The 71,771-nt window shown below is 40.2% G+C and overlaps 4 protein-coding genes across 4 annotated transcripts; 3 read left to right on the top strand and 1 right to left on the bottom strand.

Annotated features, from left to right (window-relative positions):
• Positions 1–1,799: 1,799 nt before the first annotated feature.
• LOC121503955 (interferon-induced protein 44-like) lies at positions 1,800–12,847 on the top strand. The gene is made up of 7 exons (XM_041778576.1): positions 1,800–1,888; positions 2,032–2,233; positions 2,700–2,849; positions 2,929–3,100; positions 3,201–3,301; positions 3,398–3,563; positions 12,543–12,847. The coding sequence occupies exons 1-7, from the start codon at positions 1,800–1,802 to the stop codon at positions 12,845–12,847; spliced, it is 1,185 nt and encodes a 394-aa protein (XP_041634510.1).
• Positions 12,848–13,376: 529 nt separating this feature from the next.
• Positions 13,377–21,944, top strand: LOC121503953 (interferon-induced protein 44-like). The gene is made up of 6 exons (XM_041778575.1): positions 13,377–13,411; positions 15,791–15,989; positions 21,086–21,235; positions 21,315–21,486; positions 21,586–21,686; positions 21,783–21,944. Exons 1-6 carry the CDS (start codon positions 13,377–13,379, stop codon positions 21,942–21,944), a joined length of 819 nt encoding a protein of 272 aa, XP_041634509.1.
• Positions 21,945–41,148: 19,204 nt separating this feature from the next.
• Positions 41,149–47,670, top strand: LOC121503952 (C-Jun-amino-terminal kinase-interacting protein 3-like). The gene is made up of 11 exons (XM_041778574.1): positions 41,149–41,177; positions 43,559–43,688; positions 43,785–43,874; positions 43,953–44,063; positions 44,177–44,354; positions 44,568–44,783; positions 44,940–45,112; positions 45,582–45,624; positions 46,634–46,782; positions 46,873–47,044; positions 47,241–47,670. Exons 1-11 carry the CDS (start codon positions 41,149–41,151, stop codon positions 47,495–47,497), a joined length of 1,548 nt encoding a protein of 515 aa, XP_041634508.1. The 3' UTR covers positions 47,498–47,670.
• An 11,083-nt stretch (positions 47,671–58,753) lies between these two features.
• On the bottom strand, positions 58,754–66,471 carry LOC121503809 (interferon-induced protein 44-like). Its single transcript, XM_041778372.1, has 8 exons — positions 66,382–66,471; positions 64,378–64,431; positions 62,942–62,972; positions 62,600–62,798; positions 59,856–60,005; positions 59,605–59,776; positions 59,405–59,505; positions 58,754–59,308 (listed from the first exon to the last, which is right to left on the bottom strand). The coding sequence occupies exons 1-8, from the start codon at positions 66,428–66,430 to the stop codon at positions 59,147–59,149; spliced, it is 918 nt and encodes a 305-aa protein (XP_041634306.1). The 5' UTR covers positions 66,431–66,471; the 3' UTR covers positions 58,754–59,146.
• Between the last annotated feature and the right edge of the window lie 5,300 nt (positions 66,472–71,771).

Below are 71,771 nucleotides of genomic sequence, written 5' to 3'. Positions count from 1 at the left end.
TTAAAGAGGATGAGAAATAGTTTGATTTTACTAAGGCAGCTCTTTATATCTCAGTCTGTTGTAAACAGTGTTTAAAGTGCTTTCAAAATAATCTAAATGCTTTTATTATAATTACTGTAATTGTGGCAATGAGTGTATAGAGTATTAAAATAAAGATTTGGTAGACTATTAAAATGAAAGGTTTGATTTGAAGAGCATTAAAATGTACAGTTTGAGTCAGAGTTAGATCAACTGTGTGTAAGCATTAATAGCCTATTCAGTACAAGAGAAGTTAGTTTCTGAACATTTCTGAATAGACCTGAATGCATTGCAATTATGACTTTCAGTTGTATAAAGGACATTTTATCCACTCATCTATTTTTTTCCGAAACTAAAAAAAAAGCGTAAAATCTCGTCTCGTCCCGTCTCGTCCCGTCTCGTGAGATAAGTGCCTCGTCACACCCCTAGTTTTGGGTTGTTGTCATGTTTGAAGACAAAGCGACGACCCAGACCCAGTTTATCTGCTGGCTGCTTCAAGTTTTCTTCCTAAATCTTCACATCTCCTTCTTTCTTCATGATTCCTTCCACCTTTAGAGACTCCCAGTTCCAGACTCACTGAAGCATCTCCACAGCATAATCCTCCCACCACCATGTTTCACTGTGGGGACGGTGTTTTTTGGGTTCTTTCTCTCTCCAAACATCACCAACGTCTCTAAGACCAAAGAGCTCCAGTTTAGTTTCATCTGACCAAAGGACACGCTTCCAGTATCAGGATCTTTCTCCAGGTCATCCTTAGCAGAATCCAGTCTGGTTTGAAGGTGGACTTTTACTTGGTCCATTCCTGTTCAGGGCTCCAGTGATGGTCTTCTTTGACTTGGCTAAGTCCTTCACTAGAGTCTTGGCAGTTGTTCTGGGGTCTTTAGACACATCTCTCACTAGTTTTCTTTCCAGAGTCTTAAAGTCTTCCTCTTCCTCTGCCAGGCTCTCTTTGAATTTCTTGATGATCCTTCTCACTCCAGTTCTTGATTCTTACAAACGCTGTGATAACTTTGTAGATTCCTCTCCTGATTTGTCAGCATCAACAATTCTTTTTCTCCAGTCTAAAGCTCAAACTCTTACTGAAGTCTTTAGAGTGTTAAATTCCTGACTCTGTTTAACAGCACTTGGGAAATACTTGTAAAAAAATGAAATTTTCATATGGGGGCTAATAACTTCATCCTCTGCTGAAAAAAATATTTAGAGTGCAAATAGTCTAATACAGTGGTACTCAACTGGTAGGTCGGGACGCAAAATTGGGTCATGAAACCCTTTTTTTTTTGGGTCGTGGATGTGAGGGGAAAAAATGTGCCAAATTGTCTATGAGACTGTATAAAACATTCATGTTTTGTCCTATTTCATTGTTTTTGTCAGTCTTCTTGTACTCACTTAGGCCCATGCCCTACTGTTTTTTATTAAAAACATCAGATTGACCCCAAAATTTGGGTCGCAACTCTCCTTGAGGAGTTAATAGTGGTTCCTGAGACTTAACCAGTTGAGAACCACTGGTCTAACAGATAAAACACAAGAAGACTCAGAACATAAACTCAGCTGTATGATGCATCTGACAGTTATTTTATATTTCTAGGAAAATTAACTTCCCTTCAAAATTCTTGTATTTATCCATTTTTGTCTGTTTTACTAAGAGGACTGAAACAAAGTTTGAGGAATTTTATCACAGCTGCTTTAAGTGGAGGGCGGAGCATCAGCAACAACAATCATGATGTCGACCAATCAGAGTTTCCTTAGCAGAAATGATCCAGTTCTAATAATAACATTCATTCATGTATTTGTTGTTAAATTTGTTTAAAACGTTGTCTGACTGTCTGATTTCTCCTTCAGCTCTGTTGGATCAACCATGGAGGACTCTGCTGTGAGTAAACATAAAGTCAGGGAGCTGACGCTGGCTGTGCTTCTGCTACATAAGAGACCATCAATAACAACAGTGTGTCTGCTGAGATATTAAAAATGTAAACACTGAATTCATTCATACATGTCATTCTCTTTCACAAACAGGAGCAGCAGAGAAAGTCTGGACTTTCTAAAATCTTACAAACCCCAAAACGGAGAAGTCGAACATCTCAGGATTCTGCTCTATGGTCCCGTTGGTGCTGGAAAGTCCAGTTTTGTGAACTCTGCTGACTCCGCTTTAAGAGGTCGTGTTACTGGGCGAGCTGATACAGATTCAACCATGTCTGGGAGCAGCCATACCAAGCAAGTAAGAATAACTGAAACCAAGAATATCCATCACTGTCTTTAGATCCCACCCATCACAGACAGAGGTCTTGGTTTAGTTTGAGTTTAATCTGTGGACTGCTTGATCAGACAGCAGATACTCTGGTCATAGTGGTGTTAGTTATTCCTGCTGTCATAGATTCTGATCTCACACATGCAAAGTTCATGTGTGCATTCAGAAAGTATTCAGACCCTTCACTTATTTCTTAACTCTGTTATGTTGCAGCCTGATGCAACTGTGGGAAAAATCCTTTTAATTCTCATGAATCTAGACTCAGTACCCCATCACCAAGAACCTGACAGTCACTCTGACTGAGCTCCAGAGATCCTGTGTGGAGATGGGACAAAGTTCCAGAGGGACAACCAGGAACTTTGAATTGTGCAAACTTTAAATTTGATTTTTTTTTTTTTCTTTAAAGAGACAAATAGTTTCTCTTTCTTCATTGTAGTACAAGACTTACAAAATCAGAAAAGACGATCAGAGCTTCTATTCTTTCGTTTTTAACGACATCATGGGAATTGAGCAAAGCCTGGACCATGGAGTTCATGTGGACGACCTGAAACTGGTTCTGCAGGGACATATGAAGGATGGTTACGAGGTACAGTCATTATTTAAAGGGTCCTCTGGAGTCTTTCTTTCTCTTTATTAAATACAGTTCAATACATGATGTTTTCTAGTTCAACCCTGTCAGCCCACTGAAACAGAACAATCCGTACTACAACTCCAATCCCTCTCTGGATGACAAAGGCCACGTCCTGGTCGGGGTCATTCCTGCTGACAAAGTGTCTCTGTTAACTGACAGAGTAGTGCAGAAGTTAAGACAACTCAGAGCAGCTGCCACTGAACTGGGTGAGAGCAGCATGTCACACACTTCATGTTCCATCAGATTATTGAATTAAAACTCCACTAAATCAAATGTTAAAAATCAAAAACATGCCTGTAACTGCAGAAATTCCCCAAATGGCCATTCTCACCAAAGTGGACCAGGCCTGTCCTGAGGTGAAAAGAGATATTAAGAACCTACACAAGAGCAAGTACCTGAAAGAGAAGGTTTGTTTTTATATTTGAAATTCTGACATTCACTTTGACTTCCATTTCTATTATTTCAGCTCTGATCAGCTCTAATTCTCTGACTTTAAATTAAAGGTGGAAAAATTCAGCTACTTGCTGGGATTACCAGTCAACTGCATCTTTCTGTTGAAGAACTACGAATCAGAAATCAACACCAGTGATAAGATCAGTGAGCCGATCCTGACCGCCCTGAAACAGATGGTGAACTATGGAGAAGACTACGTGAATGACCATAGTGAAGGTGGAACTTTATGTCTCATTCTATGCATCCATTTAATAAGAAACCAAATGTTCTCAGTCAGATGGCTTTCCTCTCATCATTCTTCACACCTCTTCATTAGTCTAGCCACCTCACCAAGGAAACAACATAGAAATGAAAATATTATGGTTTCAATGGCCATAAACAAACATCTACCTCTATGTGAAAGTAAATACACAATTAAAAGGACATACTGATTTTGGCAAATTAAGTTAAAAAGCTAAATCTTTCCTCAGACAAACATTTTTAGGTGCAGTGGCAGCATGAACACAGCAGGCTCAAAGACAAACGAGATGCAATGAACACACCTGTCTCTTGTATAACCTCCTCAGACTCCTCTGCTCTGCCATGATTGTCTCACTGAGTTTTGAGCATTAAGATTTTAACACTGAATGGACTTCTAGTGCTTTAGCGCCCTCTGCTGGTCTGGTTGAGTACAGTTAGGATTTTGAATCATTCCATGTTAATGACAGAACAAAGACTCTGAACCATAGAGATGGAGGATCAAACTCTTTTATTAGCTGCAGACGGCCTCGTCTTTAAAGCACAAGCTTTTCACCATGGAGGTCAGACTGTTGACAGGCAGAGAACTGTGGGGCCAGACTGACTCTACATACATGATTATGTTCTCTCTCTGATAATCCATCAGTTAGACAATTAGCATGCTTCCTATCACAAAATCATGCAATAGCAACATTCACAAAAATACTTCTGCAGGTTACAGTTAACATGTTTGAGCTTAAACACTATCATGGATTGTCTGCCTCTGTTTCTCACTGTCCTGCTGATCAGTTATCAGTATTTAGGAGATTTTATGATGTTTTTGATGGTTACTCATTAATATACAGTAAATCTACAATATTTCCTGCAATGTGGCACCTATCAAATGTTTTGATAATGAGCTCATACACTGATGTTTAATCATTATGGCGTATCGTCGTGATAAAATATAGAAGTAGAATGTTAATTAAATGATAAAGTAACGGTCTTCAGCTCGCTGAGGAGAGAGAGAGAGCAGTTATTCACATAGACAGCATTGACGCATGAGCCGTGGTCAGAGAGGAGCTTTAAAGCAGGAGAAAAGTTCAGCTCTGCATTGAATCCTTTTCTCCCCTGCAGAAAGAAGCCTCAGGTCTTCACCACCAGCACATTAACTTGTGTTTGTCTGTGAGTGGCGTTGGTGTTTGCGTTGTTGTGTGAACGACATGAAGCCAAAAATGTCTGTGTAAAGACGCACGACGGACGCATCAATAGACTTGGCCACAATAACAATACAAACCACAGATAAGCAATAAAACCACAAATAACTGCAATAAATGGATACCTAGCAAGTAAATACATACATGGAGTCATCACAATTTCGTCAGTGTATCAATCCCATCAAGCACACCTACAGCTTATTCAAGAAACCAATGGCAGATGGGACAAAAGATTTAAGTTACTTTGTAAAGCCACATTATGTAATAACTCCGCATTATGTAATAACCCTAACCAAAGGACTTAGTGTGGGCTCCAAGGTATGCCCTACCCAACTACCTTGCCCTAACTCTAACCGCTTTGTAGCTTACAAAATGTGGCGTTATTACATACTGAATTGAAAATGTATGACATTATTACATAATGAGGCATTTTTACATAATGTGGCGCTACATACCTATTTGATTTGATCTTGCAGGGATAAGTGATAAACCTTCTCTTGGAAGGGAGAAGCTGAAACTCTGCATGAAGAGGATGGAGAGGGTTTGCCAGAATGGCCCTTGCCCTCTGGGTGGCCCTAGCCTTGTAGACAGAGTCAAGATCATTGAGGCTAGTGCCAGTTGTTTTTTGGCGGAGTTTGACCACATTCCTCAGCTTATTTTTGTGTAAGATGCTAAGGTTAACCAAACCAACAGATTATAGCAAAGGTTAAAATGGATTCAATAAAAGAAGAATAAAACCTATTAAGAATCTATATATATCAACATTAAAACACCCCAGTTTCCTCAAATAAAACAACCTGTGGTTTGCCTTTCTGCAGATAGCATCTGAATTAAACTCAAAAGAAAATTTGTCGTGCAGGATAGAGCCTAGATACTTGTAATGGCTGACTATTTCCACAGCTGTCCCTTTAACAAAGGTTTGGGCTCTAACAGGTGCTTTCTTACAAAAATCAATAATCATTTCTTTAGTTTTTTTCACATTAAGATGCAGCTAAGAATCGTCACACCATTTAACAAAATAGTCAAAGACTGGTCCATGTCCCACCTCGTGATCCTGGAAGAGGCTGACTATCACAGAGTTATCAGCAAATTTAATTTTAAACCTTGACTCAAACACGTTCTTACACTCATTAGTGTAGATCAGGGCTATTCAATTACAAATTCAGCTGGGCCAAATTTTAAAGTCAAGAAATGTAGCCGGGACGGACATGTTCGGTGCCAAGTAAGCAGCTGGTAACGTCAAATCTGGAACCGCTACAGATCAATTTGATGAAAAATATGCACTTTTTATTTACAGTCTCCCTTTTGAATTTGGCAACATGACAAAAGCACGTCAAAAAGTGCATTAAAAACACAACAACAGAGCTGTATTTGAACATAACCTGAGGTAGTAGAAATTTTTCTTTTACTTGAAATAAAGTAAAATAAATAGAATGAAAAAAATAAAATTATATTCTCTAAATAATTTTGGTCACATCTTACCTATTTATCTTAAACTTTATCTTAAAGTGCATAAAATCTAAATTTGCACAGTTGTAGCTACGGCTGAAAAGGACGTTTTATACTCGGAATTTGGGGCTACTTCTGTCAGCTTCAATACAACGCAGTGCATTACAGGTAGACTGTTGCTAGGCTACGCGGAGTGTTGCATTTATGGTCTAAAATACTGTGGGAATTTACGAAAACTCACGACAGGTTGCATCTCTGGCATGCCCAGACTGGGCCACTTGGGGGTTGGCTCTGGGCTACATGTGGCCCCCGGGCCTCCACTTGAATAGGCCTGGTGTAGAATATGAACAATAGGGGTGACAAAACGCATCCCTGCGGAGAGCCTGTGGAGCACAACAGGGTCTCAGACAAGGTTTCATGAACACGAGTTCTCTGCAGTCTTGTTAAAAAAAAATCAACTAGCCAACATTTGGTTCCAAAGGCAATGTTGGGTATTTTTGAGAGCCTATGGGCGAGAACATGAGGCTTTCCTACCCTCCAGGTGCCTAGCAACAAAATTCAGCAGGGTCGCCACAGCATCCTCTACTCCTTTCCTAGGTTTATATGCGAACTGGAGTGGGTCAATCACTGCCAGTGTCATAGAAAGCAAATTCGTTTTCACCATATGCGCAAAGCTCTTCATCACCACTGAGGTGAGTGCCACAGGACGATAATCATTTAATATCTTTGGTGATGGTATTTTTGCCACTAGGACAGTGAGTGATTCTTTCCACAATAAGGGAACTTTGTTAAGTGACAAAGACCACTGGAAATGAAAGTGAAGATGTCACTTAAGAATGGGGCACAACATTTTAGAAGGCGACCACTAAGCCATCAGGCCCATGACTTTTCCTGGCATTAGTCTTTCTGAAAGTGCTCCATACGCTGATCTCATCTATCTGAATCTTACTGCTAACTTGAACAGCCCTGTATTTAAACAGTTCATCAGAAAAGTCAGAATCAAATCTCAAGTAAAACTGATTTAATTCATCTGCAAGGTGGAATCAGATTTGTCAGTGTTATTCACTCTTTCCCTCTTGTCCTGAATGCCCACCTTGGATTTAATTCCTCTCCAAGCAGAGCAAGAATTACCGGTCAAAAGTTCATTCTGTACCTTGTCCTTATACTGCATTTTGGCCAGCTAAACTGTCGCTCCCTTGTAATTTTTAGCTCCATCTGTCCTTGTTTGTCCCGAAAATGGACATGGAGAAAGGTGTTAATAAAATAATCATTTTTCAACATTTTCTTTACTTTCACTGCTTCAGATCTCTTCAACATCTCCAACCCTGATCACTACAACTTTGTTTTTTTTTTAATTCAATGTTACACCCTTTTTATGCCAGTTATTGTACACCATGTCACTGGTATCTTTTTTTGGTAAAAAAAAAAAAAAAAAAAAACACAAAAACACCATAATTCCCATATAAAATGATCAAGAAAAAAAATTCTAATAAATATAATCTGGGCCGTGTCAATGATGAGTAGTAAAATTGATTTTGATGCACTGAAATTTTTTCTGTAGTCCCAAATTTCATATTTTAGCTCCATCTGTCCTTGTTTGTCCAGAAAACAGACATGCAGAAAGGTGTTAATAAAATATTAATTTTTTCCTTTTTTTTTTTGAACCTTCACTGCTTCAGATCTCAACAACTTCAACCCTGACTACTAGAAAAAAAAAAAATCAACATTACACCCTTTTTATGCCATTTATTGTACACTATGCCTATGACTTGGATTCAGTGAGCTGCCGTCCATGCTGAACAGACGAGTGTATCGGTGCGTAAAACACGCCAGTTTTACCATCCTTTTCTCGAGCCTTGTCCTCTACCAAATCATATGCGAGCGAATGCATTTGTTCATGTTAGGTTTATTTTATGTACAGGCATAAAGAATCAGAGGATATATGTAGGATATGAATCACAAACACACGCATTTCCACCTATAACCAAAATGTGACCACAACTATGCCAATTACGTGCAGATATAAATTTACTGCATCTTTGAGATATGATATATTCTTACCTATTGATTGAAAAGACCCGTGCATCCTCATGCATGTCCATCCACTTACTATGGAGTGAGGGCAAAGTTGAAATTGTCCAAATATCCCCCTTTCTTAGTCCCAGACTGCAGAATTCGAGATAACATTTCCCACAGTAAACACTCCACTTATGGCATGTCCGGTTGTAAACATAGATGCAGATTCGCACCTTAGCACACACGTAGGAGCACACAAACTTTTCCTTACACGTGTAGCCCACCCTCAGACAACCATGTCTAGTGGCATGAATCGGTTCATTTAATTCTGATGATGTTTACAGGATAAAACAGCGCTCCGAACGGCCTGAGTCCATGGAAGGGAAACAATGCCTACGTTGCCGAAGGGGTTAAAATGATGCGCTGGTACAATCTGCTGGATCACTGTGGAATGGTGAAATTTAGATCCCTGGAGATCGACTGACTGCAATAAAACAGTTGCTATAAGTTGTTTTGGTTCCACAGACTCACAGTCAAAAAACGTGTTTTTAATGGAAGTCTATGTGTCCGATTTCGGACAAACAAGGGTGGATGGAGCTATTTCGCGTCAATCGAGTTCTATGGGCAACACGTTTTTTTGTTTCTTTGTTTGTTATTTAATATGAAGAAAGATAATAACTTTGGCCAAATTTGATGCCTCAATCTATAAAAATGTGACTATCAACTAAAAAAAATGATGATAAAAAGGATGAATGTCCTCAAAACAGACATAGCAGGATCCGAGGGTTGATTTCCCTTTTCACCAATTTTTGATCCTCCTTTTGTTTGGTGGCATCCCCCCGATAATAAGCTAACTTAACTTAAAGGATTTGCAGACCCACATCTTATTATTTGGATACAGTATAATTGTCTTTCTTGGGATGATTATTTCTTCACAGAAGGTGATATAGCTTGTCACAGTATGGGTGAGCTCATCTAAGGCCGGCCACACACTACAGGATTTTAAGCCGATTTGGGCCTCCCCCGACGATCGTGGGGGCGTATCCTGAGAGGAGCCTTGTCGCAAACGACTGTTTGTCTGACTAGTCTGCATGTGTGTGGCATCAACACGATTGTTTTACTGCTCCAAATCGCGTTGTAGCCTCCAAAATCCCAAATCGTAAATATCAAACATGTTGATATTTACGATTCTAGGTCGTAGTGCCACTGACGGAGCACCCACAACAACCAATGAGAGCTAACAGACGGGGTAGCATCACAGCAGGATCACACATACTTTCACCTCTCACAACCATGAACACAACTTTAACTTGATTTCAGCCATGATTTCATCCCGAGTCTTTCCCTTGTTTTATGATTGTTGCTGCACCTGTAACACATGCCAAGACAGCCTGTTGTGGAGAGACAGCAAGACGGTATCGACAGACATCCGTGTTTTGTTTTTTGTTTCTGAAGTCATGTGATCACTCAAGGTCGGCAGGTGTGTGGTCTCCAGTGATCTGACAGTCTGGCTGAGTCGTCTAGTGTGTGCGTTCAGAGGATTAAAGATGAAAAATCTTCGGAAATTGTCCTGAAATCTGTGATCTCTCACGGTTTAAAAATCGTTTCAGATTAAAAAATCGTCAAGTGTGTGGCCGGCCTAAGCTGGCACATGGGGCTTAAAAAACATCCCAGTTTGTGTTTTACAGGCAACCATTTAGTTAGTTCCCGATAAGGGCCCTCTTGCAACAGAGTGACTTCTTTGCCAGCTGATACACCGAGGCAAGCAGGACACAGTTGTGGTCAGAGAGCCAAGTGATGCCAGTGGGAAGGATTTGTAAGCCCCCTTCATGGTGCCATAACACAGGTCCAATGTTTTACTGTGTCGCGTTGGACATTTTACATACTGGTATAAATGATCAAGGTGCTGCTTCAAACTACAAGTGTTAAAGTCACCGAGAATAAAATGTGGGGCATTAGGGCAGATACTTTGCAAACGATGCACAAGTTTGGAAATAGAAGATGCTGCTTCAGCCATGTCAGCTCTGGGATAAACCACTGACAAAAGTACTTGTGGAATAAAGATTCTCTTACTTTGACAGTCTTGCACCAGCGAGGGTTTACATATAAGCACACGCCCCCTCCCAGTGATTTGCCGGTGATCGATGCGTCACGATCAAGCCTACAGCTGGCCAGAGCAGTCAATTTCAAAATCCTGGTTCGGGTCATAATCCTTAAGCCAGGTTTCAGTCAAATTAATCACACAGGCATTCTTGTACTCTGAGATATGCCTCACATTCACTTGGAGCTCGTCCACCTTATACCTCAAGGACTGCGCGTTGCCAAGGACAATAGAGGGAAGCGGTGGAGTCCGAGTCGCCGCTGACGCACGCCTCCTCTCCATCCCCACTTCCTCGATCTTGCTGCTGTCCGCTGCTGACAGCCTCTAGGTCTATGCCATACAGTTTGCCTCACCCCTGCTGTCATCAGCCGGTCCAGGCAAAAGTCTCCAACCTGATCCCTCTGAATCTTTGGCAGAACACCATCAAGGGAGACAGCTGTCATTGAGCTGTTGCAGTGAATGAGAAAATCATGGCTGTATGTGAGCCTGTGGGGTCGGTTGTTCTGCTGGAAGTTGATCGCAGTCCCAATGACCGCCAAGATAAGGGGAAAAAACACCCATAAAATCCATGATGACTCAGTATTTAAAATAGCCCAGCAAGTCCACACTGATTCAAAGGACACACGGTTAAAACCAGTTTAAAAGCCCAGTTAAAACCACCAATCACCCTCGCACACTTCTGCTGCATGTCGCCATCATCAGCGCCACACACACCTTACCATTACACCGGCACCAAGAGCTGAGCACAGTTAAAGGGAGGTGGAGTTTGTGACGCTGATAAATTCAACTCACCAAAGTGCCTCACTGAGGAACCCTCCATGGCTGGAATCCACCCTTATTGTCACTATCAGGCCCTGCCATCCTTTTGTTGGCTGTGGCATTATGTGATAGCCACACTTTACATCTCCCAGTATGAGGTCCCCATGGAGGAAGAAACCCTAGACTACTGCAGCAGGTAGTCTGCGCAATAACGCACATTTTTTTTCTTCTGCGCAGAGAGGTGGAGAGCAGTGTGCAATGGTGCAGTAGAACCCCTTAGAGGGAACAGTGTTTACAGGTGATCAGTTATTTTTTCTGAAGTCTGGTTTCTGTTGTTGTTGGTTTCATTTTTTAATAATATTGGCTGAGTTAATGCATTCAGCATGAGTTTTGGTAAGATTATGTCTTTTTGTTTGATATTTTTATTTCCAGCTCAGCTCCTACAGTAAGTCTAAAATACACTGTGTATAAGCAATTGTTACACTTGGGACCTTTAGCATGTAAAATGTGCTCCTCATACTGTAGCTATTAAAAAGTATTATGCCTTTATATTGTATTCTACTTTCATGGAGCTCATTTTTTTCAGCTACATCTAACCTAAGCATACCACTTCAAGTAAACCAAAATATGGGGCATCTTCAAACACATCAAAGATGCAGCAGAAACAGAAACAATAACAAGCTAGAGCTTAGAGAGTTGTTTACACAGCTGCAGCTGCAGCCCAAGTTTATAAAAAGGCAACTTGTGGAACTGGTCATTTCTTACCTGGCAATATGGCAAGATGTTCCCAAGATGAAATCAGCTTTGGATGTTGTGATGGAGTCTGATGACAGCTAGCTTTATAAATTTGGGCTGCAGGCGCAGCTGTGCAAACAACTCACCAAAAAGCTCTAGCTTGTTATTGTTTCTGTTTCTGCTGCATCTTTGATGTGATTGAAGATGCCCCATATTTTGATTTACTTCAAGTGGTCTGGGCTATGACCTAGAATCTGAAATGTCAAACGTGTTTGACATTTATGATTTGGGGTCTGGGAGGCTATGACATAACTTGGAGCAGTAAAATAATCGTGTTGACACCACATGCAGACTATTCAGACAAATTATTGATTGCGACGAGGTTCTACTCGGGATACATCCCCAAGATCATCGGGGGAGGCAAATCTTGCCTCAAATCAGGCTTAAAACCTAAGATGTGTGGCTGGCCCAAGGTTCACTTTGGTCTTCTGGAGGTAGTTCTTTTACAGGAGCCATGTATGCTTTGGCTCTTTGTTGTGTCTAAGACAAACTATGACCCTGATAATGTGACTGTAATAACAGTGACTCAGTAGTGTGTCTGTAAAGCTGTATACATGTTTGTTAATGTAGTTACTGAAAATAATCACATAATTATGGTGGTAAAAACATGCACTCTAACTCATAAGTGGTCTTACTTTACAGAGATCGGTGGAGGGAATTCTGATCAGCCCACATTGACACCACCTCCTCCACAACCTCAACCTCCTCCACAACCTCAACCTCCTCCAGAATCTCAACCTCCTTCACAACCTCAACCTCCTCCAGAACCTCAACCTCCTTCACAACCTCAACCTCCTTCACAACCTCAACCTCCTCCAGAACCTCAACCTCCTTCACAACCTCAACCTCCTTCACAACCTCAACCTCCTCCAGAACCTCAACCTCCTTCACAACCTCAACCTCCTCCAGAACCTCAACCTCCTCCACCTCCACGTAAGAATTTCTAAACTGTGAAAATCAGGAATTCCCTGATTGGGCTTCCTGCAGCCAATCATCAGTCACCTATGAGTGAGACATGATACCAACAGTAATTTGATGCAGCAGCTAAAACTTTCAGTACTTCCCAACTTTTTCCCAAATGCTGTTAAACACAGTAAGGAATTTTCATCATAGCTTTTCCAAACATCATAGTTTTATTTTGGATGCTAACATTATTTTATTTTATACACAGAAACAAAATTATTTCATACAACCAAAAACTACCAGGATCTAAATTCTTAGCCCCTTTAGAACAGACCTTTCTTTGAGCCATAACATTATTTTTCTTAGCAAACAGAAACAAAATTATTCTACAAAAACTACCAGGGTCTACATGATGATCCCCTGATGCTAACAGTCAGCTGTGTCTCCTTTCTGCTGGTAACAGTCTGCAGTCGTTTGTTGTAGTTTTAGTCTCAGACTCGTCTCCTGAGGAATCCCAGACCATTCTTCTTTGGCCAATCTCTCAAGATCCTCCAGATCTGATGGTCTTCTGGCATGGACCTTGGTCTTCAGTTCAGCCCACAGATGTGGTCAGGCCAGTCACTAAGGTTCACTTTGGTCTTATGTAGGAAGTTCTTCACCAGGATCCACAGATGTTTTGGGTTTTTGTCATTTTTGAAAACAAAGCGACGACCCAGACCCAGTTTATCTGCTGACGGCTTCAGGTTTCTTTCTAAATTTTCACGTCTCCTTCTTCATGATTCCTTCCACCTTCTGAGATTCCCAGTTCCAGACTCACTGAAGCATCTCCAAAGCATAATCCTCCCACCACCATGTTTCACTGTGGGGACGGTGTTCTTTGGGTTCTTTCTCTCTCCAAACATCACCAACGTCTCTAAGACCAAAGAGCTCTAGTTTAGTTTCATCTGACCAAAGGACACGCTTCCAGTATCAGGATCTTTCTCCAGGTCGTCCTTAGCAGACTTCAGTCTGGTCTGAAGGGGTCTCTTCTGCAGAAGTGGACTTTTACTTGGTCCATTCCTGTTCAGGGCTCTAGTGATGGTCTTCTTTGACTTGGCTAAGTCCTTCACTAGAGTCTTGGCAGTTGTTCTGGGGTCTTTAGACACATCTCTCACTAGTTTTCTTTCCAGAATCTTAAAGTCTTCCTCTTCCTCTGCCAGGCTTGTTCTGGACTGTGTGGCTCTCTTTAGCCGTTTTTACTCAGAGATTCCGCAATAAAGACGAAAAGGAATTCCCATCTCTGTTCCGTAACGAGCAGTTCACACAAAGGTGTAACAGAGCCATGCACGCCCGAGCTTACACACACAGCCACTGCTCGAGCTGCTGCTTTCAATGAAACTCGAAACTCTGGATTTCTCGGTTCAAAACTTTGTATTTTCTAAATAAAATACGGGGAAAACATGAACATTCATTTTGATAGACTATATCCAACAGAATTTTTTTCCTCCATGTTTCTGAGTTGAAGGTCCGACTTTAAGCGGTGTCACAGCGCACTATTTACGTCGGAGGCCAGACACTTCAGAGTACCAAGCTCACTTGAACACATCGTGCAACTTTTCAGACGCTGCTGTGAGCAGAGATGTGTCTGCTCTCTCCTGTCCTGTACAGAAGGTGGTCAGCTCTCTAACCCAGTCTCTCCAGTTAATCCACATTAATCTTTGTTTTTTCTCCCTGTTGTTTTCTCAGATGAAATGCCACTCGATTAAACTGCGCTGGTTTTTAAATCTCTCGTTTATAGAGACAGCAGTGCACACTCATCGTTGCGGAGTGCCGTGACGTCCTTTCAGACTCATTGCTGAAAAGTCTGTTGCGGCTCTGATACTACCTCTCAATCCGGATCAGAGGTGGGGCGAGATCGACCCCCCCATTGCAGAACGGTCGCTTTCATACAGAACGTCGTTGCGTAACGAAGGCGTAACAGACACGGAAAAGAGAGGAAGTGTGAAAGTAGCTTTTGAATTTCTTGATGATCCTTCTCACTCCAGTTCTTGATTCTTACAAACGCTGTGATAACTTTGTAGTTTCCTCTCCTGATTTGTGAGCATCAACAATTCTTTTTATCCAGTCTAAACTGATTTATTTGGTTTTTGCCATGATGCTTTCTCAGTGACAGCTCAAACCCTCAGTGAAGTTTTTAGACTGTGTGTAAATGTGAAGATAACCCTCAGATTAACTGGATTTTACAGCTTTGAGCTTTACAAAGTTAAAGAGCATCATTGAACAACAGTGGTGTGTTTCATGTCTCAAAGACAAGTCTGTTTTGAAGAGGCTAAGAATTTAGATCCTGGTAGTTTTTGGTTGTGAGAAATAATTTTGTTTGGGTTAAAAAAAAATGATGTTAGCATCCAAAATAAAACTAGGATGTTTGGAAAGGTTGTGTTAAAAACTCTCCACTCTGTTTAACAGCACTTGGGGAAAACTGAAATGTTCATATGGGGGCAAATAATTCCATGAAAAAGTATTTTAAGAGTGCAAAGAGTCTAATACATAAGAAGGCAAGAAGAATCAGGACATAAACTCAGCTGCATGATGCATCTGACAGTTATTTTATATTTCTAGGAAAATTAAATTCCCTTCAAAATTCTTGTATTTATCCATTTTTGTCTGTTTTACTAAAAGACTGAAACAAAGTTTGAGGAATTTTATCGCAGCTGCTTTAAGTGGAGGGCGAAGCATCAGTGACAACAATCATGATGTCGACCAATCAGGGTTTCCTTTGCAGAAATGATCCAGTTCTAATAATAACATTCATTCATGTATTTGTTGTTGAATTTGTTTAAAAGTTGTTCACATGTCTGATTTCTGCTTCAGCTCTTTTGGATCAACCATGGAGGACTCTGCTGTGAGTAAACATAAAGTCAGGGATCAATAACAACAGTGTGTCTACTGAGATATTAAACATTTAAACACTGAATTCATTCATACATGTCATTCTCTTTCACAAACAGGAGCAGCAGAGAAAGTCTGGACTTTCTCAAATCTTACAAACCCCTAAACGAAGAAGTCAGTCATCTTAGGATTCTGCTCTATGGTCCCGTTGGTGCTGGAAAGTCCAGTTTTGTGAACTCAGCTGACTCCGCTTTAAGAGGTCGTCTTGCTGGGCGAGCTAAAACAGATGCAATCTCTGGGCAAAGCTACACCAAGCAAGTAAGAATAACTGAAATCAAGAATATCCATCACTGTCTTTAGATCCCACCCATCACAGACAGAGGTCTTGGTTTAGTTTGAGTTTAATCTGTGGACTGCTTGATCAGACAGCAGATACTCTGGTCATAGTGGTGTTAGTTATTTAACCTTTATTTAACCAGATAAAGACCAATTTAGATTGAGATCTCTTTTAAAAGGGTCAGCAGCACATGTCACAATGAATAATACAATTCAGGGACAGATTACAAAAATAAGTTGAAAACAAACAGTAATTTTTAAAGTGTAATTAATTGTTAAATTACTTGATTACCTAACCCTTTAAAACCTACGGGAGCACCATCACTCCCATTTGCATATCTATTTTTAACCAGCAGGTAGAATTGTAACCTAAACAGACAGAGCAATAATTCTTTTTACATATAAAACCAGAGGAGAAACACTAACATATCACACATTCAATGTGTTCCAGAGTTCTGTTTCCTTCTAGAAATATCCTTCCTGCTTTTGCAGAAATGTGGTGCAAAGTGGGGACAGACCGATAATTGGCCGGGGCGATGATCGGTGTCGATATTCAGCATTTTGACGTCTATCAGCATTGGCCTTTTTATAATCGGACGGTTGTTAAGAGATCAGTTTAAAACTGTGTTATTTTGACTCTGATGTAGCCGCGCCTCTCTGTCTGGAGTCACCACTCTCTCTCCAGCACAGTCTGAGCTGCAGCATTGTCCCACCCACAGCACCATCTGATTGGTTACACACAGAGCCAGGGCACGGGTAACAGCCAATCAGCAGTGAAAGCTGTGCGCATGCACAGTGGTTACACAGTTCAACACGTGGCGTAGACCATAAACTAGATGAGGAAAAGTTTTGCAGAGAGGAGATGCTTCGGAGAACAGTTCTATGTTTCGAGGTTAAGCTAAGACAGCAGACACTCCTGAAATTGTAATAAACATCCCAGTCCTCTACAACTCACAACTACTAGTAACGTTACTGTGAGCCCCATAACATTATATCAACATAAGCGGCAGCTCTGCTCGCTCTCAGTCCCTCCAGACGTGTCTGTTCATCACTGGAAATAGTCCGTGAAATTAGAAGTCTGTGTGTGTGGTAGTGAGAGAGTAAGCCCACCAGCTAGCCCACCGGTCCGCTTTCTCCTCCTCTGGCTCTAGACGCTCAGCAGACTGTAGCAATGGGGAGAATGTCTGTTATGGTAGAGAATAGTGTGTGTTTGTGTGGAAGCCACAAGAGAAACTCTACAACTCATGACTATTAATGTTACTGTGAGTCCTGTTAGCGGCAGCTGGCTGTTTCTTCTTCTTCTTCGGTTTTACTGCGGTTGGCATCCATCACTTTGGTGCATTACTGCCCCCTGTCTGTTCCTATGATAAACACTGATTATTAAAGATGCTGTAGGCTATTTAGTGTTTTTAACGGTTTAATCACTTGAAACAAGGTTGCTGATAATATTGATAGAGAAATAATCAGTGATAATAGTAAGAAGTGTGTGTGTGTGAGAGGGCCATAATGGCTGTTTAACTACCAAGTTATTTTACTTTAGATTTTTCTGTGTTGATTGAGAGATCCCAAGCAGCAGAAAATGACATATTGTTAGATGAAGTGTGTCCTGAAGCTGTCTTTGATAGTTTCTTGTAGAGAGGAGCAGGATATTGCTGTTCAAGACTTAAGACATCTGTATCATAAAGCCGATATGAACTGCATGGTGTTCAGGAATGAACAGTCTCTTCTATTGCCATTGCACTATTTTTTCAGCTATAGTAACATTAATTGATGGTAATGTAGCAGCCTAGTTTTGACGAAGTAAGGTGTTGGAGTTTGTATTATTCAACATTTTGAATGAATATCGGCTCCAAATATTGGGTATAGGCCTCCTTGACAACTAATAATCGGTATCGGCCCTGTCTCTAGTACAAAGCATGCACATCAACATCAATATCCATCCATCCATTTTCTATACTGCTTATTCCATTCCGGGTCAGGAGGACCAGGGCTGACAGTCAATCTCAGGGCTGACATGAAGAGACAGACAACCAGGCATGCTCACATTCACACCTACGGCCAATTTAGAGTCACCAATTAACCTGACGAGCAAGTGTTTGGTGGTGGGAGGAAGCTGGAGTACCCAGAGAGACCCACGGATCTGTAAAAAATTGTAAAAAAAAAACAAAAAAAAAAAAAAACACTCTTTTACTTTTTATTTCATTTTCATTGTGTGTTTTTTGTTGTTGTTGTTGTTTCGCACTTTTGAGTAATTTAATTTTTTACTGTAGATGTATCACACAGAAATCATTAAAATATTGGGTTCTAAGGGTTTTATTGATATATAGCCAATTCAAATACTCAAAAAATGGCACTACAGCATGTAAAAATGTAAAGATATGCTCTGGAGGACTTGTTCTATGGTAGGTCAAAAAGGGTTAAAAATTACTTGATAAATTGCTGGAAAAATAATTCACAGTAACAAGTTTATAAACACAGGCACTGTTCTGTGGTCTCACAAACTCTGTCATTTAAGAGAACAAAAGGCTCCATGGAAAATTAGTTCAGACATTTTCAAAAATCAATCTGGAGAGTTTCCATGTGGAGGGGGCAGCAAAACTGAACACTTTTTCCTCAATTTAGTCCTGACACGAGAATCAAGTAAATGAATTGATGTCACTACAGCACAAGGCTTCCCCTTATTTTATTGTTTGGTAGTAGTGCTACTTTCTATATTTAGTATTTTAGCACTTTGAACATTAGCCTTATTGTCTATGTGCAGTGGTTGACTGAATTTCTATATTGTTGTTTACTTGCTGCTCTGTGTGCCTTTAATTGCCCCCCGGGGACAAATAAAGTTTATTTGAATTTGAATTGAATTTGGCATAGTGGCTTTCAGTTCTTTGAAGGAGAGTAGGTAAATAAGACGGCACTAAGCCAAGAAGAGGCTTGTAGATCAGAGTCAACCAGTGAGTGTACCTGCCAGCACTCAGAGAGAGCCAGACTAGGCACAGAGTTCACAGTGATGAGTGAGGCGACTACAACCAGAGACAACCCTCAGAGCACAGTGACAGTATTCAAAGACTGAAGACTTTTAGCTGCAGCAGTCATATACAGTACATCAGGGCCGTTTTTAGCCATTTTGGTGCCCTAGGCAAACTTACAATTTGGTACCCCCACTAAATGTGTAGTTAAAGATGCATATTTATTAAAAAATACAAAAATACTAATACTAAGGTTTTTATTTATTCTGTAGCATGTGCTTTTAAGCTTTTTAAAGTAAAAAAAAAAATAACATCTTTTTTTTTTTTTTTTTTTTCCAGTTTGGCATCACGAATGAAATTTCCATGTTGTGATCAGCAGGGTCAATTTATCAAAATCCAAGATAGTTCTTTTTACATTCATCAGTAATCAGAGATAATGAACTTTTACCAAAGTTAAAGATTTAGGGCTTTTGAGAAAACATTATGGTCATAGACCCATGAGCCCCCCATGGCTCCACCTCTGACTGATAAACTTATCCACCACACAGGATTTACACATCATATCAGCACAGTGTCAGAAACCTAGGGTTATAAACACATTAGGAAATCATTCATTACAGACATATTTCAAGAGCACCTGCAGCAGTTTTAACAAGAATGATCCTGTTCGCTCTACTAAAGAACCAAGATAGAGAGCTGCGTTGGGATCAGTTCTGAATTTAATTTTTGCTTGCACTAAAACTGTTTAAGTTAGTAAACAGAGCACAGTCTGATTCCTTAAACGCGCACAGAAGCTTTAACACTCCTCATAGCGCTGCAGACATTCAATATAAGCGTCTCCACTGCTCTGATGCGCCACATGACGCACAGGAAGAGACTGGCACAGAGATACTGAGCCATCAGTCTGTTAGTGAAAACCCGTATTTGTCAAGGGTAGTGCTTAAGTGAACACAATATTATAATTTCTTAAACTGAACGCAGCTTCTGTCATTCAGTGTTTTACGTGGATGGTCAGATTTTAGGAGGAATTGGACGCTGCGGGTACAGGTTGGAGAGAGGGATGACACACACCCACCAGCAGGTGTTTACGGTCAGGAAATCAGGGGGAATGGGCAGGTAGGGTGTTAGCTGTCCGACGCAGGGCTCTATCTCTACATCCTGTCTGTTAAGTGCTTTGTGAACGAGGAAAAACAAAACTTTTTTTTTTCTTTTTTTTCTAAACGTCTTGCTGGGCTCCCAGTGTGTGTGTGCCGGGGGCGCGCATGGAGAGACAGAGTGGCAAGGCTGGACTGTTTCACAAACGAGGGGTGCAGAGGTTAGAGGAGTGCAGGAGTTGATGATCTGTTACAGTGGTGGACCCTTTTCAAAATGTTCAGAGCTCATGACAGCGACCCCCCAGCGTGGCGCCCAAGGCAACTGCCTACACCGCTTTCCACATTATTAAGCAAATGACATTTTTCTCTTATTTTCCTAAATATTTATACAAATGACAGTCAGAATATTTTTCAAGTCATCAGCCATTTTTTTTCTCTCTTTTTTTTAAATAACGGTTATCATTATGAAGTTTGTTAAAAAAACATTTGAATTATGCTCTAATGGCTGATGACTTGAAAAATTCTCTTGTCATTTGCATTAATATTTAGGAAAATAAGAGAAAAATGTCATTTGCTTATTAATGTGGAAAGCAGTGTATATCACCTATGCCCAGAAACGGCCCTGCTTGAGGCAGACCTTTGGAGTCCTCCAGAAAGGCAGAGCCATCTGGACACACTGTGATCTACCATCCAGATGGTTTTGAAACCAGGATGCTGCTTGGGTTGATAAGTTAATATGCTGGAGTACATTTAACAACAAACCATGGTCTACTGTGTCGAATACTTTTGATAAGTCAACAAAAAGAGCCACACAGTGTTTCTTACTTAGTTACTCCTGCTGTCATAGATTCTGATCTCACACATGCAAAATTCAAGTGTGCATTCAGACCCCTTCACTTCTTTTTTTTAACTTTGTTATGTTGCAGTCTGTGGGATAAACTGTGGGATAAAAATTATTTTTTAAGCTTTAAAATTGTTTTTTTGTTCTTGCAAGATGCAAATAATTTCTCTTTCTTTGTAGTACAAAACATACAAAATCAGAAAAGACAATCAGAGCCACTATTCATTTGTTTTCAATGACATCATGGGAATTGAGCAAAACCTGAACCACGGAGTCAATGTGGACGACCTGAAACTGGCTCTGCAGGGACATATGAAGGACAATTACAAGGTACAGTCATTATTTAAAGGGTCCTCTGGAGTCTTTCTTTCTCTTTATTAAATACAGTTCAATACATGATGTTTTCTAGTTCAACCCTGTCAGCCCACTGACACAGAACGATCCGGACTACAACTCCAATCCTTCTCTGGATGACAAAGTCCACGTCCTGGTCTGTGTCATTCCTGCTGACCAAGTGTCTCTGTTAACTGACAGAGTAGTGCAGAAGTTAAGACAAGTCAGAGCAGCTGCCACTGAACTGGGTGAGAGCAGCATGTTACTCACTTCATGTTCCATCAGATTATTGAATTAAAACTCCACTAAATCAAATGTTAAAATCAAAAACATGCCTGTAACTGCAGATATTCCCCAAATGGCCATTCTCACCAAAGTGGACCAGGCCTGTCCTGAGGTGAAAAGAGATTTTAGTAACCTACACAAGAGCAAGTACCTGAAGGAGCAGGTTTGTTTTTATCTTTGAAATTCTGACATTCACTTTGACTTCCATTTCTATTATTTCAGCTCTGATCAGCTCTAATTCTCTGACTTTAAATCACAGGTGGAAAAACTCAGCATGATCCTGGGATTACCAGTCAACTGCATCTTTCTGTTGAAGAACTACGCATCAGAAACCAAAATCAGTGATGAGATCAATGAGCCGATCCTGGATGCCCTGAACCAGATAGTGAACTACGGAGACGACTACCTGGAGGATCTTTAAACCTGCAAACTGCTGAGGCAGACAATCAATGATGAAGATGTTTAAACACAAACATGTTAACTGTAACCTACAGAAGTATTTTTGTTTATGTTGCTATTGTATGATGCTTATTTTTGTGATAGGAAGCATGCTAATTGTCTAACTGATGGATTATCAGAGAGAGAACATAATCATGTATGTAGAGTCAGTCTGGCCCCACAGTTCTCTGCCTGTCAACAGTCTGACCTCCATGGTGAAAAGCTTGTGCTTTAAAGACGAGGCCGTCTGCAGCTAATAAAAGAGTTTGATCCTCCATCTCTATGGTTCAGAGTCTTTGTTCTGTCATTAACATGGAAGGATTCAAAATCCTGACTGTACTCAACCAGACCAGCAGAGGGCGCTAAAGCACTAGAAGTCCATTAAACCAGTGGTTCTCAACATTTTTCCAGTGATGTACCCCTGTAAAAAAAAAAGTTTTTCAGCCAAATAGCCCCTAAACAGCACAAAGCTATTTTGGCAGAAAAAAATACATGAAACAGTGCTTATCTAACGTTGTCACCTATAAACACTTTCAAATATTAGATATTTGTGGTGTTTTTGACATAAAATAGACCAAATAAACATAATTCAAACAATCTTGAAGGGTACTTTTAGGGGTGCGTTGCCTCAAGGCAACACTGTCCCATAATGGTATGGAACGAACAAGAAGCATGATTTGAAATTTGACAAAATTAGTTTTAAAGCATATTGGAATTGCAAAGTAGCTGCAACAGGTTGCAACTCATGTTATTTAAGCTTTAACTGTGAAAATAATTATTTTTGATATCCATCTTACTGTACACTGGTAATACTGGTTTACCCTCACTGTCCTCATCCTGATCCACATCACTCTTCACTTTCCTCATCCTCGTTTTCATCGTGATCGCGCTGTTCTTGTCCTCATTTTCATTAAAGTAATTACAGATTTGTACCTAAATATATAATACCAAAATGCAACAGTATCATTGTAAATCCATAGCAGTGCAGTGTTTGCAGTTTTTCATAATGGTACGGTGCTGCCTCAAGGCAACATTTCTATTTGAACCATTTTCCATTATTTCTTCATCAAAAAAGCTGCATTTAACAACTAGAAATTAAACTTTACCCACCAATAATTATGTACCCATTTTTCCAGCCTCAGAAATATCTGGAGAATAAATTTTCTTGCAGTTCTTTTGCAGCAAAATGGCCGAGCTGTTTCGTGTGAGAAAGTCTGCACAAAAAGGGTTCAAGATGGCTTCCAGAGAATCATATGACAAGTCAGAACACTGTTATGGGTAACTTAAGGTCCTGCCATTTTTAGCAAGTATTTGATCATACTTGGGAATGTATTATGTGAGTTCACAAGGACAAAAAAGTGCTATGTTGCCTACAGGCAACACCGTCCCATAGAGGGTTAAAAATACATGACTACATTTATGGCAGATCTTCTCATCACTAAACGTGTGTATTTAAACTAATGTAGTGAAAACTGTGACTGGAGAGGCATCAAACCATTTAAAACCATCAGTGTGTTAAACATCTCTCAGCTGCAGTGGTCTGTCTGGAACAACTTGGAAATAAAAACATAGAACTAGAAAGAACTACAAACCTGTAAAAGAATAACTTAACTATAGAAAAGACAGCTTAGTGCCCCTTTTGTGATCATAATAAAAATCTCTTCTCAAACTGAAATCGTGAACTTAGTTTTAGATCAACATTTCTCCACAAAAAATAAATCATGAATCTATTTATGAATGGAGAGATTGTGAATTCAGTGACTGACAGGGATGTTCCAGTGTGGGTCAAACCATCCTGTCATGGGGGAGACTCAGGGGGTTTAAGGGTCATTAAGTTTAAAAGTGTACAAAATATAAAATCCAGACACAATTTTTTAATTATTGAACCTGTAGAAAGTCGGTGTGAGCTTCCACACCAGCACAAAATTACAGCAGATATTTTTTTCTAAATGTGGTTAATTTTGGCCACATCTCACTCCAACAGACACACATCTGGCCAATCACAACACTCGCTGGTGTCGAGTTTTAAGGCAGATAGAGGAGCAAAACTGTCCTCCTCACCAACTCCATGTTTGTCCTCTCCTCATATCTGTCTGTATCAGGGCTTGTTGTTTTTGCCTCACGCAGCCTGATAGCGAGGGAGACGGGCAGCATGTGAGCATAAAAGCGCTACACACACAGCTGGAGCTGTTTCTAAACTAACAGCTCTTTAGTCCACTGAAATATTCAACAACAGTCTCCTCTGACCTCAGACACACGACTTATAAATGCTCCTGATCAATCAGCTGAAATGACTCCTCTGAACCAATCGGTGCGCTGTAGGGGGTTAACTCCTCTCACAGTCAACCTCAGCCGTGCCGTTATTATTATTGCTGATAGAATTTAACATAGAACTAGGGCTGCAAGCAGCACTGAAGGGCCCTTGCACCCCAGCTCAGGTCGCCCATGTGTGGTAACAGTGGGATGTTAGCAAAGTCGTGCATTGTGACTGCAGAGAGACCACGGAGATCCTTGATTGAGCGTCCTTACGTTAAATAAATCAGCATAGTGCACTTTGTATGTGAGGTAGTACTGCCCCTCAACAGTAGGTGGCAGTCTGTCAGAGGTGGATGTTGACATGTAGAAGTGATGATTGAAGGACTGCTGATCACGTAAAATTAAAAAAAGACTGGAATTTTTATTTTTGAGTTGCTTATAACATCTTACAGTAGGGGGCGCTACAGCAAAACCATGAAATTAACATTGAAATTATTAGAGAGGCAGACCTCCATCATACATGTGAAATTTAAAGGCAATCTGATGTTTCATATGAGAGTTACACCCACTTCCTGTCTGATGGCGAAGGATCAAAATGGCTGCCATGGCCACTGGGGCATCTGGGAATGAAACATGTCGCTGTTGGGAGAGATACTGAAGACTTCAGGTCAAATTCAGAGCATGATAATTTTTTTTGTTTGTTTTGTTTTCTGTTTTTTTTATTTCGAACATGTTGACAGTCAAAGTTGTGATGTCCATGACATCATGAGATGTTTGGTATTGTCAGCCTGAGTGTCTGTGTCTGTGAGTGCAGCTCCTTGATTGGAGTAATGTCAGACACCTGTGCTTAGAGTGAGGAGGTTATTTAAGCTCCTGCAGTCACACAGTCTCTCTCTCTCTGACCTGGCCTCCACACAGGTATACCACACCTGGGTTTAGTTATGTTAGAGTAGGTTTAGGTTTAGTTGGGTTTGCATTTTACAACATTTACACACATTACCTTCACTCATGCACATCCTACACTACCGACTCTACTGATTTACACACTTCATGCTGTAAATATTTAATCTGATCTTATTTGAAGTAACTTTAAGTAATTTGGTTTAATTTGGTCTAATTTGGCATTTCTGACTCTTTAGTTTGGTTCAATTCAGTTTAATAGTAAACTGCCTAATTTGATTTTTGATTTGAATGCTTGATTTGGTTTAATTTGGTTTGATTTGACAATAAAGACTTTCTTCAAAACTTTGCCATAGTGTTGTCTCCCTCCTTTGCTGTGACCACCTGAGCCAGGTCATGACAAAGTATAAAGCATAAAAAACAAAAAAGACAAAACAGAATAAATATAGAAAAAAAAAGAACAAAAGAGTAGAAAGATAATAAAAATGCATCGTCCATCATAATTTTCATGTTCAAAAAGGAGTAGGAGGAAGTAAAACTTATCTAGTCCTACCCCTTATTCTCTGGTACAATGTTATATCATACTTACAGATTGTCATTATATTTGTATTCATGACAGAAAGTTACATAATTTAAAAATTATATACACTAATGTACAGATATACTGCACTGTGCAAAAGTTCTAGGCTGGTGCAAAGAACCGCCACAAAAGCCAGAATTCCCCCAGAAATACACACGTTCCAGGCATCCATATGTATTGTATATACACAATCACACGTTCATATGTATATACATGCATACAGCGACTAACAAATTCATCAGACCACCTGTCTCAGAGACCATCCAGCACCACGAAGCACTTCATTGCGGACTCCCTCATCCTCAGGGAACCCTCCACTTTCCTCCATTCCAAGCAGGAACGAGGAACCTTCAACCGAACCCACCTTTCTAAACCCAAATTTGAACCGGCTCACCGGGCCTCCGCGAGAAGCCAGAAACCAATCAAGCACAACACTCAACCACCAAAACTGACCCCTCCGTTCAGGAATGTAAGCAAACAACCACAATTCGACACACCAGTCAAGAAATAACAATGTGCCCCACCACTTCTTCAGCTCCTCTGCAAATCAGCAAATCTGAAAATCCATGGACAACAACAATAATCACACTTTCGCACTAAAAACGTCACTTTGGCTAAAGAGCTTCCACACATTGGTGCACCAACCACCACAGAGACACAAAAAATGACTTCAGTTTCACCAATTTTTACCAACGCTGCCAACCCAGGGCAGCTGCAGCACAAACCCCATCCTGGGTGGTGGTCCAATAAATGCGTCAAGCACTGCATATACCCATTCACATACACATATCCACAATAGCTGTTTTATATTTCTTTTTAAACTGACTTAAGTTTCGGCTCTGTTTTAGATCTTCACTTAGTCTGTTCCATACTTTTACTCCTTGTACTGAAATACAGAAGCTCCTCATGGTTGTTCGTATATTTGGAATTTTAAATTTTAACTGACCCCTTAACTTGTACCCCCCTTCTCTGTCAGAAAACATTTTCTGTATGTGGCTAGGCTCTATACATTATTTGCGCTGTTTTAAATTCCATGAGATCAACAAGTTTTAAAATTCTTGACTGTAAGAATAACTGATTTGTGTGATCATGATAACCTACCTTGTGAATTATTCTTATGGCTCTTTTTTGAAGAGTGCATACTGGTTGTAGTGAGCTCTTGTATGTGTTTCCCCAGATCTCCGAGCAATAATCTAAATAAGGAGCAACCAGTGAGTTACAGAGAATGTAAAGTGATTTATGGTTTAGCACATGTTTTGCTTTGGCTAGGACAGAGATACTTCTGGAAAGTTTAGTATGAACATGCTTAATGTGAGGCTTCCAGCAAATCCTGTCATCTATAATCACACCCAAAAATTTATTTTCATACACTCTCTCTATGTTGACACCCTCTATTTGTAGCTGCACCTTACTATTTGATTTGTGTTTACTGAATACCATGAATTTAGTTTCATTTAGATTTAATGATAACTTGTTTTTATCAAACCATCTTTTAACTTTATCCATTTCTGACGTGATTAGAGACAGAAGTTGCTGTAGGTTTTCATCTGAAGCCAGGATGTTTGTGTCATCCGCAAACAATACAAATCTTAGTGCTTCAGACACTTTACATGTATCATTTATATATAGGTTAAAAAGGGTAGGTCCCAATACTGACCCCTGGGGGGCGCCACACACAACCTCCACACACTCTGATTCATGCTCTCCCAGCTTCACAAATTGTTGCCTGCTCTTTAAATAGCTTCTGACCCAATTCAACACTAGCCCCCGGATCCCATAAAGCTCCAATTTCTTCAGTAAGATTTTATGATCTATAGTCAAATGCTTTCTTTAAGTCAATAAAAACCCCAACAGCATGTTTCTTTTTGTCTACAGTATTAGTGATTTCTTCTGTAAGTTCAGATATGGCTAATGATGTTGACCAGTTTGTTCTAAATCCATACTGGCTATCAGTAAGTAAGTTGTGTTTTTCTAAGAATTTGCATAGTCTATTATTGAAGAGTTTTTCTAAATTTTTGAGAACTGTGGTAGAAGAGAGACAGGCCTGTAATTTGTGAAGTGATGTTTGTTGTCGTTTTTATAGATTGGTATGATTTTTGCTATTTTCATCTTACTGGGAAATTCTCCAGATTGAAATGACAAATTACAGATATGTGCAAGTGGTTTAGAGATACCTTGAATAATCAGTTGAACTGTTTTAAAATCTATGTTTTCACAATCAGTAGATAGTTTATTTTTACTTTCATTAACAATATTAATGATCTCTTCTTCATCTACAGCTTTTTAGGAACATTGAGCTAGCATTTCTTTCAATAAACATTTCAGTTAAATCTCTGGAAGTGTTTGAGTCAGGTATTTTCCCTGCTAAATTTGGACCAACACTTGCAAAAAACTTGTTGAAATTATTTGCTGCATCTTCCATGTTGTTTATAATTGTATCTTTATCAGTAAAGCACTGAGGATAACTCCCCCGTCTAGAACCATTTCTGATTACTGTATTTAATATTTTCCATATACCTTTGGTGTTTTTTATTGTTTTCTGATATTTTACCATAATATTCTTTTTTAGATTCTCTCATTATACTAGTTAACTTATTTTTATACTTCTAATATTTATTTTCTGTTTCTATGGTTCTGTATTTTATAAATTCTTTATATGGTGTATTTTTCTTTATACATGCATTTTTTAGTCCTTTCGTTATCCATTGGTTATCACTATATTTATTCTTTTTGTTAACTTGTATGATTGGACAATTCATATCACATAATGATTTAAATACTCTTAGAAATTCATTATAAGCTTTATTAATATCCTTTTCTTTATATATTATGTCCCAGTCGTAGTTCATCAAGCCTCTTTTTAATTTTTCCATAGATTCGTTTGTCCTTACCCGTTTAAACTGTGTTCTACTGTACTGAGATTGTATTTTATATTTGTTGTAAATTACAAATACTGGTAAGTGGTCAGTAATGTCATTTATCAACAATGCACTTGCTGTATTGCTATCAATGACATTGGGGAAAATATTATCAATCAGTGTTGCACAGTGAGAGGTAATTTGACTTGGTCTGGTGATTCTGGGAATTAAACTGAGACTGTACATAGTGTTAATAAATTCATCTGTCCTCATGTGCTTGTGTGGATTTAGAAGATCAATGTTGAAACCTCCACAGATAAACATGTCTTTATGTTGAGTATTAGAGAATCTTTTTTCCATCTGTTCTTTAAATATATCTATATTAGGGCCAGGGGCTCTATATATGCAGCTTACAATCACATTTTTCTTTTTTTCCATTAATATTTCTATAGTTACACATTCTAGTAGATTTTCAGCCACTGTTGACAAGTCTACCACCGCCTTATATTTAATGCTCTTGTTCACAAACAAAGCCACACCACCTCCAGACTTGTTTTCTCTATTCATGCAAATCATTTCATATCCCTCTAGGTTGAAGTCTGTACCCTTATCATTCTTGATCCAAGTTTCTGATATTGCAATAACACTGAAAGGCTGTTTTAATTGACTGAGGTAGTATTTTATGCTGTGGAAGTTGGCATACAAGCTTCTGCTGTTAAAATGAATTACTGATCATTTCTCTGTAGTCACAATATTTCTGTTGAATTGTTCATCAGTGTAATAGTGGCAGTTGTTGTTTATATTAAGAAAAAAATGTTGTTACCAGGATCGATGTTGTTTTCAATGTCCTGTGAGTGATGCTCAGTGTACTGAAAAGTAGTTAGTTCAATATTGTCATATTCAACAGTCCGTTGTAGTAAACGTCTTTGTTCGGGCAGTGTAGGGGTTGTGACTATTGTCTGTTAGTCAGCTGTATACCTGCTTGGTGTTTATGATTCCTTCGGTGGTTTTGGTGTGCTGGTGCGTGGATGATAGTGATGGGAAGTTCGGCTCTTTTCAGAGAGCCGGCTCTTTTGGCTTGGCTCCGAAAGAAGAGCCGGCTCTTTCGACTCCCGAACGGCTCTTTATTTAGGATCTTTTGTAGCCCTATATTTTAACTTAATTTTGCAAAAAATAATGGTTAGTGTGTTGAATGCCCTTTTGCATTCAGTGATTTTATGAGAAGTCTTATAATTGCCCAATTTTGTACATTTATTCTGTTACAAAACCATTCTTAGGTTTAGCATTTAAATTCCACTGGTTAGGGTTAGAATTAATGCCGAACAGATGTATACAGGTTTGCACATGCGCAGTACAAATCGGGTTTCCAGGACGGATCGGGAAACGACACCCCCCTCTCTGTTTTCAAATAATGGTATAATCCTTTATCCTCACTTGTGATTGGCCACATGGCCGCCATGCTGGCCAATCAAAACAAAGTTCTGACCAGAGGTGGGGCTGAGCACTGTGAGAGCTAAGCTGCGAAAGGAAAAACAACTGGGAGCCGGCTCATCTGATTCACTTCAAAGCATCGGCTCTCAGAGCTGCAGCTTTTGCTCATGACCCATCAGTAGTGGATGAATGATCCGTTTGTCGTGTCCTAAATAGGCAATCTCTCCTCTCTTGCTGCTCTCAGCTCCGGCATCAGCTCCCTCCTTCTCCTCCTTACTGTGTCTGTGAAATCCTCGTTGATGTAGATCACCTGCTCCAGATGTAGTTTCTCGATCAGGACCTTCTTCACCTTTTCCTCCATCGCAGCCCGGGTCTCTCCCGGTGATTCTGCTATCCCGTCTATCACCAGGTTGTTGCACCTGGACTGTCCCTCCAGATACTCCATTTTATCAGTGGCAGCCAGCAGAGTGTCACAAACTTAAAGACATCCGACTGCACTGCATTGCAGCGTTTGGCTTCCTTGGCGTTATCAGTTTTTAAATCGTCAGCATCTTTTTGAGTAAATTGCAGACTTGTCTTTATCTCCTGCAGTTCCTTTGATAAGGTATCCAGTCTGGTGTTAGTTGAATCCATTAGGGGAGAGTGGGGTGATTTGTGCCAACGGGGAAGTAGTGCCACCCCTTGTTTCTAGAAAACCATAGAAGAAATTGGTCATGTGACAACATATTTTTTTAAGAGCCATCCATTTTACTCATCCTGCAAAAAAGAGGGACACATGGCAGTAGAGGTAAGCACGTTTTAGCTCAAAAACTGTTTTTTGCCTTTCAAAGTAAAATTTCTATGATCAAGGTTTTTTGATTGTTGTGTCTGAACAATTGTGAACAAGTTTGAAAACATTTCACACGTTTTAGTGCTTTAGTCGGCTACACAATGAGTCTAAACAGTTAGCATGATGTTAGCTCTAAACTGCTGGATCATGCTAGTTTCTTTTTAAATAATGGGGCTGGGGGGATTTGTGCCAAAGGGCCTGGGTTAAGTTGTGCCAGTGGCACACCCACAAACCCAGAACCACAACCACACAACCAGGCCCAAATACCCACAAATCCAGACCCACACACCCAGAGACACAAATCCCAGACCAACAGACCTAGACCCTAACCCACACACCCTCTCACCCAGATCCACATACCCAGACACACACCAACACACCCACCCTCATAAATTCACACAATCACACATGGAGACCTACACACCTAGGACCCAGCAGAGAAGGGCCATGAACAGCTGGAGAAGTGAGGAGATGGGCCTCATCAGTATTTGATTTACTTGCCATTTGTTTAAATTATCTAACACTGATTTCAGTTTTGAGTTTGCACTGTTATTAAAGAGCAGCTTTATTCAGTTTTTAACTGACCTAAGTCACAATGAGATGTTCAGAAATTGGCCTAAATCACTATTCGTAAATGTTACATAACTGACAGACAGCATTCTGTGTATTTCAACAGGCATCTATTGCCAAAGCCTTGTTGCCTGAAATGATTCACAGATATCAATATTGTGTATTTAATTTTTTTTGTGTTTTCCCACAAACTAGAAAATATGACTTATGCCATTAGTTTAATAGGGTGACGATATCTAATAAACCTTAAATGAGTAATTTTAAATCATATTTGTCTTGCTTTTATATAGCATTACCGTTTATGAGATTAAAATGTTCTGTTTTACTTTAATTATCTTCAGTAATCACTGGCACAATTTACCCCAACGTATTCTCCCCAGAGGCACGACTTACCTCGCACCGGGGGCAAGTTGTGCCACGAGACCACTTTTTTTGCAAAAGCTATATTTCTAAAACAGTTAATTTCAGATCCAAAGTTATTGTTCCCAGGGATGCACCACATCCTGAAATATATGTACGTACTTAAGTTGGAGGCGTTACTGTCATGGTCTCACTTTAAAGTCACTCTGAGTAAAAACTGGCAGAATTCACCCCACTCTCCCCTATCGTTTTCAGGAAGCTTTTGAAATTGTCCTGTTGTTGTTTCAGCACCGCTGTAAACATCTCCTTTTGTTGCTGTAGAAGTTCGTTAACTTGAGTGAGTAACACGTACTCCTCATCCGGCTTCATATCTGCTTTTGAAGCTTTTGGAGGCATTCTCAGGGTTTGGTTAGCTGCTCTCAGTGTGTTGCCAAGAGTTCCTCAGCTGTTGATAGCTGCTGGTCCGCTATCTGTTTCGGTAGCTGTTAGCTGTTTGCTAACCAGCTAGTTAGCCTAGCTTCTAGCCCCGCACTTTTGCCTCCAGTCCTTTGTTCGCAATTAAAATACAATGTCTTTGGTCAGGTGGAGTTTTATCTTGATCTCCGGTTTTGCTTTGTGTCCTTTTTTTCAGGCCAAGTTGCCAGAAAGTCCCTAAAGCCATGTTTCCACCAGGGGGTCCGGTTTGATTCAGTTTGGTTTGGTACACTAAACCCCAAAATAGTTCAGCTGAAAGTGCTTTTTTAAAAAATAAACTACATTTTAATGACGTTAACTGCTGTCATCCTCAGCTGATGGAATACGTGTACAGAGACGGTTTGAGTCGTAACACTATGTTAATATGTGAGTATATCTAGTCTAGAACAGTTTATACGACTAAGTATGAAAGTTTAGAGCTGTACTGTGAGAATTCAGCACATTAAAAATAAAGTAAAAGTTCAGCTGGTGTTAAAATCAAGCTAGATTAAGTCAGAAATCTGAGGTGCGCTGATCTCCTTTTAAAATAGTCTGCAGCCTGAAGTTTTACGAGCCCGTTAAACAACCACAGACCGATGTTTTCACAGGTTATCTAACATAAGAAGGAGATTAATAACTAGTTACAGAAAAGGCTTCATATTCACAAAACTTCAGCATTAATTTAGTTTCATATCCATCACAGATGGATCAGGCTGATGTGAGCCTTTGGGCTCTACTATTTGTTCTTAAAATCAAGTCCAGATAAACGTCAGGAAACTTGATTTGGGGCCCGATATCAATATCCATAGACTAGGAAACAGTTTGGATCTCCATCGAGTCCGAATATTTCCCATTGAGGCAGATATTAGTCCATTTTTCTCCCGTTTCACCCATTTCTCACAGCAGACTTCCTTGTTTGAGGTGAGCAGTTGAATCACGCACTGACGTGACGTCAGTGCAGCCCCTATTGTTGTGTTTGTAGCTCCACCTTTTTGGTACGGTTAGGTAAGATTGGGACCCTTTCTCTATGGAAACGCCAAAAAAAGCGTGCCGTACCGCACCGAACTGAGCCAGACCGCTTGGTGGAAACGACCTAAAAGTTGCCAGAAAGTCCCAAAAAAAAGGTCTCTGCACATCTGAATAACGTTAGTTAAACTTGGGACTCTTCACTGACATGTACAGACTAACTCCTGTTTCTTTGAAACAGGATTTGGTGTGGAACCAAGGAAAGCTGTTGCTGTGGATGCAGTGGAAGATGAAAACAAACCATCTCCTGTAAAAAGACAGTCAAACATACAGAATCACATTCTGACCTCTGCACCCTTCTAAAACAATGATCCACAAACAGCCTCATCTATACATGCACCATTACTTACTGATTCACATCTAAGATGTTATTTAACTGGTTAACATCTGATTCCAAGCAGTTATTTTATATTACTAATCACTAATGACAGCGCTCTGAAAACTGTAACTTAGTGCCTCTGAGACCTGGACCCTGGGACCCTTTATCGCTGCTCCTCACCTCATTTATTTGATTAACTGGATTTACAACAAGCTGATCATTTAATTCAGGTGCACTGAAGAAGACAAGCATCTAAACATGCAGAGTGGGGGGGGGGGGTCTCCAGGACCAGAGCTGAGAACCACTGCTTCAGCATAATAGATCTAATAGTAGTAGCCTAGCTGCATAATGTTGACCAAAAAACTAGTTTTTCACAACTAAAATATATAAAAATATTTCTTTAAACATCAAAAGACACTTCTTTACATATTAATGTACATGCACATGTTTTTATTTATGAAGTTATTTCAGTTTAATCATGTGAAATAACAGTGTCTAACTTACCAATCTCTGGCACCACATCCTGTGCAGTTTTGACTCCAAAATATGATGCCCCCCCCCCCATAAAATATATGTGATATTACATCTAAAAAAGAACACCAAAGGTCTATAGGGGGGAGTGTAATGACAAAAAAAACTGGTTAGTTAACTTTTCATGCTGACAGCAGAGCTCCAGATGAACTAATGACAGGAAGAACTCATGGAGAGGAAGAAGAAGAACGTAAAACTGTTCACCTCTCAACACAGTGCTATTTCTAAATATAAAAGAAGAGAGGAAAAACACCCTTTATTATGCCTTCACTTACTTTTTGGCACATCAGGGTGGGCCTCATCCTGTTACAGGAAATCACACAGACTCTTTAATAGTTTGTGTACTTCACCTTGTTAAATATGATTATAGCTTGGAATTAAAAATAAAAATAAGGTACATTTAAAAAATCTGCAGCTGACTGACGTTAAAGGACGTGAGGAAACAAGAAAAACAGACCTGATGAGGGAATGACTGTGTAATGTTAATAAGGATAATAATAATAATTGGGGGTGTTACAGTGTGTCAAAATGAAACTGAAAGTCTGTTTCTGTCCTATAAAAAGGATTCCTGTTCAGGTTCTGTTATTTTTGAGGAGCCACAGCATCAAGAGGTAAGACGTTTTTTTTTTTATCCTCATGCTGTTTATCTTCTGGTTTTCTTTTCGTGCTGATTTTTCCTGTCAGAAGTTTATCCTATCAGCAGCTCTTTAGACTTTTAAAAACGTAGGTGTTGATTTGTCACTTTTCATCTCTTTGTTTTGGAGGATTTCTTTAATTTAGTGTAGAGCTTTTACTGTCAACCCTCTTACTTTTTCTCATTGTTATCCTTCATCTAAACTAATGAAGAGCACATTAGCACGCAGACTGGTACCAGGCCTCAGACCGTGGTAACGTGACAATGTTCTCCCCCTTTTTGATACACTCTTTGTTTTGATATTGTCACCATTAGGTATGACTTAATACCGGGAAAAACACTTCTGACATGAAATATACGGTGGCGTATTGCATTCACTTGAAAATAAAAAAAAATCCTCCTGTTTTTACGACGTAACTATCTCGTAAAAACAGGAATTTATTTTTTTTTTAATTTCCAATTTTTATGAGATAATATCTCGAGCAGTGGAGGAGGCATAGTTTTAGTGGATACAGATATCTCCTGTTATTCAGAACATCCTGTTCTCCTAAAGATTACAAAGCAGCATTGTTTCTGAACACAGGATCAGCAGCATTATATTCTAACTCTGAGTTTCTGTTAGCCGGTAATTGCCAGTCATTGGCCGGTAAAAAGGGCGGAAGTCCGACAGATAAAAAAATAACCGGTCAAAATGTCCAGCAGAAAACATGCAAATGACCAGATAAGTAAATACTGAATACTTGCATATTATATTTTGTGAAACCTAGAATATATGTTGCGAGAATACGTTAATATAAACTAAAAGTTGCCTGATCTAACTACATCTACTGTCCTGCAGTGCTGGGGTTGTTTATCTCCTCAGACCGCAAGCACATGGCTAATTATGTATGCACGATGACGTCAAAGCGAATCTGTCTTTCTACTGCGCCTGCTCATTACTGCTGGAGACTCTGCAACAGTCTATGCTCTGCAGGGAAAGTTTGACCAGAGCTTTCGCATAAAGCAGAATTTTAATCTAAGTGAGTGTTTTCCTGGTTAACCAAAGGCTTAATATCATCAGCGGTATGGAGGGATTTTGAGTATGTCATCGCTGTGAGTAATGAAGAGGCTGAATCAAAGGAAACGGGACAACTGAGCATCTGAAACACCGATGCAGCAGCAGAGAGAGAGGGGCCCACGCTGGCTAATTAGCAGAAGTAGTCTTGGATAAGCTGTTAATGAGAGGAGGACTGGACCGGATCTGCTGTGGAGCTTTTGTCTTTTCGGGACTAGTCCAAATAAACCAGGATGGTTGGATTTACTGGTTTATTGGAGGTTACAGTGATATCATCATAGAGACTGATCCCAGACAGCACACAAACGTCTGGATCTAAAAGTCTTAGAGGACATCATTAAATTTCTTATTTTACTCCTAGCTAAACGATATTTAGTTATAATTCACATTTAAGACACTGATATATCAGTTTTTCTTTCTCCAGCTAAAAACTACTCAAACTGATTAATCAACCATCACAGCTGCAAGGTTTTAATTTAAATAATCTTCTTGTTGTGTTCTTTTTTAATACAGACATACTGTCTGATGTATTTGTGCACATTACAGCATGATGAAGGTCAAGGCTGTCCCATCATCAATGGCCGGTACAAGCACTCTACAAACAGGGCATCAACCACGGACACAGGTAACTGTGCAACATTGTGCAAAACCCTATTATAATAACTGGTAATGTATTCAAGAAAGAATTTCTTAAAGCCATGGCTTCTTCCTATAATTTCAGGGGATCTCTGCAGAGCCTGTTCAGGACTTGGTTGTGAAGAAACCTAAGCCATCTGCCAGGAGTGTGTGCAAGTCAACGCTTTATGAATCATACACAGGATAGAGTCATTACTGTTGCACTGTCACACAATTTGCTACTGTTTTTGTGTGACCAATTTGAAGTTTTAAGTAAAGTGATGAATGGCCATTTTAACGCTTTTGTTTTGGAATTGTCATTTCAGTTGATTAAAAAATCTAATAGACTTTGTAATTAATATTAAGAGTAACAAACCAATCAGAAAGGACATGCTTTTGAATAGCTTCAGAACTTTCTACTAGCTTTTGAAAAGAGAGAGGTGGGGACTAAGGACAGATTTGTCCACTTTCTAGTCCGTCTAGGATGATACTCATCTGTAGAATATGGATTTAATCCATAAAACTCTAAAAATAAAGGGCAAAGAGAATTTTTACATTTGTTTGAATAAGATTTTCAAAGCTAACTTTGTAGCTTTACTCATATCACAAGTGGTTGTGTGATGGCATCAGATTAATTGGCTTACATTTTTTTTAATCACATTTTTCACTCCAGTCAAAATCAGTCAAACATTTTGACAGCACTATTTAAAATACTTGCTTATTTATGCTTGTTTTTTTTTCCAGGTCCCCTCCCTGATCCCTCTGTGTTGTCCCTTGGAGAAAAGTTTAAGAGCCAGACACCCCAGCCACTCGTATCCTCACTGCTGCATGACCTGCCTGAGCTGACACTGGTTGAATCCAGGTTTGGACTTGTGCCACAAGGTTCACCTCTTTAGTATCAGTGTCCTCCTGTTGTAGCCACAAGTCATGTCAAACACTCAGATGCCCCAGTATTTCCCAGACTTCCTATGGTAGCAAACTCCCCAGTGCTGTCCATTTCTTATTTTTGGAGAGCCTGACTGTCACTCCAGAGACTGCAGCTATGATTGAGGAGGGGACACAAGAGCAGTCTGAGTGCCAGTTATGGAGAGAAATGCGCTAGCCCAGAGTAACAGCCAGCAGGTTCTGTGAGGTTTGCCACCTCTAGGGGGGAGTCCTCTGGTCAGGCACTGGCAGCACGCATACTGAAGGGAGGTAGACAGACTGGTGCAATGAAAAGGGGCCTTGAGCGTGAACCCCAAGTGCTAGGACAGTACTCAAAACTGTTCGATGTAAATGTCTCACCCTTTGGCTTTGTAATTCATCCTGATGCTCCTCATCTTTGAGCCAGCCCAGATGCAAAGGTGTTTGACCCAAATGTAAGTCCTACCTTTGGGCTTGCTGTAATCAAATACCCAGACATCCTTAACATCTCTGAAGCAGGGCATGTAAAATGTGTAAATGGTCTGCCAAAACTCAAAAGGAATCATAAATACTACTGGCAGGTTCCAGGTCAGCTAGCAGTGACTGGACTGAGCTGGTGCGATTTCATCACTGATGCTGAAGAGGACATTACAGTTAAGATAGTGTGGAGGGATGATGAATTTATCAGAGAGATGAAAGAGGCTAGACCTCCACTGTTTTGGCACCTTCATGGGTGTGTCTCCAAAAAGCTAAATGGTAACTAGGTATGGGCTGAATGCAGACATGATCAGGTGGCTAGAGGGATACACAATACTATTTACATCATTATTGGCAGATATTACCTTAAGAAAGTAGTCATCCAGTGTTGGCAGATATGAAAACTTCTGATTTTTCAGCCAATATATCAGCTCTGAATATCAGTGTCTACTGTTTTTAAACAATTTGCTTGATATGATACTTTTTTTTTTTGTTTTTTTTTTGGGTGTATGTGTAATTTATTTACTGGAGTTTTAGGCTGTTCTTCATCATTTTTTCAACCTGTTGGTGTGTTTCAAGGGCTAAAGTTTTAGGTCTGAATAACATTGTACATATCAGTATCAAAATCAGTATTTACTGAAATGGATTGATAAAGAGCAGCTTTTTCGTAGATATCTACAAAAATATTTCTACAATCCTATGTGGCTGTTGTCTTGGTTCTGTACAAAACCAACAGTCTTGCACCTGAGACTATGATTTAAAGGCTAGGCTACATTGATTAATTTGTATTAGCTTCTACTGTTTTTAGGCATTCGCAGCTCCAGTGTTTTGTGCTTTTTACTTGTACATAGTAGAGCTTTATTTGGATAAAAACGTTCATTTTTCAGCTGTAATGGTAACTGGAAACAAAATTTTGTCTCCTTAACCAGTCCAAACTTACCTTTGTCTAAGCCCCTGTATGCATATATATATATATATATATATATATATATATATATATATGATGATTTTCAAGTGTCATGATTTTGACACAAATAAACTTAGAGTTTGCTGGAGTGACTTGTCTTGGAAAGGTCTATACATATAAAAAACACATTTACACAAATTCTTTAACTATAACTGTTAAGTTTATATACTGTTTTTGAATTTTTTTAAAAACATACGATTTACAACAAATGTGAAAAATGCAACAAATGAATGACACAATGTGCATTAAGTTTACTATCTCAACCCATCAAACTTTCACATCAATTAGCACATATAATTAAATCTTCATATTTACACCATGTGTGTATCTCAAGGCAGTTATACAATTAGTGCCCTAGAACTTGAAAATATAAAAAAGGCACAGAAACATCAGAAATATGTACATTAAGTATCATTAGTGAAAAATAATCTCCATGCACCATCTCAACTTTTTAAAAAGGTTTTACAGGTTTAAATGAAGTGTTAAACACTAATGATAAATTTTCTATTGTTTTAGTCTTTCTTCATATTTTTTCTCACAGTTAGGAAGCTGTTGTTTGTTGTATGTTAATTAAGTTCGGTAGCTACTTTGTGTGTACGATGCAAACTGATGAAAGTCTAGAAGTGAAAAGTCACAAACGTGTTTTTTTTTTCCCCCCCAAGTTAGACAGTATGACCGAATTATGTCTGGGAAATATTAATGGTTCAGCATTTAAAGATATTACCTGTTTTGTCCTCAAAGATAATCAGTGTCCTGTATGCTACAGAGCTCGATGGCACAGGTATGTGGCCTCTCAAATCAAGTGGTCCCTGAAAGTTGGTCATCAGGCAGCAGTTGGTCTACAGCTGGTTGTCTGTTGCAGACAGAGTTAAAGGAATGGTAGTGTCTCATATGTGATACTCTCTGAAATATATCAGCTAACACTTTCTTTTTCAGGCCTGCAGCAACACGACAACAATACAGCAAAAATTAATCAATTAACTGTAACCTGCGCTGTGGGCTGGGGGAAGTGAGACAAGATATTCTGCCTTTTTCTGTGCTTTTGACCAATAAACAAGAGATGCTGATAGTTGAATAGCTTCCAAGAATGCCAGAATAACCTCTTGTGAAGGAAATCTTGTGTAGAAGCGGATGTCCTCTTCAGAGACACAAAACTGTTGGAAAAGCAACTGGTCCAGTCTCAGTGGTTTAAGCTCCGCTTCCAGTCTGTGAACTGCAGCTTCCAGCATCTGAATGCAGACAGAAGCAGCATCCAGTACCTGTTAGAGATTTGGGTTGACAAAAGAAAGAAAAAAAAAAAAACATCAGACACATGGACAAATTTTGTGTGCCATCTATCATTAACATTAACCTATCTTTTTTTTTTTTTTTTACATTGATGAACAGGAGTCACATAAAATGTATTTTAATTAAAAGTCCATATTGTTATCCATATATCTTTTTACTCTTGTAATATATATACATTTATTGTAGAGTGGTGTTGATGTTTTTAATGATCTCCACTCAAATCGTCCCACAAATCAAAATGTCATACTTTACAGAAATGCATAACTTGAAACGCACCTACTGATTAGTTTAAAGTCAGTTGGAGACCTAATGAAGGTACAAAACCTAAAATACGATGTACACACGGTATATAGACGGCAAATAACAGCCAAACTATTAGAAGAAAGACATACTGTTTCATTATGCATCAACATACCTGGAGTAGGAGCACAGGTTTGGTCATGATCAGCTGACACAGTTACCGCAGGTAGGAGCTCCTCCTCAGTCCGGCTCTCTGTCTGTGACGGGTCAGGACGGATGTCATGCCCCAGCTGTGACTCTCCCCAGTTATTCCACTGAAAACAAGAAGGCACAGCTCCGATTTTCAGCCGCTTTCTCTCACCACCGATGCTAGCCGCGGTGTCGTCTTCCTCAGTGGAGTTCCGGCTTCATACGAAGGTACTCCGTGAAGAACATTGAAGTCTGGACCTTTGTCGTGGCGAAAAGGCTGAATCCACTTTCTTCTCTCAGCCAAATCACTGGGGAAGCCGCGAAAACTTAAATAATGCTGGCGCTGTTTGTTAAATGTGCTGAAAGGCACACTGCAGTGACACTTTGACTTAGCTTGAGCCATTGTTCGTTCGTTAGCTCGCTAGCCAGAAGTCGTCCAAACCAACGCAGACCGCTTCCGGGTCACCAAACCCGTCTATGCTCTCTACAGAGACAGCAACACTGCCGCCCAGCGGCGCTGTACCACACGTGAATATTTATGCTCTAATCTAATCTAATCTAATCTCTTCAAAACTACGTGATGTTTGTCTCAAAAATAAATGCGCGTGCCGGTTGATCCACAAACGCACTTTCAACAATTCACAAGCAGAATTGAAGATTTGCAAATGATGAATGCACACACAAAGTTAAAAAACACGTGTGGAAATCATGGATATATTTGTGGATCTGAAAAACACGTGTAAATCATGGATATATATTTGTGCATAATTTTGAGACAAATCTCTTCCCATAGAAGAGACCCCCTCCTGTAGACTGAATACATGTGCAGAGTTCAGTGGAGGTGTTGTCTTTGTTTTGATGATCTTTTTAAGGAAAGGAAATGAAAGCATGAATCAAAACCATTCAGGAGTGACATATGCAGTTTGAACTCCTCAACAATGGGGATGAAAACATGAAAATATCTGCACATACATCAGTGCTCAGTCAGCTTTGAATTGAAGAAGTGCTGTCACTGATAATGCATTCATCATTCACATCTGGTGTATAACCTGGCACCTTTAATACCTGTTTTTTCATCCAAGAGTTGGCTGCAGCTTCTGTACAAGGGCTGCGCTCTGCAGACTTCCATCTTCACATGCCAGGCTTGTCTGAGTAAAGGATTTAATTGGTTGGGTAGGTCACATGATGGATGCTACAAGAAATGCAGCACCATTTCATATAAACTAGAACATCACAATAAGCCCTGTTAAAAAAAGAAACTGGTTATTATTTGATTATTTATGGTAGGTCCAGCTGCAGGGGAAAAAGTCTTCATGAATGGCAGTTAGCATTGATTGTGTATGGATGCAGGATTGTCCACATCTGCATCACAATGCATTGTGTAAATGATCGTTTTCGAAACCTCTAGTGCATAAACTGCTGGTCATTCATGTGATTCTCCTCACTCAGCTCTAAAGATGATTGTGACTCCATTGCTTCAGGAACTTTGTGGTCTCTGTTAAAAGGTGTTAAATATTTGAATATAAAGATGAAATTGTATCTGATCATTTAAAAGTGTTGATGTTTACACTGCGTTCCAAATTATTATGCAAATTATGTTTTTCTCTGATTTTCCTAAATAGTCAGTGCAAATGATAGTATTATTTTCAAGTCATCAACCGTTAGAGCATAATTCAGATTTTATTAAACAAACCTTCCAATGATAACTATTTTTTATTCAAAAATAAAAAACTCAAAATGCACTGCTCCACATTATTATGCACACCAGAGTTTCAAAACATTTTATAGGTTGTGAAGAACTGAAAATGGTCATTTGTTGAATTTGATGTGAACTGCCTCCCACCCTCATAGATCTTTAGCTTGAGGATGCTCCAAAGGTTCTCAGTAGGGTTGAGGTCAGGGGAGGATGGGGGCCACACCATGAGTTTCTCTCCTTCTATGCCCATAGCAGCCAATGACACAGAGGGATTCTTTGCCCCATGAGATGGTGCATTGTCATGCATGAAGGTAAATCTGCTACAGAAGGCACTGTTCTTCTTTTTGTACCATGGAAGAAAGTGGTCAGTCAGAAACTCTATATTCTTTGCCAAGGTCATTTTCACACCTTATGGGACTCTAAAGGGGCCTATGATTCTGGCCCAGCACATGACTCCGCCCCCTCCTTGCTGACATCGCAGCCTTTTTGGGACATGGTGGCCATCCACCAACCATCCACTACTCCTCCATCTGGACCATCAAGGGTTGCACGGCACTCATCAGTCAACAAGACTGTTTGAAAATGAGTCTTCATGTATTTCTGGGCCCACTGCAACTGTCTCTGTTTGTGAGCATTGGTTAGGGGTGGCTGAATAGTAGCTTTATGGACGACCACAAGCCTCTGGAGGATCCTACACCTTGAGGTTGGTGGGAATCCAGAGGCACCAGCAGCTTCAAATACCTGTTTGCTGATTTGTAATGGCATTTTAGCATCTGCTCTCTTAATCTGATGAATCTGTCTGTCAGAAACCTTCCTCATTATGCCTTTATCTGCATGACCCATCTGTGCTCTGAATCAGACACAAATTTCTTCACAGTACGTTTTCCTGAAATATCTAATGTTTTCATACCTTGTGCAAGGCATTGCACTATTTAAGGATTTTCAGCAGCAGAGATCCTTTTACTTTCCCATATTGCTTAAACCTGTGGCCTGCTTAATAATGTGGAACATCCTTCTTAAGTAGTTTTCCTTTAACTGGGCTCACCTGGCAAACTAATGATCACAGGTGTCTGAGATTGATTTCAGTGATCCACAGTTCAGTTTAATTCAGTTTAATGAAATTAATTAAAAACTAAATGTTTATGACACTAAAATCCAATTTGCATAATAATTTGGAGCTCAGTGTATAAAGAGGCCCTGGTTAAAAGGGGCTATTTCAGCTATTTCTCCCAGCATGCCTTACAGTAATTGTCAGTGCTTTTTGTTGCATGTTTTGTTTAAATCCCATCACGTATTCTGCCAATTTTTTTTTTTTTTCTGATGCAGGCTTTTGTGAACAGTATTTCCTCTTTTTTGCATCCTGCTGTAATACTCAAGTATTTTTTAGCTGATTACATTCCTCTTACTCTGGTATTTTTGCAGAAAGGACCAGTGCAGCTCCCCGTCACGTAAAGAGCAGAAGAGAGCTCAGTACAGGCAGGTGAAGGCCCACATGCAGAAGGAGGATGGACGAGTCACTGCACACGGCTGGAGCCTGCTCAGCAAATATAAGGTAGGACATGAAGAACATCTAAATGAATGATTATTCACAGGATTGGAGGGAGAAAATTTGTTTTAAATCTACATCTTTGCGTGTGTCCTCAAACAGGTGGCCAATGGCGGACAAGTAGAGAACAAGATGAACTTACCTGTGCCAGTGTACTTGAGACCTCTGGATCAGAAAGATGCTTCTATGAAGGTAAAACACCTACAGTGGGTACAATCAGCAGGTAGTGAAAGTTAGACATTTATAGCCTGATTCTGCTTTGTTTCCCAGCTGTGGTGTGCTGCAGGAGTCAACATGTCTGGAGGGAAAGCATCGTCAGAGCTCAGTAAACAGACGAAGGGTTCTCAGAGCAGCCTGGATCAGTTAGAGCAGGAGAGTAAGGTGGGTGTTATTTTCAGTGTTTATAATGCTCAAAGAGGCATTCACTCAGTAGGTTTAGAAAGATTTAAGTCAAATTTACCTGCCTGATTTTATTTTTCTACCTGCAGAAGGAGAAAGGGGAGCAGGAGAAGGAGCTGGTGGTTCAGGATGAGACGTCCAGCAGGGTGTGGGTTTGCACCAGCACGCACTCCTCCACCAAGGTGATGGTGCTGGACGCCAGTCAGCCCTCAGACCTCCTTGATAGCTTCTATGCCTGCAACACCCACGTGGTCTGCATTGCTAGTGTGCCAGGTAGGATTATTAAGTTATTCTGACTTAAACTGGGCTTTTAAAATGCATGTTCAGCTGGAATGGTGTTGAAACCGTAACCAAAGCTCACTGTGCAACTACAACTTCGAACTGTTTTTGTATGTTCTTTACTTTTAATTATACTTCACAATTTCTTTTCCACTCAATCAGCGTTGCATTTTCTGACTGTAAACATGTATTTTTTTGTTCTTCCAGGTGTCTTAGAGACTGATTATCCTGCAGGAGAGGAGGTTCCCCAGGACCTTGAGGCTAGCCAAGGTGACGGCGTGTCTCTGGCCGGCAGTGTGGCCAGTGTGGGCTCAACAGGCAGCGACGGTGCCATGGCAGCAGAGGGAACCACCGCCATCCCCCAGACAGCCTCTTCAGGTGTCAGCGACCAGCCAGCTGAGCACAGCGGGATCTCTGGCTCAGGTAGATGTCTGCAGGGATAATATCTGATAGAATATACGCAGTAAACATCACAGTGATAACACTCAATGTCCAACCAGGTTACTGGAAAAGACAGCTTATATTCCTGCAGGTTTTATATTTTACTGAATTTATACCTCCTCTTATTAACCTCCACAGTGGAGCTGTCGAGAGAGACCAGTCCAACAGAAGACGGCGTCCCTACAGCCGAGGAGGCCACAGAGGCGACAGAGGCTAACGCTGGCGTGGGCGAAGAAGGAGAGGAGGAACAGGCAGTGGATCCAAACCAGCCAGGGATCTACACCGAGCACGTGTTCACCGATCCAATGGGGGTGGGACCCACAGACCCCTCACCTGCTGACACCCAGAGGTGAGCTATCATCAACTAGATCAGGGGTTCCCAAACTTTTCAGCCTGTGACCCCCAAAACAACGACATCAGAGATCGGGGACCCTCACCTTGCCTTGAGGGGGATAACAATGTTGCACAAAGCATCATGAATAGAACTTGCAGTTTTATAACTTCACATTTAAGCCCAAATATCACTTATAGCCACATTTTATTTTAAATTGAACTCTTTTAACAATGTTTTTACAATAATATATAAAATGTATGATTTCAACTCACATGAAATTTCTCTTTGTTTTTTGGAAAGCATTCTGCAACCCCCATTCACTGTCTTGCGACCCCTCTGGGGATCCCGACCCCCACATTGGGAACCACTGGTCTAGATAACGAGGAAAGTGTTAATCAGCTGAAGACGTTTGCTTCTGGATTTCTATTTATTTCACTGCTCATCAGCAAGCTTTGCATCTGACATTGGCGATCTTCCACAGAGCCATTGGTAGGTGTGCAGGCTAAAATGTATAAATTTGAGGATATCCAGAAGCCACACCCACTTCTCTGGACCTGAGTTCATCAGAGATGGGCTGACCTAAAGTGAAAAAGAGTGCTATGGTCTGACAAATCCACATTTAAAATTGTTGATGAAATAATGGCAGTCCAGTCCCCTGGACTACAGAGGAAAAGGACGATCCAGATTGTTAGCAAAATTAAAAAGACAGCATCTGTGATGGTGTGAGGGTGTATTAGTGCCCATGGCATGGGTCACTAGAACGACTGAGAGGTTCATACAGGTTTTGGAGTAACATACACTTCCATCCAGATTAGTTTTTTTCAGGGACAGCCCTGCATATTTCAATGAGACAATGCCAAACTACATTCTGTACAACATCATGGCTTCACAGATAGATAGATAGATAGATAGATAGATAGATAGATAGATACTTTATTAATCCCGAGGGAAATTTCAAGGCATCCCGTAGCAGCTTAAAGACACTTACAGACATCTGACATGACAGGAAAAACACAGAAAAAAAAAAAGTAGAGCAGTAAAAGAGGGTAGGGCTTAGACTGGCCTATCTCTAGGATGGTGCATTATGAAATGCAAAATATGAAAACAAAAACCCTGTAGAGCAATTTCAGATGTTCATCAGGCCGGAATGGGAAAGAACACTTTCAATACTTTGAGTTAACTGTCTTTAGTCTATAGACATTAACAGAGTTTTAGAAGAAAAGGTGATGTAACACAGCGATAGACATGCTCCTGTCCCAGCTTTTTTTGGAGCATGAGTCAGGCATTAAATTTAGAATGTGTGTGTATTAATTAAGGATGACGTTTACTAGTTTGAACATGAAATATCTTGTCTTTGGGCTGTATTTAATGAAATACAGGTCGCTCATCGCTATATTCTGTTTTATTCACATCTACACAGTGTCCCAACTTTTTTTGGAATTTGGGTTTTTATTCTAAGCAACAACAATCATTCTTGGTTTCACTGTTCTTCAAGCAGACGGCCAGTGGGATTTAACCAACTACCACCTGCTGGATCTGGGCCGGCCTCATCACTCTATCCGCTGCATGACGGTGGTCCACGATAAGGTGTGGTGTGGCTACAGGAACAAGATCTACGTGATCCAGCCCAAGGCCATGAGGATAGAGGTACAGCCATCACTGACTTTGTTAAACAATGAAATAATCTTCAACTTAACGTTTAATCAAACACAACATCGTCTGGATGTGTCTGAGCAGAAGTCGTTCGACGCTCATCCTCGTAAGGAGAGTCAGGTCCGGCAGCTGGCCTGGGTCGGAGATGGGATCTGGGTGTCCATACGTCTGGATTCTACTCTGCGCTTGTTTCACGCACACACCTATCAGCACCTTCAGGACGTAGACATCGAGCCCTACGTCAGCAAGATGTTAGGTATGCTCACTTTTCTTCAATCCATAGCTCTCCTCTGACTCCTCAGCCCTGTTTTTACTCACTCCTCTATGGGAATAACCACCAGCTACAGCTTAGAAAGGAGACTGATCGTTATAAAACACTGATCAGCTCAGCCTGATTAAGGTGAAAACAGATCTCTGGAGCTGAAATATCCTTGTGTGATCTTGACTTACAGGTACGGGTAAATTGGGCTTCTCCTTTGTGAGAATCACGGCGTTGGTGGTGTCCTGTGGCCGTCTATGGGTTGGGACAGGAAACGGCGTCATCATCTCCATCCCGCTGTCTGAAGGTAAAACACGTCAGAACTCTCCCGTATGTTTGCCAGACGATCGACCTCCTGGAGTGTTGCTCTCTCATTCTGTCTCCTCGGTGAAAACTAAACTTAATCTTCTCTGTTTCTGCCATCAAAGATCTGTTTTTAGAGACCCTTAGTTTCATCCAATGAGGGTTGTTGACTAACAATTTTAGTCAAAACACTGCTACCAATGGGGCAAGAAAATTTAAAACACTTTAAAAAGGTAAAACATGCCACCTCCATAGAGTCACAGACAATTTAATCGCCCTTTTTCAGATATTTTTGACTGTTTTCAAGCAGTTCAGACCTTATTTTTGTGTTTAAATCTTGAAATAAAATGCTTAATTTAGGGATGCACAATATTGGATTTTTGCTGATATCCGATTTGCCGATATTTACAGATTCATTTTAGCCAACGCTGAAATCGATACCAGTATTTAAATATGTTTAAGAAAATAAAAATTCAGTCCTTTGAACACAATTTTAGGTTTGAGGATGTTTCTTTGAACACACTTTAAAGTTTAAAGAATGAGAATGAATAAAGCAAAAGATCTCAACTTACACAGGTCTGTTGGTTCAGCCTAAAACTCAAATTTACTAATTTTTTATTTAAGTAAACTAATTTATTAGTACATACGGCCAGCTTTTTCAGTTTATATAAGCTAATATGCATGGCCCAAATATTGGATGTAAATATCAGCAAAAATTTTGATACCTGCCAATACCGATATTTGGCTTTTTTTCAACTAATATCTGCCTATACCGATATCTAGCCAATAATATTGTGCATCCCTATTAATAATAACACAAATTCAATATTAATACCTTATTCTTCTTCATTATCTTCAAAAAACGTGTCATTTTTAAGCCAAATAAAGCATTCCAATTAAATCTTCCTAAATATGTGTCAGAATTTTCTGATATAGGGCCATTGGAGCTGTAAAGTACTGTCTCTCCTCGGATCCCATTCATTTCTAGAGGCTGACCCCCACTTCCTGCTTTGAATAGGCATTCAGGATCATGTGATTGCAAACAACCAATCATATCCTTTGGGAAAGTCCCTAAAAATCCAAAGCTTGACAGGGGTAGCAACAGTAACCAAGGGGTGGGGCTTAGCAACATGGTGACATCACAAAGTCTATTAGTGAGATTCAAGGATCAAAGCCAAGTAGACTTGGTAGTCTACAGAAAAATTTCATAAACACACATTGATCTACAACAGAGTTTGAAGGCAAACAGAGAAAGCAGTTTGAAGAACAAAATTTTCTCTTCAGCCACTAAACATTTTCTGTTTTATTGAATTTAATTGCAACATCAATGGAACATTGTAGAAACTATATGTATGTTGCACAGGCCGAGCAGTCAGTAGAGATGCCTTACCAACACTCCCATTACCAAGGGAGGTCATATCATGGAAGGCATCAAAACTGGCAGGCTAATGACAACCGGTCCAGCTATCAACAGCAGAGGAACGCTCGAGAAAGTCGGCCCCGGTGTCAACAGCAGCAGAGAAGTCATGACAGTCGGCCCCGCTATCAACAGCGGCAGAGAAGTCATGACAGCCGGCCCCGATATCAGCAGTGGCATGGTTACACAGGCCATGAATATGGTCCAGATGCTTGGTATCAGCCAAGTTGGTCTGTTGAGCAGGGTCTCCGTAATCACCTGAGCTCCGTGAAGTATCAGCTTCAAAAGGAGAAAAATGCCAGGTGGCATGCGGAGCATCAGACCAACATTGAAAGGACCATGGTTGAGAGGGCAGAAGAGGAGCTAGAGAAGGAAATCGTCAGGAGAACTGCCTGTGAGGAGGAAATAAAAAGACTCAGAGAGGAACTCGGAAATTTGAGTCTGAATAAAAACTCAACACAGGATTCAAATGAAATGGAGCTCCTGGCGATTGTCAAGAAACAAAACGACATGCTCCAGGACCAAAACAATCAAATACAGGAACTCCAGTGTCAGCTCCAGGACAAAGCCTCCAAAGAGACACTGGAGGATGAGACAAACAAAAACCTGGCCTCCCAATTAGTCATTCAGCAGAGTGCCAATAGAGATCTGACCACAAAGGTGAATGAGCTCCTCCAGCAAATAAAGACAAAAGAAACAGAAACCAAAATGCTGGAAAACAGAAGCTCAGATCTACTCAGCCAGCTAGAGGCTGAACAATTGGAAAATAAAGAATTACGGAGAGAGCTTCAGGAAGTCAGGCTCCAGCTTGGTCAAAGAATTACCAGAGAGCAGGAGGTGACTGAAATTCATGAAGCAGAAAGAAAGGAGCTGACAAAGGTAGTGATGGAGCTCACAGAAGAAGCCGAAAATAGAGAGCGAGCTCACGCCATCCAGCTGGAGGATCTCAGGACAGAACTGAAGGATGAGGCAAACAAAAACCTGGCCTCCGAATTAGTCCTTCAGCAGAGTGCCAACAGAGATCTGACCAAAAAGGTCAACGATCTCCAAGAGCAAATAGAGCTTCTGCAGAGCCAGAAAAAAGAAACAGGCACCAGAATGATGGAAAACAGAAGCTCTGATCTACTCAGCCAGCTAGAGGCTGAACAATTGGCAAATGAAGAATTACAGACAGAGCTTCAGGAAGTTAAGTCCAAGCTCAGTCACACCATCTCCAGAAATCAGGATGTGACTGAAAGGCTTCAAGCAGAGATGGAAGAGCTGGCAAGGGAAGTGATTGAGCTCAATGAAGAGGCCGAAAATAGAGAGAGAGCGCACGCCATCCAGCTGGAGAAGCTCAGGACAGAACCGAGGGACCAGACAAACAGAAAGCTGGCCCCCCAGTTAGTCCTTCAGAAGAAAAAAGAAACGGACTCCAAAATGCTAGAAAACAGGATCTCAGATCTACTCAGCCAGCTAGAGGCTAAACAATTGGCAAATGACAAATTACAGAAAGAGCTTCAGGAATTTGAGGTCAACCTTGGTCACAGCCTTACCAGAGAGCAGGAGACAAATTCAAGGCTTCAAGATGCGGAGGAGCTGGTAAGGGTATTGATTGAAGAGGCCGAAAATAGAGAGAGAGCACACACCACCCAGCTCTTTAGACAACGGGAGTATAAATACCAGTGAAAGTCCCCAGCTGAAGGAGAAGCCATTAATGGACCTGATGGAGCTTCCAGAAGAGGCCAAAAAAAATATAGAGATGTTGACCCCCATTTAGCTGGAGGAGCTCAGAGGAGCTGAGAAGAAAACCAGTGAATGTCAACTTCCAGCTCAGGAAGAAAAGATCTCTGCGTGGCGAAAATTCAAAATAGCCCTAACTCCAAAATGTCTCCACAAATATAAACATTTGTAGAATAGAGTGGTGCAGGAATGAGTCCTAAAACGCGGAAGTAAGTTAGCATTTTAGCCCTTCCGGTTCCCTCGTCTGAAAGTCTATGGGAATTTTGAATGCGTTTTCGGTTAAATGCCTAAAATAAGGTCTGTGGTGAACGCAAGTTCAGGAGAGTTAAACGTTTTATCCTACGACATAAAATACATCTGAAACGTGCCCCACCTTTGAATTGTGTATCTTTTCACGTCTTAATAAAGGCGGTTGCTAAAAGATAGCTAACAAGGACTACATAGGTCATCATCCGAAGCGCGGCAACTGAGCCGTTCAGTTGTATCCACGGGTGATGACGTAAATTCAGTCGACTGTGTTGTAGTTCAATATAGCATGACATTAGCTTTTTACTGTCGCCAGTTCAATTAACGAACCAGAAATGAATCTTATATTATCAGTTTATGAAGATTATCTTTACGAACAAAACGTTTAAGTTTCATAAACTTTTATCAGACACGGAGCTTATTTTCTGCAATAATCCAAAAACCCATTGAAAAATTCCATAGGCTTGGCGCTGAGGGAACCCATCTAATGCTAACTTCCGGGTTTGCCTACAAAATTATATCACGACCACACCACTCTATGGGCCAGAAATGGAGTGACTCCAGCTTCCTCCACATCAAAAAAAAGGACAAAAAAAAAACAATTACCCACAATTTAAGACAGAACAAAAATTCAAATTAAAACAAAACAAAATACCCCTCCCTGAGCTGCCACCTTAACGTGGTGGAGGGGTTTGCGTGTCCCAATGATCCTGGGAGCTATGTTGTCGGGGGCTTCATGCCCCTGGTAGGGTCTCCCAAGGCAAACAGATCCTGGGTGAGGGACCAGACGAAGCGCGGCTCATAGACCTCATATGGCAGAATGGCAGGAAGGACCTAGATCTCCCTTGCCTGGACGCGGGTCACCGGGCCCCCCTCCTGGAGCCAGGCCTGGGAGTGGGGCTCGATGGCGAGCGCCTGGTGGCTGGGCTTGCACCCATGGCGCCCAGCCGGGCACAGCCCGAAGAGGTAACATGGGTCCCCCCTCCCATGAAGGGGCCATAGAGGTCAGGTGCAGTGTGAGCTGGGCGGCGGCCGAAGGCGGGGACCTTGGCGGTCCAATCCTCGGCTGCAGAGGCCGGCTCTGGGGACATGGAATGTCACCTCTCTGGTGGGGAAGGAGCCTGAGCTTGTGCTTGAGTGGTACCAGCTAGACATAGTTGGGCTCACCTCGACGCACAGCTTGGGCTCTGGAACCAGTCCTCGTGAGAGGGGATAGACTCTTTTCCACTCTGGAGTGGAATAATGACTGAAAACAGCATTTCCTCCAGGATTAAATCCTAACAAGTCCCCAAACTCTGTTCAAAAACCCTCAACTGCTTTAAGAGAAGTCATATTCATTAGGGCTGTCAAACACTTCAAATATATGAACACAATTGTTCTTGACTACACCTATGCTATATGTATATTTTTGTTTTTCCATTATCTCAGGATTAATTTACTTACTGTCCAGGACATTTTTCAAGCTTCAAAACCATGTTGTTACCTTTTATCAACACTATTAGAATTTAAATATTGAATGCTACTGTCTTACAGTTTTTCTCAGTCGCTTTGGTACATTTCTCAGATCAGAATTGAAATTCTCAAAGCTACTCGTTCAATCTTCACATCATTGTGTCACTTGTGCACATCAAAAAAAGCAGTTTCTCATTTTTTTGAACAAGTTGCAAATGCTTTGGTACATCCATGCAAATGATTGTGTACAATTCTTTGCGGTTTCCTACATTATCAGTTGCTTATGTCATGTTGATCAAAATGTATTCTCATGGGTCTCTGTTGAATAGTCTCACCCTCCACAACATTTAGGCATTAGTTCATCGCATCAGTCTTTACATGCAAAATGGTTGAACATGTTGTCATAATATGTCAAGCATGTTTCTATGCATTTCCATTAGTCTTTTTTTTTTTCTAAATCTGTCCTGAATTGGTAAATTGCTCCCAGGTGAATCTGGACTTTCTCTAACGAAAGGGAAATGTGTGAAGCATTGGATCAACCAATGACCAATGAATTTGATGATTGAGGAATTTTCTCAGCATGGAGATGGGAAGTATATGATCACCACATACACAGATGACCCTTCTGGCTAACATTGATATAGCGTGTGATGACATCACAGCAGATATCTGCAAAGACGTGCCGCCTCACGGAGCTGCAGACAAAGATGGGCTGTTGTTTTCCCGCCTTCTCTTCTTCTTCTGCTGTTGCTGATTCTTCTACTCCTTTTTCTTCTATTGTTTTAACTGAACAGTTGGCAACCAGGCGCATTACTGCCCCCACGACTACAGTGTGTACCACAGTTATGAGTCAGTTGTGCCGGTTTCTGAGGTGATTGTGTTTCTCACTGCAAAGGAACCGCTACAGGGCTCGAATGGAAGCGAGCCGAGACCACCCTATTTTGGTGATCTCGACCCGCTTGTTTTGTCCTGCATCCAAGTGCGATTGCTGTGTTCACATATGTCCAAACGAACCGGACTTTAGGGGGGGCGCTCACTGTTTCGGAACAACTGCTCCAAACGAGCCAGGTGTTAATACACCCTAAAAGAGCACCAACGAGGGCGTTTATTAAAGCTTTTCTACCACATGGGTAAACAAGAGAACACTTTTCTGGCGATTTTTCAAACGTTACGTCACCAGGGTGGGCGATCGGCTCCCCGCTACCTGTCTGAGTCTAACAGTCGGTGGAAATGCACTTTGATTGGGAATTTTGCGGTGAGAGAACTCTGTTTTAGTAGTAAAATATTTTCTGTTTTATCTTCATTTTAAGCTAAATTGACTTTCTGATGGTGTTTTTCCCCCTTACTAATTTGAAAGTGACTGATCATTTCCATAAATCCTGCCTGTTTTACCTTTTCTATTCATCCATGCCCCAGATTTCTCTGAATGCATGTTCAAACACAAAGCACTACTTGTTGAATAAAAGACAACCACGCTGCCATGGAGACAGGTCTCACGGTCACAGTGTAGCTCATACGACGCTGTTTACACCGTCATTTCACACATCTCTCATAGAGGGAAATACATGAAGCTGCTCTCTCTTTTCCTTGTTTCTTCCTTCTTCTCTCCTCCTCTTTCACTGTCTTGTCCTCTGCTGTGGTATAAACTTTCTGTTTATTACCTGTTTACTACAGAAGTGATCTATGGAGTGTTTTATGTGGAAAATGAGCTGAAAAAATGTCTGAGTTTGTTTATGCTTTGTGACAATGAATGGATGCCTCCTTTATATGGCGAGAGATTTGTCTCAAAATGATGCACAAATATATATATCCACGATTTACTCGTGTTTTTCAGATCCACAAATATATCCATGATTTACACGTGTTTTTTAACTTTGTGTGTGCATTTATCATTTGCAAATCTTCAATTCTGCTTGTGAATTGTCGAAAGTGCGTTTGTGGATCAACCGGCACGCGCATTTATTTTTGAGACAAACATCACGCAGTTTTGAAGAGATTCACACACACAAGTGGAGCATAGATATTCATTGCATAGATATTCGTTGGACGACTTCTGGCTAGCGAGCTAACGAACGAACAATGGCTCAAGCTAAGTCAAAGTGTCACTGCAGTGTGCCTTTCAGCACATTTAACAAACAGCGCCAGCATTATTTAAGTTTTCGCGGCTTCCCCAGTGATTTGGCTGAGAGAAGAAAGTGGATTCAGCCTTTTCGCCACGACAAAGGTCCAGACTTCAATGTTCTTCACGGAGTACCTTCGTATGAAGCCGGAACTCCACTGAGGAAGACGACACCGCGGCTAGCATCGGTGGTGAGAGAAAGCGGCTGAAAATCGGAGCTGTGCCTTCTTGTTTTCAGTGGAATAACTGGGGAGAGTCACAGCTGGGGCATGACATCCGTCCTGACCCGTCACAGACAGAGAGCCGGACTGAGGAGGAGCTCCTACCTGCGGTAACTGTGTCAGCTGATCATGACCAAACCTGTGCTCCTACTCCAGGTATGTTGATGCATAATGAAACAGTATGTATTTCTTCTAATATTTTGGCTGTTATTTGCCGTCTATATACCGTGTGTACATCGTATTTTAGGTTTTGTACCTTCATTAGGTCTCCAACTGACTTTAAACTAATCAGTAGGTGCGTTTCAAGTTATACATTTCTGTAAAGTATGACATTTTGATTTGTGGGACGATTTGAGTGGAGATCATTAAAACATCAACACCACTCTACAATAAATGTATATATATTACAAGAGTAAAAAGATATATGGATAACAATATGGACTTTTAATTAAAATACATTTTATGTGACTCCTGTTCATCAATGTAAAAAAAAAAAAAAAGATAGGTTAATGTTAATGATAGATGGCACACAAAATTTGTCCGTGTGTCTGATGGTTTTTTTTCTTTCTTTTGTCAACTAGTGATGTGCGATACCACTGATTTCCTTTCTGATCCGATACCAAGTAAAATTCAGGCTGGTATCGCCAATACTGATCCGATACGGATACTTGCCGTGAATTCTTAATCTTATTTAGGTTCAGGTATGTGTGTAGGCTCTCAAAACAGCCTACACTAAAACTAAAGAATTAACAGTTTTCATACACTTGCCATTTCATATAAAAAGCTATGTTACTCATTGAAATTGCTATTAAAATACATAATTTAATGACAATAAAATAAATGTCACAGTAATTGCATAAGTTCGTCACTACTACATTTCAAAATATTCAATTAACCATCAGTCAAAACAAATGAGACTGAAAATAATCCAAGACAAATATTTTATAGAAACAATGCTATCATCTATCTTATTTATAAAATGTTTTTCAGTTTTATCTTAGCTTTTTTTTTAGCCCTCAATGGCTGTTTTATTGCAAGTATAATGTATATTATAGCAACACCTAGCCTATGTAATCCACTTCAAATGTTTTACTTTACAGGTAGCCCTACCTGGCTAAATCTAGGCCTACTGAATAGATGTGAGGTGATCTCAGGGACATAGATTTACTCAAAGCTGAGCTCATGCAGTTGTTTATTGTGGCATTTATTTATTTCATTACTAATTTAATAACCATATTTATATTAATGAACATTTGTATAGAATAGGATTCCGTAGCTTTAAGAATGCAGGGAACTCCCGTTGTTTGTTCATTGAAATAAAACCTACGTCTAGTAGACAGACGTGTATCACTACACATCTCCAACAGCTCCTTATTCTTTCTGTACCTGGATAGTTTCTGCCTGCAGCACCGGGACTCCGAGAGTGACGTCTGTCTCGCCCTAACAGCACCTGTCTCTCTCCTCTCCTGCTCTCTGGATCGCCTCATCATATTCTGTTCATGGTTGATTCTCAGATGTTTAACTATCTTAATACTTAACTGTCTTCTCACATACATCACGTGCCGCGTCGTTGCTGTTTATGGAGCTGAAATATGTCCCCACATGCCTGCATTTTAACGAGCAGCAGCCCGTTGTGACCAGTGATGCTCTTATAGAGCCGTATTACGCATGTGACTGACAGGCGGAAGAAGAAGTAGTTCCTACTAACTGGGAATCATGACACAAGTTTGTGATAGTGTTTTTACTCTCCACTGTATTCCTGTTAATGGCAAACTACACATTTGTCCACATTTATCAAAATATTGATATTTTTGTATGAGAATCGATTCTAAAACGTAAGACTCTGGTATCGGAGGGATCGATACATCAGTATCGATCCGCACATCACTGTTGTCAACCCAAATCTCTAACAGGTACTGGATGCTTCTTCTGTCTGCATACAGATGCTGGAAGCTGCAGTTCACAGACTGGAAGCGGAGCTTAAACCACTGAGACTGGACCAGTTGCTTTTCCAACAGTTTTGTGTCTCTGAAGAGGACATCCGCTTCTACACAAGATTTCCTTCACAAGAGGTTTTTCTGGCATTCTTGGAAGCTATTCAACTATCAGCATCTCTTGTTTATTGGTCAAAAGCACAGAAAAAGGCAGAATATCTTGTCTCACCATCAAGCTCTATAGCATACAGGACACTGATTATCTTTGAGGACAACACAGGTAATATCTTTAAATGCTGAACCATTAATATTTCCCAGAAATAATTCGGTCATACTGTCTAACTTGGGGGAAAAAAAAAAAAACACGTTTGTGACTTTTCACTTCTAGACTTTAATCAGTTTGCATCGTACACATGAAGTAGCTACCGGACTTAATTAACATACAACAAACAACAGCTTCCTAACTGTGAGAATAAATATGAAGAAAGACTAAAACAAGTAAAACTCAGTTCTATAATATAAAGTGTAATACTTCAATAATATTGTTTGATGTCTATGAATGTGATAAATAAATTGTATGACTTAAACAATATAAAATTTATCATTAGTGTTTAACACTTCATTTAAACATGTAAAACTTTTTTAAAAAGTTGAGCTGTCAATGAAATGTATGAAATGACAATTCCAAAACAAAAGCGTTAAAATGGCCATTCATCACTTTACTTAAAACTTCAAATTGGTCACACAAAAACAGTAGCAAATTGTGTGACAGTGCAACAGTAATGACTCTATCCTGTGTATGATTCATAAAGCGTTGACTTGCACACACTCCTGGCAGATGGCTTAGGTTTCTTCACAACCAAGTCCTGAACAGGCTCTGCAGAGATCCCCTGAAATTATAGGAAGAAGCCATGGCTTTAAGAAATTCTTTCTTTAATACATTACCAGTTATTATAATAGGGTTTTGCACAATGTTGCACAGTTACCTGTGTCCGTGGTTGATGCCCTGTTTGTAGAGTGCTTGTACCGGCCATTGATGATGGGACAGCCTTGACCTTCATCATGCTGTAATGTGCACAAATACATCAGACAGTATGTCTGTATTAAAAAAGAACACAACAAGAAGATTATTTAAATTAAAACCTTGCAGCTGTGATGGTTGATTAATCAGTTTGAGTAGTTTTTAGCTGGAGAAAGAAAAACTGATATATCAGTGTCTTAAATGTGAATTATAACTAAATATCGTTTAGCTAGGAGTAAAATAAGAAATTTAATGATGTCCTCTAAGACTTTTAGATCCAGTGCTTAACATTTTCCAACATAATAAGTATTTTAAAACAATTAACTATTAATCAGTTTGTTGAGAAAGCAATGACTATTTAATCAACCATGGAAATAGCAGATAAATAGCCCTGAAATACTGGCTGCTTATCAAATATGGAACAATACGGAACAGGCTTACAAAAGACACACGTTCATTGTGACTCTCCCCAGTTATTCCACTGAAAACAAGAAGGCACAGCTCCGATTTTCAGCCGCTTTCTCTCACCACCGATGCTAGCCGCGGTGTCGTCTTCCTCAGTGGAGTTCCGGCTTCATACGAAGGTACTCCGTGAAGAACATTGAAGTCCGGACCTTTGTCGTGGCGAAAAGGCTGAATCCACTTTCTTCTCTCAGCCAAATCACTGGGGAAGCCGCAAAAACTTAAATAACGCTGGCGCTGTTTGTTTAATATGTAGAAAGGCACACTGCAGTGACACTTCGACTTAGCTTGAGCCATCGTTCGTTCGTTAGCTCGCTAGCCAGAAGTCGTCCACAGAAACGCGGACCACTTCCGGGTCACCAAACCCGTCTATGCTCTCTACGGAGACAGCAACACTGCCGCCCAGCGGCGCTGTACCACACGTGAATATCTATGCTCCACTTGTGTGTGTGAATCTCTTCAAAACTGCGTGATGTTTGTCTCAAAAATAAATGCGTGTGCCGGTTGATCCACAAACGCACTTTCGACAATTCACAAGCAGAATTGAAGATTTGCAAATGATAAATGCACACACAAAGTTAAAAAACACGTGTAAATCATGGATATATTTGTGGATCTTGTGAATATATTTGTGGATCTGAAAAACATATTTGTAAATGATGTATATAATTGTGGGTCTTGTGAATATATTTGTGGATCTGAAAAACACGTGTAAATCGTGGATATATATATTTGTGCATAATTTTGAGACAAATCTCTCCTCATAGAACAAAGACTCTGAACCATAGAGATGGAGGATCAAACTCTTTTATTAGCTGCAGACAGCCTCGTCTTTAAAGCACAAGCTTTTCACCATGGAGGTCAGACTGTTGACAGGCAGAGAACTGTGGGGCCAGACTGACTCTACATACATGATTATGTTGTTATGTATCCATCAGTTAGACAATTAGCATCAGAATCAGCTTTATTGGCCAGGTATGTGTGCACATACAAGGAATTGACTTGGTTTAACACAACTCTCTTAGTACACAAGAATATACGCTATAAATACGTACTATGAATATGCTTGAGCATGCTTCCTATCACAAAAATAAAAATCATATAATAGTAAAGTTACCAAAAATAATACTCTGCAGATTAAAGTTACATCTTAGTGTTTAAACACCTTCATCATTGATTGTCTGCCTCAGCAGTTTGCAGGTTTAATGGTCATCCACGTAGTCGTCTCCAAAGTTCACCATCTGGTTCAGGGCGGCCAGGATCGGCTCATTGATCCCATTACTGATGTCAATTTCTGATGCGTAGTTCTTCAACAGAAAAATGCAGTTGACTGGTAATCCCAGGATCATGCTGAGTTTTTCCACCTGTGATTTAAAGTCAGAGAATTAGAGCTGATCAGAGCTGAAATAATAGAAATGGAAGTCAAAGTGAATGTCAGAACTTCAAATATAAAAACAAACCTGCTCCTTCAGGTACTTGCTCTTGTGTAGGTTGTTAATATCTCTTTCCACCTCAGGACAGGCCTGGTCCACTTTGGTGAGAATGGCCATTTGGGGAATTTCTGCAGTTACAGGCATGTTTTTGATTTTAACGTTTGATTTAGTGGAGTTTTAATTCAATAATCTGATGGAACATGAAGTGTGTGACATGCTGCTCTCACCCAGTTCAGTGGCAGCTGCTCTGACTTGTTTTAACTTCTGCACCACTTCATCACTTAACAGAGACACTTGGTCAGCAGGAATGACCCCGACCAGGACGTGGACTTTGTCATCCAGAGAGGGATTGGAGTTGTAGCCCGGATCGTTCCGTGTCAGTGGGCTGACAGGGTTGAACTAGAAAACATCATGTATTGAACTGTATTTAATAAAGAGAAAGAAAGACTCCAGAGGACCCTTTAAATAATGACTGTACCTTGTAACCGTCCTTCATATGTCCCTGCAGAGCCAGTTTCAGGTCGTCCACATTGACTCCATGGTTCAGGTTTTGCTCAATTCCCATGATGTCGTTGAAAACAAAAGAATAGTGGCTCTGATTGTCTTTTCTGATTTTGTAAGTCTTGTACTACAATGAAGAAAGAAAAATTATTTGTCTCTTTTAAGAAAAAAAAAATCAAATTTAAAGTTTGCACAATTCAAAGTTCATGGTTGTCGTTCTTGAACTTTGTCCCATCTCCACACAGGATCTCTGGAGCTCAGTCAGAGTGACTGTCAGGTTCTTGGTGATGGGGTACTGAGTCTAGATTCATGAGAATAAAAAGGCTGCATCAGGCTGCAACATAACAAAATATGAAACTAGAAAAGCACTCAGAGAGCGCAGATCACCACCATCAGCCCTATCTCCCAATAGTGAAGAATCCTTTAAAAACATTCCCGGATCCAGACGGTGATCCGGATTACTCCCTACCCAGTGGGGTGGAGACATGATGAGGAAAAGCATTGGCTCCATTACATGTGGACTGTCATGGCGGAAGCATTGCCTGCCGGTGCCAACAGATGCACTGACAGTCTCACCCATAGATATGGATACGTAGATGACGCGTCCATGGCTGTTAAAAGAAGCCGCTATGCGTCTGCCAGTCCGCTATCTTGGAACAGATGGGATTAGCGAACGCTCAATATAAATAAGCCCGCTTCGCCTGTAAAATCTGCCCTACCTTGTTTAATCCTGAACCAATCTACATGAAATTTGTTTTTTTATAAAGCTGAAAGCTTGAACATGATACTGACTACTTACTTGAGTTAAATCAAGGTACTGATTGTGGGTCTGATCAACTTTAAATAACAGACCTATTATGTCTATGATATGTACAGGGAACATCAGGTGTAATAGAATATTTAAAATCTATATTAGTTTTTGTTTCTCCAAATAGATTTATATAGATAATTTCTCTCTCATCTTGCAACTGGCCTTTAATCTATAGGCAGGCATACACTGTGAGTAATCACACCTTTTCTCATCTGATGATTTTGAGTTTGTAGTGCATATTAGCCATGTGAGGACACAACGACCGATCTCGGCTTAAGTACTCATGCAGGGGATGAATTTCTGACTTAAACACTCGCAGAGCCAAACACCAGGGCATTTTTCCAGTGAAATTTTCTGAGCGGATCATCAGATGATTGATGGGGGGGGCAGAGCGAGGGAGCTACATGACTTCTCGTGATTTTTTTCTTTATGGTACAACAAAAAGCGGCAAAACAAAGAAGGAAAGACCGAAGTTAAAGCTGAATGTTCCCGGCTTATTAGATCATCTTTATGTTGTCTAAAAAGCCTAAATCAAACTGATACTCAGACTGTCAGTACAGCACGCCGCACACTGAGTCTCTCTCTCTCTGCGGTGCATATAATAATGCTTATCGTCAAAATGGAGGAAATTTTCCTGCATTTAAGTCAAATACCAGTCCTTACCAGATTTACCAGATTTATGGATCTTTAGGATGGCAGAAAATTAAGGCAATCATATTTTTGGAGTGGGTGATAAGAATTGCGTGCTTTACCAACGGCAATAAATTTATATGACTTTGTTGTATATTTTAAGTACTGTACTTAATGACAATATTATAATAACACTGAGTAAAAAAATAAATACTATTTAAAGTCACAACATGCTTTCTGCCAGCAACCTTAAAATGACCAGTCTGGCTTTCAACAATCAGATGACGGTCAGTACTTGCACATAGCGGGAGAAAGATTCCACATTTCCTTCCAAAGCAGTGGATGCATTGTACTTTAAGCAAGGTAACAACTTATAATAAACAACCCAGTCAGAAGTCCTGTACATATTTAAGGCCAGAGCACTAACATCAGAGTGAGGAACCCATCTTATCTGTGGGCGGCAGCACACAAAGTTGGCATTTTCAGTGCTGTCTGCCCATATAACTCTGTTGAACTCTCACGCCATCAGATAGCGAACGCGTCATCTACGTCTTGATATCTGTGGTCTCACCGGATGACTGGAAGTCAAGGCAGAGGGTGAATATTCCTCTATTCCTCCCAGCATTGTGAGTATTCTCACTACAATTTACTGTCTTTCTCTCTGTTACGCTCCGACTCGTCTCCTTTGATGGGCATGCATCTTTCAAACTCTATAAACTCCAAAACTTTGAATAGAAACACACCCAAACATTCTGCTGGGATTCAAGTTACTCATGTCCGCAATCTCCTGGTGTAAAGTGTTAACAGCACAGACCTCCGCTATTAGCCCTACCTCCCAATAGTAAAGAATCATTAAAAAAATTCCTGGATCCAGATGGTGATCCGGATCACTCCCAAAATCTAAGCAGTTCTTCCATATACCATCTCTGATATTTCCTAAAAATTTCATCAAAATCCATCCATGACTTTTTTGAGTTATGTTGCTAACAAACTAACAAATTAACTAACAAACAAATGAACAAACCCACCTGAGCACATAACCTCCTTGGCGGAGTTAAAAATAAGTGAAGGGTCTGAATACTTTATGAGTGCACACATGAACTTTGCATGTGTGAGATCAGAATCTATGACAGCAGGAATAACTAACACCACTATGACCAGAGTATCTGCTGTCTGATCAAGCAGTCTACAGATTAAACTCAAACTAAACCAAGACCTCTGTCTGTGATGGGTGGGATCTAAAGACAGTGATGAATATTCTTGGTTTCAGTTATTCTTACTTGCTTGGTGTAGCTGCTCCCAGAGATTGCATCAACACCAGCTCGCCCAGCAAGACGGCCTCTTAAAGCGGAGTCAGCAGAGTTCACAAAACTGGACTTTCCAGCACCAACGGGACCATAGAGCAGAATCCTGAGATGACTGACTTCTCCGTTTAGGGGTTTGTAAGATTTCAGAAAGGCCAGACTTTCTCTGCTGCTCCTGTTTGTGAAAGAGAATGACATGTATGAATGAATTCAGTGTTTACATTTTTAATATCTCAGCAGACACACTGTTGTTATTGATGGTCTCTTATGTAGCAGAAGCACAGCCAGCGTCAGCTCCCTGACTTTATGTTTACTCACGGCAGAGTCCTCCATGGTCGATCCAACAGAGCTGAAGGAGAAATCAGACAGTCAAAAAACTTTTTGAACAAATTCAACAACAAATACATGAATGAATGTTATTATTAGAACTGGATCATTTCTGCTAAGGAAACCCTGATTGGTCGACATCACGATTGATGCTGCTGATGCTCGGCCCTCCACTTAAAGCAGCTGTGTTAAAATTCCTCAAACTTTGTTCCAGTCCTCTTAGTAAAACAGACAAAATTAAATAAATACAATAGTTGGGAGGAGAAGCTAATTTTCCTAGAAATATAAAATAACTTGGTCAGTTTAATTATGTTGATGTTCTGAGTTTTCTGGCCTTTTATCTTTTACACTATACGCACTATTTAAACAATTTTTCAAAGGAGGATGACGTTATTAGCCCTCATATGAACATTTCATTTTTTAAAAGTATTTCCCAAGTCACAAACACACACAGTCTAAAGACTTCAGTAAGAGTTTGAGCTGTCACTGAGAAAGCATCATGGCAAAAACCAAATAAATCAGTTTAGTTCATCAAGAAACTCAAAGAGAGCCACACAGTCCAGAACAAGCCTGGCAGAGGAAGAGGAAGACTTTAAGACTCTGGAAAGAAAACTAGTGAGAGATGTGTCTAAAGACCCCAGAACAACTGCCAAGACTCTAGTAAAGGACTTAGCCAAGTCAAAGAAGACCATCACTGGAGCCCTGAACAGGACTGGACCAAGTAAAAGTCCACTTCTGCAGAAGAGACCCCTTCAGACCAGACTGAAGTCTGCTAAGGATGACCTGGAGAAAGATCCTGATACTGGAAGTGTGTCCTTTGGTCAGATGAAACTAAACTAGAGCTCTTTGGTCTTAGAGATGTTGGTGATGTTTGGAGAAAGAAAGAACCCAAAGAACACCGTCCCCACAGTGAAACATGGTGGTGGGAGGATTATGCTGTGGAGATGCTTCAGTGAGTCTGGAACTGGAAATCTCTAAAGGTGGAAGGAACCATGAAGAAAGAAGGAGATGTGAAGATTTAGAAAGAAAAACTGAAGTAGTCAGCAGATAAACTGGGTCTGGATTGTTGATTTTTTCTTCCAACACAACAATGACCAAAAACATACATCACTCCTGGTGAAGGACTACCTTCAGACAACCAGAGTGAGCATTATTGGGTGGCCTGCACAAAACTCTGACTTAAATCCAAGGGAAAGTCTGTGGGGTGAACTGAAGACCAAGGTCCATGCCAGAAGACCATCAGATCTGGAGGATCTGAGATTCACCAAAGAAGAATGTGCTGGAATTCCTCAGGAGACGAGTCTGAGACTAAAACTACAACAGATAACTGCAGACTGTTACCAGCAGAAAGGAGACACTATTGGGTATTAGCACTGCAGGACGCCCAATCAGGGAATTCCTGATTTTCTCAGTTTAGAAAGACTTACGTTGAGGTTGTGGAGGTGGTGGTGAAGTTGGTCTGGAAAGCCAGTGCCCCATATCTGTAAAGTCAGACCATTGATGAGTTACAGTGCATGTTTTTACCAATGTGACCAAATATGAAGTCACTGTTGACTGAATAATGAAAGAATTCACACCATAAAGTAGTAGATTTATGTTTTTTAGTGTATTTACAGGATTTTCCAATCAGTTATTGTTCACTGAATAGTTATCCCTGGAGTAAAAGAGTCATGTTTCTATCTAGTGAAATTATAAAGCTGCAAAAATTACAGTTAACAAGATCGCATCTACAGAGTACGTGCAAACAGAAATCCACCCTAACTGCACACAGATTGAAGTTTTTTCTAAACTCCAAGCAGCTTCCATGTGTTTAGCACTGAGAGTCTCTAACCACTCTGCCATAAAGCCCAGATCAGTGCAGGGCTGCAGGGATGGTTGTCCTTCTAGAACTTTGTCCCATCTCCTCACAGGATCTCTGGAGCTCAGTCAGAGTGACCATCAGGTTCTTGGTCTCCTCTTCAGTTAGTTTCCACAGGTGGACTCCAATCAAAGTGGAGAAACTTCTCAGGATTGATCAAGAGAAACTGGAGACACCTGAGCTAAATTTACAGTGTTTTTGCAAAAGGTCTGAATTTTTGTAAATGCGATATTTCAGTTTTTATCTTCATAAATTCCTTGCGAGCCTGTTCAAAGAGCTTCCTGTTTTTTTCAGAAACAACAAGATCTGGATCCCGTCTGAGAGCCGTTTCTATCATTATAACTTATTCTAGTATTATTATCATGTGTGATTGATTAGTAGGGATGATCCTTCTCCACACCACCACAGACTCAGCATGCATCAGGACTCCTGCTGGATAGAAATGCTCTGGGTTTGACACTGATGCTACGCTGTCATGATCAGTCTATGGCAGGGCTATTCAATCAGCGGTCTGAGGGCCACATGCGGCCCAGAACCGACCCCCAAGTGTCCCAGCCTGCCGTCATGCCAGAGATGCAGAGGGCAACCTGTTTCAAAAGTTTTCATAAATTCCCACAGTATATCAGACCGTGAATGCAACAGTCTACCTACAATGCACTGCATTGTTTTGAAGCATGACTAGTGATGCTGATAGAAGTAACCCCAAAATAAGATGTGACTAAATTATTTTTTACATAACTTAATTTGATCTTTTTTTTCATTTATTTTATTTTAAGTGAGAAAAAATTCTAAAAAAACATTTTTGTTGTGTTTTTCTGCACTTTTTGATCTGCTTTTGTCATGTTGGCAAATTTAAAAGGATGACTGTGAATAAAAAATGCCTATTTTTCATCAAATTAATCTGTATTTGTACAATTTTGGCATTACCAGCTGCTTCTTGGGCGCCAAACATGCCTGGCCCAGCTACATTTCTTGATTTAAAAAATTGGCCCTGTTGAATTTGTAAATGATTAGCCCTGGCCTATGGTCAATACTGATAAAAGAAAAAAAAACATGCAGGAAACGGATGGATTTATTCTCAGGCAGAAAGTTACAGTCTCATATGCCTGGAGAGGAAAGTTAGCACAGACAACAGCAGGCAGCTTTCACTATGAACCAACTGATATCAAATAATCAGTGCTTATTGACTCATAAATCTTGTTTTTCATAGGATAATAGTACATCATAAGATATGTTTCAGCATCTTGAGAAAATGAATAATTTAGCCATAATCATGTTAAAATTAAGATCATGAACCTGAGATAAAAACATAAAGACAAGATTTGAGGAAAATTATGATTTTAACTGCACAGAGTAAAATGAAATGTGTAGATGTTTGTCCTTTGTGGGCTTCCATATGAATCTCCTGTTTCTGACATTAAAAATAACAGTTCAGGTGAGTTATGTCAGAGCATAAACTATCAAACCAACTTTGGTTCAATGAGTCAAAGCAAAGATAGCAAACAGTAAAAGAGTGAGGGGGTGAATATCAGCATCAAAAGTACATTATAATGTTGAGTAAAGGCAGTCTTACCTTCTCTGTTGCTCTGACTGCAGTCACACTGCAGTGTTGATGGCAGCATGCTGCTTTTATGGGGTCTCTTACTTTCACTTTTGTTCTTCAGTTTCTACTAATAGTGAAACACCAGTTTCATGATCACCACAGCCGCTCTAAATAGACCCGTCCTGATATTTACTGACTCCTTGTTTACTTTTGTATCATGTGATAACATTTATATGCAATGAATCAAGCTTTCCTTCACAAACTGCCAACCAGTGTTGGTTTTCCTGACTATACTGTGATACTGACACACCACAGAGCTGCATGTCTAAATCTCAAGTCTTTCTCAGATGTACTTTTATTTCTTCAGTTTGCCATTTTCCTCTATTTCAGCCAGGGGGCAAATAATAGAAGGTAAAAATCACAGCCTGTGTTTAAGCAGGTTATTTAAGGCAGGTAAACTACGGACGTGTCAGAGCAGCAGCGTGCAGTACAAGAGTTAAAGGGGCTCTATGCAAGATTTAGAAAAATATATAAAAAATATATAATATGTAGCGACACCGCCGGCCATTAGGCGATCTACAGCAACATTGTGTTGCTCGTCCATGACGGCGTGCTCCTTGCTTCATAAACAAGCCTCCGGTTTATCAGCTGATACACACGCAGACCAAGGTGATTTACCGGCATCATGTATACAGAGGAGGTAAGTGAAGTAACACTTAAAAGTTCCACAAACTTAAAATGAAATGAATAAAGTACATTTGGACCTCTAGTGCAGACACAGCACAAAATTAAATATTGTTTCATATATAATGTGTAAAGTGTATTGAATGGGATGCGCTTTAGAGCAGAAGCAACTGGGCTAACATTGCTTAGCTCTGATAATGGCGCCTCGACCGCGGATATCAGATAGCTGACATGTTTTAAAGATATTTTGCGAACTAAGTATCAAAAAATAAACTCAGTAAGTTGAGTCCAGTGCCAGGAAGCAAGAAAAAGATGCAGAAAACACTAAAAAACACTACACTAAAATTCTCGTTGTTTGGATAGCATTTTTGTAAGCAAGCTAACGTGATGTGGCCTATGGTTTATACAACGTAAAACACTACATTGTATTTCATGGTCCAGAGTGATGCCTTACCTTTTCAACAGAAAGACGGCCATCTCTGGATCGGTATTATCCCAAGCGAAGCTCCCTCCATTTCTCAAATGCTCCACCGATATTTATCCTCGATTTCCCCCTGCGTGGGTCACACTCTCTTTTAGCTTGACGAGCTTCAGCAGATAAAACTATCTTAGTTTTTTTTATGTTTTCGCAGAGTTTGTGTGGGTGTTTGGGCTGAGCTAAGGGGCAAATACTTGCAGAAGCAGTCTTCTCCATTACCATTTCTGTCTCTCTTCTCCATTCAACATGCCGTTGTCGGGTATAAACAGAGCAAGGGGGTACGCACATTATGCAGTACCTGACATCACTTCCGATGAGATTTTGCGGAAAATTTGGCCCGAGTTCTTCATAGTGAAATGACTCCACAGGCTTATACAGGCAAACTAGGAAGACATAAAGAAGCTCATTCTTCACATTGGGATAAAGTGCGCACGCTTATATACTCCAAAGTGGGAAGTTTTAAAGCAAAAATCTTACATAGAGCCCCTTTCATTTTAGCGGTATGAAAGTTAGTTTTAATAATTTCATCTCTATTTAATGTCACTGACAGTGTGTAACGTCTCTTTGTTGTCACATCCTCAGAAGTTTTAACTGTAGGTCACTGCCGTACACACGTTTGATAAATCGCGCCAGAACAAGCAAATTTCCAGATTGTGCTTTTCAAAAGCCCAGTTAAGCATTTATTTGGAGAGAGTAAAAGATAGTACCGAATGCTTTTATTTTTAATTCTTCCTGGCACGGTTTGGTAGGAACCGAAAATATAATAAAGTTTAGGTTAAAATTCTGACATAAAAAAATCAAAATAAAGATTAAGCAAATCGTAATTATGAGGTTAAACCAAGCGGCCTGAAAAATAAAGCCAAAGCGGAAGTGCAAAAAAATTGCAATACTGCTGGTGTCCACAGGAACACCGGAAGTCCCATCTGGACACATGTTAAACAGCCGGTTTTGACACTAGAAATAAACTGGTTTACCGCCTGGTTCAAAACACCAAACGTGTCTCATTAGCTAGTGTCTTATTGTGCTCTCACTGTACGGGGGGTGAATTTTTTTTGTACCACGATCGTTTGGATTATATTTAGGATGAAAGCTGATTGGCCCGTCTCATTTGATTGACAGCTAGCTTGGCAGGCAGAGGCTCAGTTTCTGTCAACCAGAATGCTAGCTAGCTGACAGGAAGTCGGGCTTAGTGGGCGGGCCGTTAGGTTGATCCAATGTTGGGTTACGACCATGATTTCAATATGGAAGCCTCCACGGATTGGCTTCAAGAGCTGTTTGAGTCCTCCTATTGTAAGCAGATGGCTGACGTCACACAGGGTTTGTCCAATTCTTTCTACAGTGTATGGGTTAAATGTCATAATTACAAAATAAAAAGTCATAGTTATGAGATAAAAATCCAAATTATTGAATGAAAAATTATATAAATTAGATTAACACCACAATTACAAGATATAGTCATAATTATGAGATAAAAGTCAATATTACTGGATAAAAAGCATGATACACTCCTGATAACTGTCCAGCAGCAGCTGTTGGTGTTTGCTCTGTGATTTTGTGTTTTTCCTCTGGTAGGTTCATCTTTACAAGAAACCTTTCTGTTCCATGCAGCATAACCAGAGAGTGAGGATGACTCTGCACAGATTTGATGCTTTCAGTTAATGAGAGGGAAGCACATTAGTGTTTGTATTTATAGTTTCTTCTATAAATACAGCCCTGCTCTTTGGCATCTTTCCAACAGTTGTGCGTGTAGTTTTTCCTTTCTATTAAGATGAGTTCTGGTAAATACTTACAGATATGTCTGGGTAAATTTATGCCAATAATGTTGTGGATCTGTTGCTCATAGATTAGCATTCATATCATCTCCACTATAGAAAAAAAGCAGCTCTCGTCTCCTCTTAGAAAAACAGGGTAACAACCCTTTAATCCAACTTAATCCTGGACAATCTTCTGTAAATATGATTATGGGGAAAGTTTTTAAAGGAATTTTCCCTCAATTAGCACATCCTGCTTCTTCTTAAAAACAGGTGGCTTTACATGACATGCACAATCTAATAAACACTAGCACTACACCCTAATTGCACCAAAACATTTGCAATTTCTCATATAGCAAAATATTTCACAACTCAGACATTGTGCAGGTGTTTGTTTGCAACTTGGTCCAAACTCCAATTCCAAGTCCAATTCCAAAAAAGTTGGGACACGGTGTAAAATATGAATATAAACGGAATCAGCACAGTGATTCTTCAACCTGCATTCAGATGAATGCAGCACAATTACCAGACATTCACTGTTCAAACTGGTGAACCTCATTGAGTGATTGTGAATTTGATGTTTGCACCAAGTTCCACAAAAATAGGGACAGGGGCAATCAAGGACCGGGAAAGTTGCGGGATGCTCAAAAACCCATGGAATGTCCACAGGTAAGTCTGATTGGTTACAGGTGATAGTATCATGGTTGGGGCCACTGTAGCTCAGTAGGCAGAGTTCTGCAAACGGAAGGTTGTGGGTTTGACCTCCAGCTCCTACAGTCACATGTCGATACTCTCTTCTGCTGGCCTGCTCACAGAAAAACCCGGAGATTTGGCCCTCCTCAGTTTAGATTCATGAGTGATATCAGTGCAGGTGTTTTGGATGAGTAGCATTGGTGCTAGCATCATGGCTAACAGGTTTTCAAGCTATTATTGGGTCTGATAGATATTTTCTGTGCCACTTTTTAACACCTTTTCAACCCTTAGTCCACCCATTTTTTGCCTCTTGTATCTTCTTGCCAAGTTAAAACCATTCTAGCTGACTTTGAGTGTTTTTAACTAATTTTATCCACTTATTTAAGATGACCATCAAAGAAATACACTTTCAGTATATCAACAGTTATTGTCTTCACAGGTTCACAGATTGTTGTTAGAGGAAAAGGCGATGTAGCACTGTGGTAAACAGGCTCATGTCTCAACATTTTTGAAACATGTTTCAGGCTTTAAATTCAGAATGAGTGTACGTTTCACAAAGCAGTAAAAATAATCAGTTTGAGCTCTGAATAGCTCGTCTCTTTTGTGTATTTATTTGAATACATTCTGTAAAGGAATTGCAAATAACTATTTTTTTTTAATTCACATTTGAAGCAAATTTTCTGGAATTTGAGTTTGTTATTAAAAGCAAAAAAACCCCAGCATGGTCTTTTTGGTTGTCTTGGTGCTGGTATGAACCTAATTTGATTTTTCCTGGTATTTTATCAGATTTGAAAAGTCTAGTATCAGCCCTGTGAATCAGCACATTCATGTTTTCAGTCGACAGCAGCTGAGACAACAGCTGAGCATTTATGAACTTTAGCTGCCTCCCTCTGACGGGTTCTCAGCTGATTTCCCACAGTAACAGCCGGAGTTAAATCAAGGAAACTTTTACTTTCAGTTTGGAACAACAACCCTTTCAAAGAGCTGCTCGGTCAATCTACCCTGACCTCTGAGTCACCCCAGCCTGCTGGAACTCCTCCGTTATTCATCTCTCTTTCTCTTAAAGTGACTACATCCTCCAGCCTCATGACAGACTTTTCAACTTCTGCAACTTCTTTCTGCAACTTCTGACCCATTCTGGCTACCTTTTAACCCTTTTTAGCCAATCTCATCTGCAAAAGAGAAATCAGATGAGAAAACATCTAGAGGAAAGTCATCACAGCACGAGCAAAGACACAAGGATGTATCGGTGAACATATTCAATCTATTAAGCTGGTTTTCATGAGGTATTTGTCTCACTGAATAGACCATATCTGTGCTTCTGTCAGCCTGTACCCACCGTTCATGTCTGCTAATTTTAGTCTGGCTTGCATGTCGACATTTCCACCCTGGGTGACTGAAAATAGACTCCTGCAGCAAATTCATGGCCTGGTAAAGGAGGCTCCTCTGGAGCTCTTGGGAAAACAAATCACAGCAGCAGCCAGATTCTGGATTCAGGTCTAACCTGAGGGGCTAATAGGGTCACCTTTTTAACCAGAAATTGTCAACCTTGTTTCACCAGTAATAAAATATTGAAAAAAAAAAAAAAAAAAAAAAAAAAACCTTAGCGCTGATGATACACTATTTTGACATTTTAAAAGTCAAAAAGAGAAGTTTAAAACTCACAATCTGAGAAAAGTAAATTTATTTGTTCAAAAAACTCAAAACATGAAATTTTGAATTAAAAAAAAGTTTTTAATGGCAAATATATTAGAAAGAAAGTCAAAATCAGGAGTTTAAAAGGTCAAAATATGAAATAAAATTTGTAATCATGA

The sequence above is a fragment of the Cheilinus undulatus genome, linkage group 21, assembly GCF_018320785.1.
Source record: "Cheilinus undulatus linkage group 21, ASM1832078v1, whole genome shotgun sequence".
NCBI classification, from domain to species: domain Eukaryota; kingdom Metazoa; phylum Chordata; class Actinopteri; order Labriformes; family Labridae; genus Cheilinus; species Cheilinus undulatus.
The sequence above is the reverse complement of the archived record's forward strand: the minus strand, read 5'-3'. Positions and strand labels throughout refer to the sequence as shown.

Excerpts from the sequence above, each read along its gene's own strand:
- LOC121503952 (XM_041778574.1), top strand. The coding sequence starts at position 41,149 with ATGGATATATTTGTGGATCTGAAAAACAC. Across the intron at positions 41,178-43,558 it reads TTTGTGGATCTGAAAAACAC|AAAGGACCAGTGCAGCTCCC; the intron begins GTGTAAATCATG and ends GTATTTTTGCAG. Across the intron at positions 44,064-44,176 it reads AGTTAGAGCAGGAGAGTAAG|AAAGGGGAGCAGGAGAAGGA; the intron begins GTGGGTGTTATT and ends CTGCAGAAGGAG.
- LOC121503953 (XM_041778575.1), top strand. The coding sequence starts at position 13,377 with ATGGACCTTGGTCTTCAGTTCAGCCCACAGATGTG. Across the intron at positions 21,236-21,314 it reads ATATGAAGGACAATTACAAG|TTCAACCCTGTCAGCCCACT; the intron begins GTACAGTCATTA and ends GATGTTTTCTAG. Across the intron at positions 21,487-21,585 it reads AGCAGCTGCCACTGAACTGG|ATATTCCCCAAATGGCCATT; the intron begins GTGAGAGCAGCA and ends CTGTAACTGCAG.
- LOC121503809 (XM_041778372.1), bottom strand. The coding sequence starts at position 66,430 with ATGCTGCCATCAACACTGCAGTGTGACTGCAGTCAGAGCAACAGAGAA. Across the intron at positions 62,973-64,377 it reads ACCACCTCCACAACCTCAAC|CTCTGTTGGATCGACCATGG; the intron begins GTAAGTCTTTCT and ends TTTCTCCTTCAG. Across the intron at positions 60,006-62,599 it reads GGAGCAGCTACACCAAGCAA|TACAAGACTTACAAAATCAG; the intron begins GTAAGAATAACT and ends TCTTCATTGTAG.
- LOC121503955 (XM_041778576.1), top strand. The coding sequence starts at position 1,800 with ATGTATTTGTTGTTAAATTTGTTTAAAACGTTGTCTGACTGTCTGATT. Across the intron at positions 1,889-2,031 it reads CAACCATGGAGGACTCTGCT|GAGCAGCAGAGAAAGTCTGG; the intron begins GTGAGTAAACAT and ends TTTCACAAACAG. Across the intron at positions 2,850-2,928 it reads ATATGAAGGATGGTTACGAG|TTCAACCCTGTCAGCCCACT; the intron begins GTACAGTCATTA and ends GATGTTTTCTAG.